At 37.4% G+C, this 60948-nt stretch overlaps 1 protein-coding gene and 1 long non-coding RNA gene across 2 annotated transcripts; one reads left to right on the top strand and one right to left on the bottom strand.

Moving 5' to 3' along the window:
- The first annotated feature begins 15831 nt into the window (after positions 1-15831).
- On the top strand, positions 15832-27118 carry LOC146761926 (uncharacterized). The gene is made up of 3 exons (XR_014943537.1): positions 15832-16050; positions 25197-25332; positions 25748-27118. It is a non-coding gene; the product is annotated as an uncharacterized LOC146761926 (long non-coding RNA).
- A 10329-nt stretch (positions 27119-37447) lies between these two features.
- On the bottom strand, positions 37448-43362 carry PRL (prolactin). The gene is made up of 5 exons (XM_015854762.3): positions 43283-43362; positions 42252-42433; positions 41343-41450; positions 39785-39964; positions 37448-37873 (listed from the first exon to the last, which is right to left on the bottom strand). Exons 1-5 carry the CDS (start codon positions 43308-43310, stop codon positions 37682-37684), a joined length of 690 nt encoding a protein of 229 aa, XP_015710248.2. The 5' UTR covers positions 43311-43362; the 3' UTR covers positions 37448-37681.
- Between the last annotated feature and the right edge of the window lie 17586 nt (positions 43363-60948).

The raw sequence follows: 60948 nt of genomic DNA, 5'->3' as shown, positions 1-60948 counted from the left end.
CATCGTGGCCTCTGTCAATGAGCACAACTTGCCTGAACAGAATGCCGTATTCTGCGCAGCCGGCAGGGTGGAAGGCGTTACTTTGTTTGTGTTCCTTCCAACAGCTGGTCATTAATGCAGGCCCCATCTCCAGAGTGAAGTGCTGGTGGACATGAATGGCCGCCTGATTAATGCTGCCCCTCGACGGCTCCTTCCTCCTGCAGTGATGCTCGCAGCAGAATAATGCAGCGTGATTTGATTGCGCTCTAACAGGGCAGTATGTCATTGTGTCACCAAGCAATTGAGGTTATTATGGGGCAGGGCAGACAGACGGGACAGTGGGGTTACTAGACCGTGGCATTTTTAGAAATGCAGGCCTGACCTACTTAGAGTTATTCTTGCTGGCTGGCAGCTGCATGGTGCATGGCTTGTCCTGATAGGCTGAGGCTGTTGCTAGGGGGAATTAGCATGAATTTTTCCACATACAGACTCTGTGATTGAATGATAAAAGCTGACTGGAATTAAAGAGATTCGGTTCAGTATTATGCAGATTTATCTCCCTTGTTTTTTCCTCTCTCAAATACATAAAAAGGAGAAGACGACAGTTTGTTTCCATTCATTTTTGACCTATATATATATATATTTATATATATATATATATTTTCCAGAGGAGGGCAGAAGCACTGTGAATTTTTGATCATTTACTGTTTAAGTCGTTGAAATGATATGACAGTGGCCATGCATCTTTAATGTATAGGAGATTCAAATTCCTTCTCTGCAGAAGGGAATGAAATGAATATAGTTTATACTCTGGTCAGACCATCTTTTTTTTTTTTTTTTTTTCTCTGTTTGAAGCTATGTCAGATTCTTTCATCTGGAAAGGGGAAACGTACACCAGGTTTTATTGCATAACATCACTTGGCTATTTTTAGCTATCTGCACTTCACAAAATTAGTCTTGTGTTTGTGCTGCTGGATGAAATGAATCCCCAGACTGTGCCTCCTGTATGCAGAGACATGCACCCAGGATGTGCTGTAGTGTGCCGTGTTCATCTGAAAAGATGAGCACACACACTGCAGACATAGCAGCTCTGCCTGCTGGCAGAGAGCTGACGACTGGCCTTTAAGCTGATTGATTAGATAACCTTTTGCGCATTTTGAAGCATTTTTCTGCCTTTGGTTTGAAGTTGGATTCTCTTGATAGCCCTTTTTTATTTATCTACATCTGCTTAAATCAGTCGGATTTTTTTTCAGAGAATTCTGTGTTCCCTCTGGAAGCAAATAAAAACAATACTCAGTGAAGACTTCTTTGATGTAATTATGAATATTTCCTTTGTTATTATCGCTAATTATAAGATATCTTCATCCAAACTGCAGTATCCTCTGTGTGATCCTTTACCATGCAAAGGAGTTACAATTTAGCACTTATGATTTTAAAACAGTTTTCATGGCAACATCTCCTGACATCACACTCAAAAGAATTGTGACTTTCCAGTAGCTGGGAATGGGGGAGAGGGACTCTGAAGTCTTTGTATTTGCCAAATGAGTGTGTGACTCATTGCTGAAAAGTGTGAGCTCATTCAAGTTTAATATGAAATACCTGGATGAATGAGACACTTCTCAGAGCATTGTCTGTCTAGATGGCCAGAATTACCCCTGGAGTTTCCTGGCCCCCTGCCTCAGCCCATGAAGTTTCTCTGGAGGGTTTCATGGTGAAGCAGTTAAACATGGAGACATATGTCTGAATGCATTTTGTACAGATTTGAATTTCTTGTGTCTCTTTTCCTGTTCATCATTTACTGCTGAAGCACATAGCTTCACTGTCTCTTTCTTCCTGACAGCCTTGTGGATTGACAGACTTGTAGAGGCATGAAAGTGAAGAGAGGCATTATTGGAAACCCACAGGTTGCTCCTTCTGGCTGTGTTCTTACCATCTGTCCAGATGTAACTCCAGAAAGTGTAACTGTGATGCAGGTCCTGCTTCCCACAGCAGGAATCACTCCTGCTAGTGTTCTCTTGATCAAAGCCCTATTTCTTGATCTGCTTTCTTGTGGGATGCAGTTGGTGGCTTTGGCTTTGCACCTGGGCTACCATTTTCACTTTGGCGTGTCTTCCAAACATCCCTTGATGCTTTGTTTTCTGCTGTTTCCCCTCATGCTCCCACTTGCATTCACAGAATCACAGAATTGTAGGGGTTGGAAGGTATCTCTAGAGATCATTGAGTCCAACCCCCCTGCCAAAGCAAGTTCCCTACACTAGGTCGAATTAAACATGGTTTATTCCATGTGATAAACCTCTTCTAGTGATGAGAGAGAAGGATCAGGTCATGGAGAGGTTTGCTTTTGGAAGGGTAAGCAATGGCCAGGCTTTGTGTGCAATTGTCTGTTTAAGTTTTCTCCCTCACTGGATGTAGCCAGTCTTAGTTTCACCCAGTTGACTTGCAACATCAGCTAACTTGTACTTCAGCAAATCAAAACTACCGTACAATATTACATTCATTTCAGCGGAAACCTCTTTTTTAGAAAAATGAACTGAGTGACATCTTATTTTGGGATATTCATGCTTAGAAAGAGCCCAAAGGAAGGCAAGAAACAATATTAAGCATGCACTCTATGGAAAAGAATTATATCCCTGATATTTGTTTGGGATTTCAGCACAGTGAACATTTATAATAGGCATCGAGTCAGTCAGTTTTAACAAACTGTCAAGTGACATATTAAATATGAAAAATGAAGTGCACCAGAAATTGTACTCAATATTAGGTTGCTATTCTGCAAGTCTCCTTAATGGAAATTATTCCAAATAAATTAATGTGTGAATTGTCTGATCATAACGCCTGGGATAATTATAAGTAGCAGAAATATGGAGTTAATGAAACAGAAACAAAATCTAGCTCTTTCTATGTATGTGTTTATAAAGCATAAGAATCAGGGCACCAGAGGAGTTTGTAATATATGTCTGTTGAAAATGCAGTCGATTGTGTACATTCCTTTGAAAAACATGTTAAGAATTTTCTGATTGTCTCCTCTGAGGTTTCTATTGTTGTAACAACTCACACCTCCCACTCAGAAGTTGCTTACCTACAAAAGATTGTTTTGCACTGTTCAGCATTCTTGTACCATGACCTCTCCTGTAAACTGTGAAAGGTCTATTGTGCTGCGTTTCATGCTCTGGGGTGGCTAAGCAAGGGCTGATTTACGATTAGCATATGCAAACAATTTTTTCTTCCAGTCAGGGATGCAAAATCTTGCCACTATTTGAGTTGGCTGTGGTGGTCAGTGTATTCCTCACCCAGGAGTCTTGGCTGATTGTGCACATTGTGCATTTTGTGATGTCATTGCAGCTTTCTGGTTTTATGGAAAGGAGCAGAGGATGCAGGATATAGAGTGGCACCTCTAGTTTCCCATGAAGGGATAATGGCAGCAAAGAGTGTGCTCACTCCCAGCCTTCACCTCCTGCCAGGACCACAAAGATCAGTTTTTCTGCAGCAAATTTGTTTTGGTTCCAATTTCAAACCCAAAGTAGGAGGAAGTGTATTATATTTCTTAAAAAGTGGCATTTGGCACATTCCTTCTACTGCAATACAGGAGGGAATACAAATGTTTTACAAATTAAATTAATCCTTACAATATTTTTTTTCCTGTGATCCACTGAGATGGAAACAAATTCTGTAACATTACCTTCAGCCAGGAGCAGCGTTATTGTGGCTCCCACATTCATATTTTTTCTGCATGTGTGTGCCTATATACTCGGAAATATTGTATACATATTGTGTGTATGTGTGTATAAAAGATACAGACAGTTTACACAAGTGCAGTACTGGAGCACACATTATAGTGTATAATCACAGTTGCCTCAGACTAATACCAGAACTGTGCTTCCAGGTGTTTGATGCTGGCTTGTTTATGGTGAAAGCATCTTGTCATAAAATTAGTGCCATTTCAACACAGAGCATAACTATCACATTATTCCTGTCATCCCATTCACCACTAGCAGCAACAAATGATGCTGTGTAATTGAAAGATAACGAAAAGGGGACATTATGGTGAAAATTAGTGTATAATTAGATAGATGGAGTCTATAACCACTTTTCACTTTTTGTAGTCACAAGTGATGTAAAATGAAATGCTTGATGGATGTTTAAGACAGAGAGACAAATTTTTTTCTTGTTGTTAATTCTTCCCTCCTGCTGTTAGGTCACACCTGCTTTAAAAGTGAATCCAGACTTAAATCTTGACAGAGATCATGACCCTACTTCAACCAATGGTTGTTTTATCTTGGCATTCAGTGAGACCAGGTATCTGGTCTTCATATTTTCAGCTGGACATGTCTTTTTCTCTCTTCTCACTCCAAAGTGTAGTATTTCTGTTTTTAAGCTTTCTCTTTTCCTCCAAACATTCTTTGAACACTTAAATCTTTAAGCAATGTACCATAAATTTGCCCTTGAGTATGAGAAAACAGGAGGATGTAGCACTTCCCTACTGAGTAGATAAGGTTGATTTGGGGTTAGTCTCCATAGCTTTGTGTTTTCATATGCTTTTGTTTTCATTATAAAATATTTCTTGTTTAATTGAATTGACTGAAGGGAAGGAAAGGCAAGGGGAGGGGAGAGGAGGGAAAAGGGGAAGAGAAAGGGAAAAGGAAAAAAGAATGAAACCAGGCTGTTACAGTCTGTGGAAACTTAGGGAATAAGGTGGTTATGTCTTGACCTACAGATATAGGGCCTAAAATTGCAGAGACAGAAAAAATATGATCTTTAAAAGGAAAGGCTTCCTAGCTCTCTCATGACTTATTCTGTTATCATCATTGAAGTTAACAATGGATTCCTTTTTTTTTTTTTTTTAAACTTTGATGTTACGTAAATAAAACACACCCACATCCAACAAAAATATTAATTTGGATGTAGGTATGCCACAGGTGTGTCTAGAGTTTGCTGTGCTTTTGTTATAAGCCTGACAGACACAGTAATTAGGCCTTTCTGAGGTTAAAAAAAAAAAACTGGATACCTCTGAGTTGAAAGCATTTGAAAAAATGGCAGCCAGTAGATGACTGCTGGTGACAGATTTTGTCCTATGTAATGCTACTCGGAGAACCCAGGCTGAACAGAGGAGGAAGCACTGTGCTGCAAACTTGGTTTGGTGGTGGTTGAAACATGGCTGATGAATCTTTGTGTAAATCTCCTGTTCATGATCTCTTATAATGGCAATATATTATGGCTCTCACTTACAGTTCCCACATGCATGCACAAGGATACATACATACCATTTCAGCTGAACTGAATTGTAAGTGAAATCATCTGCAGCGGTGCACTGCTTTTCTTGTTACTCCTTTGAAACTCAAACCTGCAGTTGTTTGTAACTCACTGGTGAGACTACAAGTTCATTGTCTCTCCAAAGACTGGTAAGGTTGTGTCCCTTTCCCTCTAGCTTTGCCATAACTCCATCCGTGTGAGCTTTATATACCCATTATTTTTGTGGGGGAGCAGAAATTTTGGTGCATATCAGTGCCTTATTTGCTCAACTACAGTCATTACCTCTTATTTGCAGTGAGTATTTTCTGTTAACACCCAGTGAATAGCACACTTCCCTTGCAATTGGACTTGGATTTCTTGGCATTACACTTGTTATTCCTAATATTTTTGAGGTACTGGAGAGACACTTGCAAATATCAGATAAATAAATAGCCTCCCATGGTGTCTCTGTTTCTAGTGTCAGCTCGTATTTACTATGTTAGCTGAACATGACAACAACATGGAAGATATGAATACTAAGAGCTGTCTTCCAAAATATTTTCCCCTGTTTTATGAGAATAATCTCATTTCTTTAGAAGAAACAAGTAAATGGCACACTGAGGGGACCAAGCAGGCAGGTGATATTTGATTTCACAAAGCAGATTCTCATGTTATGATGCATTTGCAAGGAGCAGGATGGGAAAATGATGCTGTGCAGAACAACTTGCTTGCGTGTATTCAAACAGAGTAGATCATCTGAAATCTAAACCAAGTGAAAGCAGAGACTGGTGGACTGCTGGAGAGCTGTGCTAACCGGGGCATGACACCTGCTTGTCTAGTTCTCCAGAGGGATTTTTCAAAGTTTCAAATGTTGCCAGCAGTCGGTTGCTTCCTTTGCTCAATCATATTTACACTGTTTTCATTTCACTGGAGTTTGTAAGGAAAGGTAATATCCTTTATTCAAACCACTTCCTCCCTTGGTTTTTTGATAGCCTTAGGCAGTCCTGGCTCCCTCATATTCTGTGATTCTGTGATATTGTTGTTGACTCTAATGGTAGTTCAGAGCATGTAAAATAATCAGAAGCCAGACAGGATTTTGGAGCAATAGTGTTCCATAATTTAAGATTTCTATATGGATTGTTCATTTCTAATACATAGAAAGTTGGAAGAAATCTCAGGCAGTGAATTTTTGGCTGTGCTCTAGTGCTGCATAATGATGGAGACCAATAAATTCAGTTATACTCTAGGTTTGTTGCAATTGCTGGCTTGCAACACTGCAAATCACATCGGAAGGGAACAAGAGAGGAGGAAAAAAAAGAACAGTTTTCTCAGGGAGAAAAATCACTTATACTAAGTATATTGTCGTGTTTTGTTTCACCCTTAATAAGTCAGCTTAAAGATCCCTTGTTTGTTTATGATGCATACCAGTGTTCACTGATATTTATTTTAATACCTTGTATTACCAAACCTTCTTCTGTGCCTTGAACTTCATGCTGTAGGCTGAAAAGTGGACTTATGCAGCCAGAACACTGAACATGTGCCTTCTGAAAAATGTGTGTATTTTAAGACGGTATCCCTGCATACTTTGACGAACTAAGCTTTGGGAGAAAACAGGATCATCTGGCACTATTACATGAAGAACTGGCATGTTACTGAAGAGAAGTCATTCCATAATGTGATTGTTTTGTGGTTGTTTTTTTTTAAACTATTTTGGTGTCTATGGTTGCTTAGATGAATGAAACAAACTTTGGTGAAACAAACTGAACATAGTTCAGTAAGAAATGTCCCTGTGGAACATAGACTTCCCACAAAAGCATTTTATTGTTTAATTCACAGGGTGAAAGGATATGTTTGCTTTCAAATATATTTGTCATTTGTAAAGGTATGGTTTGGGACATAGAACTTGTTCTTTTGGTGAAAAGTGTGTTTAATCTTTCACACATTCATTGTGTTTTAAGCCCCAAGGTCAGAATTCAGAACTTGACAATTCCTATAAGAATGAGAAACCGATGATAGAAGTGAAATGTACTTTTGGGGCAGTTTTGCAGCCATGTGCTTTATTTTACAGACCAAGTATGCAATTCTGCTTCAACAAATGCAGACAAAAGTCATCGGAGCTTTTCTTTCTTCCCTTCTCCCCCCTTTCTTTCCCTTTTTTGAATTTTTTCCTTTCTTTCTTCTTTTCCAGAAATACTCCAAATGATGATACCTGCAAGTAGCATTCAAAAAAAGCTTCATCACCCCAGTATCAGTACACAACATTCCTCTCTGCTCTCAAACCCCCTTTACTTGTATTTTCCCAGATTATCTTTCTCTATTGGTCTACAATTAGAAATAACAACATCATCAAATAAACCACCACCAACAACAAAACCCCTCTGTTCATTTAGTAGATTCAGTTATACACAGTCCCCGAGCATCTGCACAGGCCTCAACATCTTGGACTGTCACTCGTATTGTGTGCTAATGCTTTAAACACCTAGTTGCCCTTGTTTCTGAGCCATAAAAACTTAATGTATGTGCCAGATTCCATGAAGCCTGTGATTGTTTCTTGAATCTAGATGATGCCCACACCTTCCTTACACCCGTTAGACTATGCACCATATCCATGTACACACATACCTATTCTTTAGAAAAGATGGAGTGGCTTTTTGTCACTCCTTAATCCTTTGTCAAAGGGTAGAAAATACAGTGTTTTTCTTTGTGAGCTGGATGGACATCAGAGACTCTTCTCTTTCTTTGGGTCCCACAGCCTTGCTTTGAAATATTTTTAAAAAGATGAAAAGGGTGTAGTTGTAGCTTTAAAACAATGAACTTTGCACATTACTGAAATAAATGGGTCTCGTTTTTATTCTGGGGCCCAGGTTGAGATAATGCACAGAAGTTTAAAAAAAAAAAACAAAAACAAAAATCTATATGTCTTCTAATTTATTGTCTCCTGACTTTTTTTTTCCTCCCTTTAATTTATTTTTGGAGTCTGAGAAGAAAAGCATGCCAAAAAGGCCCAGTGTACTGATGTGTGAAACTGAAGGAGTTGATGATTCTTATGATCCAGACACCATGCCCTTTGATAGGGTTAATGTAAAAAGAAACATACTGGAAAAAACACACTTAAATATGAAAAATTCCTTAAATTCAGGGTGTGTTCATACACAGTGAAATTTTTACAGTGTGGAAAGCATTAAACCTGATCCAGAAAAAACGTTAGGTGCCCCAACCATTGAGATGTGAATCTCTTTAATCCACGCAAGCATTAGAAAAATCTGAAACATGTGAAAGTTCAAAAGCTGCAAAGCCATTACATGACTCCTTATTCATTTTTCAAATATTGTGACTTTCTATTGAACTGTAAAAAGGCTGCTTCTTGTATTTTTTTCCCTTTTCATAAGCAATATATCAGTCACTCACTCATGTGTTATTCCACATTGTGAAGCTGAAAGGGAGTTTCGTTTGGTTGTGCCTACTTGGGTATAAATCTTTGATTTATTTCAAACGGTTTATGTAGCATTTCAGAAGTTGGTCACTTGCACCTTTTCAGCATTTGCTGTTGGAAAAGGGGGAAAGGCAAGAATTAGGAGAATGTTGACGTTGTTTTTTATTTAAGATCTCTTAGGCTGTTTTTTTTTCTAGATTTTTTTAGCCTGTTTGCTCAAGTGCAGTACTTGAGATAGATAGAGTTGCTGAGAGGCAAGCGAGAGATTGCTGCTACAGTGCAGTGTCTAAAAAATTGCTCTTTATGTAGGGCAACAACCTTAAGGGAGAGCAGAAGGTTTCACGTTGGTTTGTCACCTGAAAATAGGGCTTATTTTTACCAGTGAAACTCCTGTGAGAAGATCATGTAATGACACAGAGCCATTGGAGCTGTTGTCTTTTTTTAAATGATAGCAACTGCAGAATCTGGTGGAGACTTCTCAAGTCTCTACCCCACTCCTCCCCCCATAAATAAATAAATAAATAAATAAATCTTAAAAAGCCAGAGAGGCCTGTTTTCTACATGAAAATAGCGGTCATCCTGAATTTCACTGACTTGCCAGAAGATCTATCAAAGAGTGGAGGTAGCTAATTTCTGGGGCTCATGAGAAGACTGCACTCTAAAGTGATGGACATCATTGAGTCTATAACCTAAGGAAAACAAATGACTCAAACCTCTGCTGGGGCCCAAAGAGCTTAAAGGTAAATATGAGATAAGGACTAGCTGTAGTCATGCTATCCTCTGCTGCCAAGGCATTGCAGCAAAACAAAGGCTTATTGATCAAAAAAGGTCATGGAAAAGAGGACAGGGCTTAAAGAAGATTTTTTGTTTTTGCTTTATTTATTTATTTATTTATTTATTTACTTATTTATTTATTATGAATACAAAAACATTAACCCAAAGATGGAGTTCTGTATGGCAGGTATTTCTCACATACATTCTTTTATTAGTCTGCACAAATAAAATGACTATCTATAATTCTCTTGTTTCATAGAATGACTTCTAGCCATAGTCTCCAGAGTCTTGAAACAGCAGATGTGTCCCTCTGTTTAAAATGGAGAATGTGACAACAGAAAATGAAGTGCTTGGGCCTTCCACTTGATGCTGTTGTGCTCCTCATGTCTAGTAGGGATGTGTAAGCCTGCTCACATGTTGTGGTGGGCAGTGGCTACTGACCTTTTACTGTGGCATATAAACCTTCTCAAGGGTTTGAAACAAATACATGATGTTGACTTCTTTTCCTTGGTGAAGAAGGCTTTTTGCTTAAATGTCTGGTGAAGGTTGTATGGGAAAGGGAGCAATACTTGCTTTCCAGGATCCACAAGCTGTCAACCTTTCATATCATGAAAAATAGAAATAAAGGACCAAGTTATATTGCGAGACTGCTGGAAAAAAGATTGTTAAACACAGAGATCCTAATGTCATCTACTGACAACAGTCTGCTAAATGATGTTTATGTTTTAAGGGCAAGCGGAAAAAGAACATTCCCTTTGAATGACAACTGCCCATCTCATAATGTCATATTGCCATTATCTATGAATAAAGAAAAAGGCCTATTATGTTATGTCTAACTAGAAAGAAACTTAACAAAGAAACACACTGTGTTGTTAAGGAGAGGAAGGAGAGCCTTGTGGTTAGGGCACAGGAGATGTTGATTCAAATTTCTGGCTCTGCGAGAGCCTTCCTCTATGACCTTGAGTGACTCATGTACTGCCTCACTCTAAAATGGCCACAGTACCCAGAGCAAGAGTGATGTGGGTGCTGAGATGGTAAAAAGACCGTCTGAAAAGCTGGCATAAAAATACGAGCTACATGGCTCCTTTTTATTTCTTTTCTTTCTCTCTGTCTCCCTTTCCCACCTTCCTCCTCCCCCCCTCCCCCCCCTCCCGCTTTTTTTTTTAATTGTTGGGGTAATGTGAAATATTAATAATTTAATATTAATAAAAATAATAAACCCAGTAATATTTAAACTAGATCTGTTTCTTACAGAATGAGAAGACAGTTTGGGCCACAGTCAGAATTTGATCAAGACTTGGAAATTATGAGGTTCAGTCGTGTTGGTTAAACACATCTCTACCCAGAATAAGATTACAGTCTGTGATGAAGAATGTTTTCAATTATACTCTGTTAGAAAATAATGTGAAATTTATCTTAAGTTGTCACGGTGCTTCAAAGGCATGGGCTTTTCTCTTTCTAAGCCCTTAAACAAATGCAGGATGTGTTGAGGCAAAACTGTTTCCAATTAAGTTGATGCATAATGCTCTTTAATGTTTCAGGACTAAAAGTTTTACTTAAAGACAAATCCTTTAGCCTGAGTTCAGAAGGATAATTCAGATAAAATTTCCTGGAAAGCAGTCATTTGCCTGAACTTGTGTGGCTGCATGATGTCGGGAGCTCACTTAGCACAGTGTGACACATAGCTATGAGTCTCATCAGAACCATGTTGAGAAATGTAGGGATCCAACTCTTACATCTCTGCACTTTTATTCTGTATTGAAGAACCAACTTTAGCTCACTTGTCTAGTAAGGTTCGCTTAAAGTAGATAGAGCATTAAGAGAAATAAAAGTGATTCTAGGAAATGCCTGTGCTGCTTGTATTCAGTATGAATTTTTTACTACCTTAAGTGTGTTTTGTTCAGAAGAATGAGTTTCTGATGTTCCAAGGGTTGTTTTTTTTCTGCCCAGCTGAAGCATCCCTGTTCATAACTCATCATTCTGTGGAGTGTTAGCCTGAAAACTTATGTCAAGCTGAAGATTAACAAGGGATTAAGAGTGAGTAATGGATTTTCCAGGTAAATTTATGTACATACTCCACAAATTATTTGTTCAGGTTTGGTTCTCCTGCTCTTGCTGGTTTTTGGAGCTGTTGCTGCACTGATCTCTGAAATAAATTGGCAATTTTCTGTACGCTCTTTCTGCCACCTCCATCCCTGCTTCCCTTGCATAGACACTTTCCTGATGAAGCCCAGCCAGCACGGTTATGCCAAAGTTAAATTTCACTCACGGATGTTGACTGCTCTGCGATGCTTTGACTGCTCAATTTTCTTTTCCCTCAAGGCCAAAGTTAAGTCTGCTTAGAACACATACTAAAAACTCGATTTGGCAGAGGTAAACTATATGTGAAAATGATGATAAAATAAATCCTTTCATTTTCATGATGCCAAATAAGCAACAAAAATCACATGACATAGGAAAAATACCCAGTTTATCACCTTGGTCAAAATCGTGTCATATGAGCATGTTTGGCAGTCAGTGCTGAAAGGATTATGGATTTTTTAATCTTGCAGTAAAACATGTGTTGTTTTTTTTTATTTTTTTTGTGGATTTTTTTTGTTTTGTTTTGTTTTTTTGTTTTTTTAATTTTGAAGAGCAAGGATCATTGTGGATAAAGATGGCAGTGTAAGAATCCTTCTAAGCATTGTCTATGTAGTTGGAAGGAGTTTCCGCAAGTATTATTAACCATTTGCAGGAAGCAATAAGATAGAACCTTCAAAATTACTGCATATCTTTCCTGAAGATCAGAACATTAACTTATCTTGACAAAAGGAGTTTTTTCTGTGGTAGTCTTTTCCCTATTGATGCAGAGTGCCATACCTTGTGTGTAGAATTGTGCAGTGACTAAAAAAGCTTGAGTTTCAGATTTCTACTTGCTTTTGTTGTACTTAATACCTGTGTTAACAAATTAGGTTACATAGATACTGAAATATTGCTTTGCTTATGGATACAGCTATCTCTCTGGCCAGAACCATGACCTAACTTTTGCTTGGTTGTCTTAAAACTAGGTACTTTTGAAAGGCTGTTTTGAAACCTGGCCCTTGAAAATAAAAAAAATATCTAATAAAAAATTAAAACATACTGTAATTTAAAGCAGTATTCTTATTTAGTTTTGTTTTTTTTTTTTCTAGAAAAGTAAAATCAAATGTCTTTTATATTTTACTTCTTAAACTTAGTGATTGCAAACTGTTTTAAATAAACTTAGTGACTCAGAAGATGCTGGAAATTTGAGGCATTTTGATATATGTACCATAGGATAATTGTTCTACTTCAGGGTGATATCTAGCTATATTATCCACAACAAGTAATCTGTTTCCCTTCTCTGTGTTTGTAACTCTAGCAGTATCTTCAGTTCATAGGAAGATGGTATACTTGTCTCTTGGTATAAATAAAGATCACAGAATCACAGAATTACCCGGGTTGGAAGGGACCTCAAGGATCATGTAGTTCCAACCCCCCTGCCTAGCAGGGCCACCAAACATACACCTTTACTAGATCAGGTTGCCCAGGGCCCCGTCCAATCTGGCCTTGAACACCTCCAAGGACGGGGCATCCACAACCTCACTGGGCAGCCTGATCCAGGACCTAACCACTCTGCTAGTAAAGAACTTTCCCCTAACATCCAACCTAAATCTTCCCTCCTTCAACTTAAAACCATTTCCCCTAGTCCTGCTATTATCAGCCTTTTCAAAGAGTTTACTCCCTTCCTGGGAGTAAGTTCCCTTCAGGTACTGAAAGGCTGCAATGAGGTCACCCCGCAACCTTCTCTTCTCCAGGCTGAACAAACCCAACTCCCTCAGCCTGTCCTCATAGGGGAGGTGCTCCAGCCCCCTGATCATCTTTGTGACCCTCCTCTGGACCCTTTCCAAAATCTCCATATCTTTTTTGTACTGAGGGCTCCACACCTGGACACAGTACTCCAGATGGGGCCTCACAAGAGCAGAGTAGAGAGGGACGATCACCTCCCTATCCCTGCTGACCACCCCTCTCCTGATGGAGCCCAGGATCCCATTTGCTTTCCGGGCTGAGTTATGCTCTTCTCTTAGCAAAAATAAGAAAGCCCAAGAAGAATAACCACAGCGTGATATGGATTTTCTTAGAGATGAAGATAATATTATGAATACTCTCATAACAGGAGACAAGAAAAAAAAAAAATAGAGGGAGGGAGAGGCATTTATTTTGCTTGGGAAAAGTAGAAAAAGATATCATTCTGGAAATCTGGACTGTGAATACTTTCTGCCCAGAAGGGGCAGTTCTGTGTGGAAGTACAATCTGGTCACCACTTTGTGTTATTTATTGACTGAGTGAATTCTGTCTACTTTCTAAACTGTAGCAGAAGTATATTGCAGTGATATGTCAAACTGAGACTATTTGAGTGAGCAGATTTTGAGAGAGGGGAAAGAAAAGTTAAAAATAACTCAGTGACAGAGGAGCAAAACCATTTGATATAAATGAACAGATGCCTGAATGAAGAAATCTCTTTCTACACCATTAGATTTAAGATATTTTTACTGCTTAACATTTATTCCAGTATTTAATTCACACACATTATTATTTACTCTGAGTATCCATTCTGAAATTATTCTGTAATTTGCTCCTGTAAATGTTGCACTAGTTTCCATTGCAAAAAAGGACTAAATGATTTTCACAACAAATTTCACACATTGCAGGAAAAATCATAGAATGTCCTGGGTTGAAAAGTACCTCAAAGATCAACCCCCCTGTCATGGGCAGGGTCACCAACCACTAGACCAGGCTTCCCATCCCTCCAGAGAAGGGGCATCCACAGCCTCTGTGAAGTTGCACACTACAGTGCATCATGGTGGAGTGCAACTTATTTTTACCATCCCTACATTTCAAAAGTCCTTAAAACTTATTTAGAGGGGAAATTGCAGTTATTTTTGTCTGCAAGGTGTTTGTATGACTAGCAAATATGTCTGGTAGCATGACTCAGCTTTAACATAAGAGTGACCTAGATCTTGCAATAGTGAACATTATCTCAGTAGTCATAGTTGAGAACATTTGAATGGTTCTGTTTTGCATAAGTGAGACCTTACACAGATTATATGGCAGTAAGCAGATCTCCTAGTAATCAGAACTGTTGTGCTTTATTGACAAGTGATTTGAGACAGTTTAAATGCTGTAAGTATCTTTTCAAAATATATATAGAACAAATAGAGCATATCATTATGTGTTATGGATGAGAGAGAGAAGTTAAGGATTTTACAATAGCTTTACTCAATCAAGATCACTTCCAACAGTTGGTACATGTTTACCATGGCACAAAACAGAGTTCAAGCATTTCAGAGACTCTGCCTGGTCTGTCTTTTGTCAGAAAGATAGAATTGTGAATCATCATTAATTAAATGACATCATACACTTTTATCCACCTGCTGATTGCTGCTAATGATACTAATTTGATCTTAAGCATGTTTAGAAAGAACAGTGTTTTGACAAAAATACCATTGCACAGGATATCTGTGGCCAGCACATCAATAGTTTGAGTTTAGCACCCTACTCTGAATACTATTTGACAATCATGGCTTTAGCTGGAGAATAGTGAACTGCATGTGTCACCTCAGTGAGTTATTCGGGTTCGCAAAGGTACAGGTGGACCAGCAAAGGTCTGATAAGTGATTGATTGAAGTACTTTTCTTCTTCCCTTTCCTCCTTTCTGTATTCCCTTCCCCTCCTCATCTTGTTGCTAGCTTCTCAATAAAGATATACTGATTTTGTTCCTTAGTTATCATTGAGACAATCATGGAGCAAGAGCAGCGCTGTTGCATTACTGTGCAATGGTCAGATACTTTTATGCTTTTTCTAGCAAATAACTCTGCTGCCAGTTTTTGATCACTAAAACAGAAGACATTCAGAGAGTAACACGTCAGCATTTTAAGGTGCTCAACTGGCTACATTACTTTAATAGCACATAAGTGATCACTGCATTCCACCAAAATGCTTACCTCTTAGTGGACCTAGGACTGTATCTAAAGCACTAAAAGGAGATGTGTCAGTGCCTAATGCTTTAAATCAGGCCTTTACATGAATTCATGGATGAGTTTACTTGGAAAATATTGACTGTCATTGGAAGACAGAAGCTGGACAAAATTACCAGCAAATCCTCTCAGCAAAGTAAATCTGTTGACAGTCAGCTGTCCTAGATTCTAGAGTGCAAAACAGCTCAGCCAGCTGCTGAGCACCAGTGGCTCAGAGAGTTGGGGAAATCAGACTCTGTTTGTAAGGATAATTGGATTCCATTTTGGGGAATTTGCAAACTTTTAATATTTTAAATATTGAGTAAAGGAAAAGTATTTTGTTTCCACTGTTGTGTTTGGAGGACCAAATGATATCTTCTTTCACTGGTTTCAATCCCTTAGGACCTTCCTTAGGACTTCAGCATCTATGTTGCTTTACAAAGGCCTCCTTTGTTGTTCTTGAGAAGGACTTGACTTCTCCTCAACCTTCCACCCACTCCCATAAGTGGGTCAGTAGAGAGCATACAGGGAGAGAAATGGCTCCATATGGAATAGCAGACATTATCTCCAAGGATCCCAAAATCACAAGTCCCAACTCAACAGCCCTCCCTTTTATCATTGGTAAGGTTTCAGTGAGGCTTGAGACTATAGCAAGGGTAAACACAGGGTTTTTATTTTATTTTATTTTATTTTGAAGTTATAAAAAACTCCCACTACTTCCTCTTGAGGATCTGTAATGTTTTCCTGCATGCCAGTAGAGGAGTGTATTTGCAGCAGTAACTCTATATGGTTTTGTCTCAGACAGTGCTAAACAAGGGGATTCTTTTTCATCCTTCTAAGCTGATTTTATGGGAAGGCTCTCTTTCTTCTGAGCCCAAACAGATACAGATAATAATTCACATCCTCTTCGATTTCTCTTTCCAGTTCTCCATGAATAACTGATAATCATATTGATCTTTCAACCCTATTTTTGGACTGCTACCCCATTATTAAGGATGTATGAGGGCTGTTCTGAAAATAATGCCTCCTATTTTTTTATGTTGGCCAATGACAAATGCTGATGGTATGGCAGTAGAGGCTAAAATTTCCAGCTAGTATTCCATTATGTTTCGTTGCTATGTGGCAGAGGGCAGTGGAGGGGCAGTCTGACATGGAGGTGCATATGAAGCAAAGGTGTGTCACTGTGTATTCCTCCACATGGAAAACATTACACCCACTGACATTCATCCATGCTTGCTGAATGTTTATGGAAATCAAAGAGTGGATGTGAGAACAATGGGGCAGTGGGTGGTGTGTTTCAGCAGTGTCGACAGCGAGAGTGAGTCGCCTCTTCTGCTACATATCTTTAGAAATGCAGCATGCAGGCTATTGTCCATGGATGGTGAAAATGTGGAGCTCGTGGTGGTGACTATGTTGAAAAATAGCATTTTCTAGCTTAGAATTTGCTTTATCAAATACTATCATTGTGCTCCCTGTATCTGGTGCATTTGCTACGTAAATAAATAGGAAGCATTACTTTCAGAGTGAGCTACATAGATCAAGGATATTAATTAGGCAGCATTGTGTAAACAGTATTTTCCAAAACCGTCACAGTTTTTTAGTAATCAAACATCACATAATAAAAGCTGATATGATGAAAATAATAATCTCCATCATTTTTGCTCAGGAAAATAGGATTGAAATATAAAAATCACAAAATCACAGAATGGATGTTACTTTCCCTAAAGCCAGGTCTGAATCACTCCCCTTAAAAGTAATAAAAATTATTACAATCAGTTTAATGAAAAAGGTTTATATACAGGTAATATATGTTAATGTTTTATGTACACATAAGATGGAGGCAGAGGAACTGAGTTCATCTAGGTGTTGGTGAGGCTACAAAATCCAGAGGTGGGGTGGAAAACACTTCCAAGAGTATAATTCTCAGGGACAAAGACAAAGCGAGGGATCCAGCAGAAAATGTGAAGGAGGAAAATGCTTGTGGAAAATGCTTGTTACCTTGAAAAACAATATAGATGGACATTCAGTGAAATGCTTTTGCTTTCTACTTATCCAATATAAGGAACAGAGGAAACCTTGAAAAGCTGGATCCCAGATGTGCAGAAAACCTAATCAGTTACTCATAATTATGTGGATAAAATTCATGCTCTTGAGTAAGACTGATAGATACACGAGTTCTGTTGGAAAAAAGAGTATTTAACTATTTGATTCTGATTAAAAGCTACTACACTGAAACAATAAAAATAAGCAACAAACACATTAGCTAAAAAAATATAATGAATAGCTATAAAAAAGCCAAGCATGTCAATCTTAACTGTTTGACTTTAGGGTCAAATTTCAGAAGCAATATGCATTCACTCTAAACCTTTCCTCTAAAAAGTCTGAGGCCCTTGCATTATGTCCTTCTGCCTTGTACCATCTTTTCTCTCAAACAGAGTAACATTACTTTCTAAAGCAACTGTGCTCTGTGGAGAGTTTTGAGTAGTGTTATAATTCTGCTGAGAGAAGTATATGCTACAAGACAGTCTGACTTCACAGAACAACTATTTATGTCACAGAAAATGTTTGTTGGCAGAAATGTACCTAAAAATAAATTCTTTCAAAAATCCGTGGTCTTGACCTTTGAAGGTAAAATCAAGCCTTTCTAATGTAAATAAATTTAAGATAAATTATGTTACTTTTTTTGTTGTTGTTGGTTCTCTTATTTGTTTTGTCAAATAAAAAACTTCTTGAAGCTGCCTGCTAGTAATACAGGAGACCTGGGAATGTAAAAGCTGCTCATCTCTAATGATCTTTGTAATGTACTTCTCCCACAGGTCACTGTTCAAAACTAGTTTGTTCTTTAGAGTGAACCAGTAGTTCAGCTCCCACGTAAAGCACTGCTTGTCCCTCAAATGTAGGCTTTCACTTCTCAAATTTGCCTGCTCAAATACATATTTGTATTATGCTGCCAGTGCCCAATTTAGAGCACAAATTCTTTAGGGCAGTATTAGTATCTTCCTTGCAAGCAGTAGTATATTCCTTGTAACAACTGCCCTACGTGTAAAGCCTAGGGCTTTGGAAAACTAAATAGAAGGAAAATACTTGTTTTGCCTTTGTACAAGTGAGAAATGGGATGTATTCAAAGACAGAGACTTATTTGTTTATGATCTCTATCAGTGATCGGTTCTCAAAAATATCAGAATATTCTTCTGATTTTTCTCATGGTAGACTGGAATTGAGTATTAGTAGAAGTTAGATATACCTTTCTTATGTAGCTGACATTCTAAAGCCTAACTCTTAACTCTTGGGTGGGAAACATTGTCTGCAGGTTTGGGAATACTAAATGGAAGCTAGATAATGTTTTGGCATTTAAAAATGCTTAGATTGGTATCTGCAGGGCAGTGCCTAAAGACTAAAGACCATCTCTTATCAATAATCTTAGGAATACTGACGCTGAAAGAATTCTTTTTTTTTAAACAACAGAATGTCTTACCAGTGGAGAGCAAAACAGAATGATGAGACCTAAATTAAATGCTTTTTAGTTAACAAATTTAGGAGTCATTTATCAAAACATTGATTAGTAAAAGGTTTGCACAGTTCTTACAGCGTGTCCACTGATGGATGTTGTCGTTGGAGATGGCAAATAATATTGCAAAGTGTCTGGAACCTTTTGAACTCGTCAGCATGATATCAGCAAGTAAAGCATCAGCAGTGCTTTGGTCTAAGAATGCTGGCACAGTTCAGTGTACTAGACTAACTTTTGTTCTAGGTGGAGGGGAATGACAGCTTGGTGGACTACTTTAGACAACTGATGTATTACAGATACAAAAGAATACAATCATGCAGGAAAACACCAAAATCTGTTGATGAATTTATTCAAACAGTGGCCTTTTAAGTCTCAGGATATGTTTTAGAAGATACCAGTATTAATATAATATATTCAACTGTCTCCACTGGACAAGGACAATACCTGATTCTTATCTGGGAGAGTTTTGGAAAATGGCTTAGCCACTTGAGTAGTTTTGCTGGCATAGTGCTGCATAATGCAGGGTCAGGAGTTATTGACAAGATGTCAGTATTTTCCTGTGCTTGTCATAGCATGGGGACTTGTGATATGTCAAGCTGCTGCTCTTTTGCAAGTGAGAAGCATCATCAGATTCAGTGAGCCAGTTTTTACCCGATAGATCCCTGAAGCAGCAGCTACAAATTGTGTTCTTGTGCAGCCATGGTGTGAAAAGAGGAACGGTACTCTTTAATACCAAATGTATTCATGCTTGCTAAAATCTACATAATAGTTTATTTTATTTTGTTTATTTTATTCTTTTTCATTTAGAAGTCATATAGAGATCTTCAACCTGGATTACCTGAAATAACACAGCTGATACTGATACAGTATTTTTTCTAAAGAGGATACAAATTACACCTTTTTGCAAGGGCCTGCTGGGTAATAGCAGAAACAAAACAATGGGAGATCAGTGTGAGAGGACAAACATAAATCTAAGATGCTGAATCCTAAGGAGGCAAGAGTAGCTTCCACTAGGAATAATTCTTCCTTTCTTATTTCCTGACTCCTTCCCCCAGTGTTTCTGTTACTCTATAGGACATCCTGTTACTCATTTAGATCAATAGTAGACTCTCTACACATTCGATTTTCTGTTCTTCATTCAGTTTTACAGACAGAATAGTTGGGAGGGAGTGAACAGTAAAGGGAAACAAGCAGCAATGCTAATTTCAATATTTCTTCATTTTGAAAACCTTGTTTTACATGAGTCTACCTTTTTTTATATTCAGTCTCTGCCGACAGAGTAGCATACTGTTTAAATGTGCATTTTAAGTGAATTTAATCTGGCTGAAAATATTGTCATAATGAGTTCTGGAGACAAAATGAGCTAAATGATGGTGCCTTGTTTTGGAAAGTCTGTATCATTTAGTTATGGTTTAATAAATGAAGAACTATCTTATGAAACCTTCATGAGCTTTATTAAAACTATATCATTCTGCATATAGCTAGAAAGATTACTGACAGGATTTCAGACCAGCTTCTGGGTCATAACACCACCATTTCAAAGATCAGATTTGATTTTTTGCTGCTTAGATTTATTTTCAAAATGGATGCTGAAAGGGGGTAGTGTTTGTATGTAGGTCACTCCGAAAGTAATGCCTCCTATTTGTTTCCATGAAAAAGAACACAACTGCATTATCTGATAGAGCCAAATTCTCAGGTATCAATGAATACCACTGGGTATCATTTTTTTCCGCACGAAGGAATTCAGTGACACACCTTTGCTTCATAGGCCCTTCCATGTCAGATGGTATTCTGTCTGTCTCTGCTGCCATCTGTCTCACATAAACAAAATATAACAAAATATTGGTGGGAAGTTTCAGCCTCTACTACCATACCACCAACATCCACCTCTGATGTAATGGGCCAGCATAAATAGGAAGCATTATTTTCAGAGCACTGTCCTAGAATAGTCACAAATAACACAATCACATCCCATCTGAATTTCACAGAAAATCATTTATTTTTTTATTCCTTAAATATCTTTTGATTTTCTGGAATTCTTTCACTTATTCTTTTAATCACTTTTCTGCATGCAGAACTGGCTATGGGTAGGAATCTATTTCTACTTCTTCACAGGTATTTTCACAGTGTAGTTGCTGAATCATAGAATCGCCAAGGTTGGAAAAGTCCGACTGTCTGCCTATCACCTACATTATTCACTTAACTATGTCCCTCAGATCAACATCTAAACATTTCACAGAATCACAGAATCACAGAATTATCAAGGTTGGAAAAGACCTAGAAGATCATCTAGTCCAACCATTACCAATACTTCCCAGCTAAATCATATTCATCAGCACAACATCCAGACATTTCTTTAACACTCCCATGGTCGGTGACTCCACCACCTCCCTGGGCATTGCATTCCAATGCCTAACTACCCTTTCTGAGAAGTAAAATTTATTAAACTTTATTTATTTATATATATAATATAATATAATATATATATATATAATATATTTATATTTCTTTTTATATTATATTTAATTTATTTATATTTCTTGAACACTTTCAGAGATGGTGACTTCACCACCTCCCTGGGCAGCTTGTTCCAGTGCCTGACTACTCTCTCAGATAATTAATTTCTAATATCCAACCTGAATCTCCCCTGGCACAACTTGAGGTCATTCTCTCTAGTCCTATCCCTAGTTATATGGGAAAAGAGGCTGACCCCCACTCACCACAACCTTCCTTCAGGTTCCTGTAGAAAGTGATGAGGTCTCCAGTCTCCAGTGAGCCTCCTCTTCTCCAGACTAAACAATCCCAGCTCCTTCAGATGCTCCTCATAAGAATTGTGCTCCAAAACCCTCAGCAGCTTTGTTGCCTTTCTCTTGACATGCTGCTGGGCTTCAATCTCTTTCTTGTAGTGATGAGCCCAAAACTGAACACAGTACTTGAGGTGCAGCCACACCAGGGCTGAGTACAGAGGGATGATCACTTCCCTGCTCCTGATGACAACACCACTTCTGATAAAAGTCAGGATGCTACTGGCTTTCTTGCCACCTGGGCACAATGCTGGATCATGTTCAGCTGAGCGTCCACTAATTCTTCCTGATCTATTTCTTCCACACAGTCTTCCAGTCATTCCGCCCCAAGCCTGTATTGTTGCCTGGGGTTGTTGTGACCAAAGGCAAGACTCAGCAGTTAGTTTTGTTGAACTTGATCCCATTGGTCCCAGCCTAGTAATCCAGTTATCCCTCCGTAGGGCCTTCCTATCATGTGAACAAAGCCATATTTCCTATACGCTTGACACTCTGAAATTGTCTGATGTGACCGAAAGTGGTAAACGTGTTCAGAGGAAAAGCAGCTTTTTTCTTATAAGCATTACACATCAATAGGGGAATTTCAAATAAGAAAAAGGTTTCTTCAGTTGGATTAAGACAATGAATATAGAACATCAGTGAATGAAAAGAAAGTGTATCGTACTGTGGTATGGATCCAGACATCTGGAAAATAAACCATTTTCTTTCTTATTTTTTATTCCCTCAGAAGGAAAGTGTACAAGAGAAAAAACAAAGAAACAAAAAAATCTCATTCTGATTTGTCTCACATATTTTTGATTTTTAGCCCGCTTCACCTCACTGCTTTTGTAAGAGATTTTACTCAGCTGCCTCTGTAAAACTTTCTTTTACTGTGAATTTTAATAAAATTTTGACAGCTGTCATGCTAGGGATCTACTGACAATGCTGCCTGTCAGGCTGGCCAACTGTGTCACTGTTTCCTTGTTCTTCCATCTGTCTGTCTTTCTGTTTGTCATTTTTGTCCCTCTCATACTATAAGAAAATGCCTTTAACATAAGGAACATTGCTTTTTCAAGGTGTTTCGTTCAGTACCTAATGCAATCAGTACTAAAGCATGTCATACACTTGTGTTTTATTCAGTTTATTCATTTCCCCTTTCTAACTGAATAACTCCTATCAGGAGAAAAAAGATCTGCCCTCTGTTATACCAAATACAGGAAATCATTGCAATTATAATTTTGACAAGAGTCTAAGATGTTTAAAGAAGGCATTCACTTCTGTCAGTGCTTACTTCTTCACTAAAGCTGAGCTCATGCCTTTATGCAAGGATCGAATAATCCAGTCAACTAATTAACTATACCTTCTGTCATTTTTTTGAACTTTTTCATTTGGGATTGCATGAATGTTTTCCACTGTAACTTAGTGAACCTAATGTAAGATAGGGAATTGTCATTTGAGCTAATCTAGACATATTTTTTCCTCTATTTAAGGAATAATAAGGCTACGAGGACACATTTATTACACATCAAATTATTCAGGTCTTTTGTGTTCGGTGGAGCTCATTTAAACAAAAATCTGATAAAGGAATAAATATATAATCATAAGTAAAGTAATGCATACTGGATATAGATGATGTGCCTAATTCTAATGTTAATGGACTTAGGTGCCAGAAGATAGACATTTATGCTTCTGTATTCTACATTGCATAAATCACCTGATTAAGTATGTTAAGCTTATATGCTAGCAAAATGTACAGCTCTGTTCAAGATTAACCCTTAGTATGCATATCCATCCCCACAATCTTCTGGCTCATGGATGCTCCATAACTACCCCTGAACTCTTGACATTTCTCCATCATTTTCAACAGGAAATGCTACTGCTACTTTCTGCTTGCCTGATTGCCTGCTAAAGTCCATCCTTATTGGCACTGGTCACACCAGGTCCACCTGCTGCAAGTTGCTTTGCAGTCTCACCATCTACATTCTTGAATTTGGAAAACTGGTCACCTTTTTTAGTACTGCTGTGTGAATGAATCTTAATCTTGAAATTAGAATATTAAAGATGAGATAAGTCCTGGTATCTAGAAGTGGTATATACTGGAGTCCTATGAGACACAGAGATACATAGCCAGACAAAACCTTTCTCCAGTGTATATCTTATCCTTAGAGCTATTACCTTGGAAAAACTCCTTCATATTTCAGATCACATTCCCCTTTTCTTAGTTATATTCTATTTGTCAGACATGGCCTAGCTACAGAATGGCCAATGTCAGAACACTCAGCTATGCTGTTGACCTCTCAGTCTGTGTAGAAATAGATTTTCATCTTTTGTGCAAGCTTGTATTTTGCTAAATGATTAAATAAAAACAAAACACAACAAAACAAAACCTTGTAAATACCACTTGTTAGGAATGATCTGTCTATTGATCATATTGATCTATGAGTGTTAAAATCCACCGCAGGAACTACTCCCTGTATGACTTGATACTTCATTCTGAAGCATGCTCTCAAAAACACAAATACCAGATTAATTCATAGAAGCTCTTTTTTTCAGGGTCAATCCCATGTTTCTTTAAAACTGTCATAACATTGAGGAGAAAGCTGTGCACATGTGAGAACTTGAAAGCTTGGACACATTAGGGAAACAAGAAGTCAGTTTAGTATTGTGCATTAATGAAAGAGAATGAAAATAAAAGTCAGCTGAAAGCAAATCCCACCTGCATACCACTTCAACAGAGTCTGAAGCAAAGGACATGTGTGACAGTGAAGACAGAACATTATGCAGAATCATCAGGGAAATTATGTTTTTCCTTTTTTTCTTTTTGGTCATTCAAGACTTATGTTCACAGTAATGAGGCTTCAGGGTTTATGCTGCGTTGAGATGAACTGCACTTTGCATCACTGTCTTCACCTTCACATCTAGGGCTGTTGCCTTCACCTTCCTACTGCTACTAGCCCTGAGGCACGTGTTATCTCATATCCACATGCATTCTGTCATGTCTCATTCTTTGAATGAATAAAAATCATTTTCAGAAAATGGAAAATGGTGAGCAGGATTGAATTCTGTAGATACGCATGTAGGAGAGATTCTGCATGCAGATTCCCACTTTCCTGCCTTCAGGTGGTAGCTGTAGGAAGCAAACTGCCTTGACATTTCTGTCTTTCCTTTGTGGAAGCCTCATGAGGTTCTGTTCAATCACAGAATCACACAGAATCACAGATTCACTGGTGTTGGAAGGGCCCACAAGCGATCATCAAGTCCAAAGCCCCAGCTAAAGAAAATACCCTACAGTATGTTGCATAGGTAGCTGTCCAGGCAGGTCTTGAATGTCTCCACAGAAAGAGAATCCACAACCTGTCTGGACAACCTGTTCCAATGCTCTGTCACCCTTGCCATAAAGAAGCTCTTCCACATGTTAGTACGGAATTTTGTATGCTCAATTTCAAGTCTGTTTATGCATTACCTCTTGTTTTCAACAGAACATTCAGCTCCAACTCTAAGGCAGGGATGACAAGTTTGATCTAACATAGCAAACATAGAATGGATTCAGCAGCAAGACAACTTGGATGGACTTCATTTGGGTTCACTGAATACTGAACAGCAACACTATAAGAGGTTGGACTTCTGCTCCAAAATTTCTGTTTTCCCTCTAGGCTTGCTGGGACAAAAATATGCTGCTCTTTGCAAGAATTAGGGTGAATCTCGGTGTATAGCGCTTTTCTTTACATGTTCTGTTTTTCTGTTGTAAAAATCTTTTAAAATACTGAATGTATATTTTTATTGTATGAGGTCATTTCTACAATAGGTTCATACTTTGAACTACCGGTTAGAAAACTTCTTAAATAACTATTAATAATGAATCAGACAGATTTAGAGTCAAGGGCCAAATTCTTTTATTTTGAACTTTGACTTTATTGATTAAAAATCATTTCAATTTAAAAGATCCCTGCAGGGATCTTCACTTGTGGACTGTTTCTCAAGGCTTGATTTGCATATCACTGAGACCTGTTTTCACTTGTTTTTCCCTCAGATGATATCCTTGCAATATCTTTCTTCTCTACCTCCTGGCAATTTTATAGACTGCTCTTCTATGGCATGCTAATATCTTTGCCACAAGCCAAAAGAATTTGCATAAGACAGAAGAGGATAATCCTCGGTTACAGTTTTGTTTTATGATCAATATGGTGAACAACCTCAGTTCTGAGCCTCATACAGGTAATAGAGCCAGCCATGGTGAAGCAAGCATGTAGTTTGTTCCAAAAGTAATGCCTCCTGCTTGTTTCCATGAAGACAACAACATATGTAAATAATGTATAAGGCAAAGGTGTGCGGTTGAGTTATTCCACATGGAAAAATTTCACCTGTTGACATTCATCAATGCTTGCTGAATGTTCAAGGAGACTAAGAAGTGAATATGAACACAGTGACATGGTGGGTGGTGCATTTCAACAGTAGTAACAGCAACAGTGGGTCACCAGTGCTGGTGCAGACTGTTAGGACCATGGTGTGCAGTCTCTTGTTCATCGTAGTAAAAAAGCATAGCTCATGGTGGTGATTATGTTGAAAAATAGTGTTTTGTAGCCAAGAATCTTCTCCATCATATAATGTTATTGTGCTTATCGTATTCATTGTAGTTTCCATGCAAATAATTAGGAGGAATTACTTTCAGAGCAAGTAGTATACATAAAGCATCCCATTTAATTCAGTAGGAATATTGACATAGGTAAGGAACGTAGGTTGAAGCTTATGATTCCTGTAGAATTCTTCTTTAGCCAAACCAAAATATTATTCTGTGTTTGTATCATGTTCAATTAGAGTCTAGAAATTATTGTTTGTCTTTGAGATGCCATTCACATGACTATCTTTTCATAACTGATTTATGATCATTTATACTATATTCTCTCAGAACTGTGTTATGTGAAAAGTAATATTTAGATAGCCAAATATCTGACACAAAAAAAGTATATGACAATCAAACACACATGACTGAAAGTCCAAGAAAACACTTCTCTCAAGTTGCTCATATCTTTCTCTCTCCCTGTTTATGTTGCTTTCCTTTCAGTAAATACAACTGCAGATCTTTGGCCTGTGCCACATGTCAAATAAGCATAAGAACCTTCCCCTTGGAATTCAGTTTTCAAATTTCAGTGGAGCAGATATGTAAATTTCAACACTTTCCCTATGTAATATACACATTTGATCTGCCAGTATGTGCAAGGGGTGAGTTGTACATGCAAGAAACCATTTATGGTGATGAAGAAAATGATATATGGAAAAGAAAATACATTTAAAGCATGCACTGTGGCACGTACTGACTTTACCAGAGTAATTGAAGGAATTAATATTGAATACCTGATCGTAGGAGAAAAAAATACTGACGTCACTGAAAAAAAAAATAAAAAATGCAGAGAACAAAGGATTTCCACATTTTTTTCCCCTACTAAATTTTGGCAGATTCTGATCATCTTTTTCTGTGTGCTGTTTTTCTCATACCCAATGTGATGACCGAAAACCTTGAATGCAGATTTCGTATTGTTTTGCAGTTGCTGGGGAAATTGTAAGAAGCTGGAGTTTAGATTTGAAAGTATGTAACTACTAAATTTCCATCTGAATTAACATATAATACCTTTTTTAATTCTGTATTTATCACAGGAAATAGTTTTTGCTTGAAGTATATACTTCTGGGAGTATGTTAATTGTCCTGTGCCATAATATTGCTTCTGAAAGAAATACGTCTTTAAATATTAGTGTTCAGTAGGACTGTTCTTAATCTCTGCTATTATAATAAATACTGAATGTCAGACTTTTTCAAAGATCCAAATTGGAAATGTGCTTTTTATCTCACTAAAATGAGTGGAAGCTCCACATGTCATGTGCATTTCAAAGTAAAGAACTGTTATCCCAAATATGCATTGCAAGGATAATTGGAAAGGATTAATTTACTTCATGGGGATTTGACGAAGATGAATGATCTGTTGTGCTCCCAGGAAATTGGGAATTTGGAATTCTTTACTTTCAGTAGTTGAGAATTATCTGTGTAGTTTCTATGCTTGAGTAATTTTAAGTGCATCTGTTTTTGTAGTAATACAAAACAAAAACTCAGATTTTTCCTTTCTGAGGCTTATTCACATTACTACAGGTTTTTAATATGAAAATTTGAATATTGAAAATATGTTTTCCCTTTGGTTTTAAAATTTATACAATATTAATTCTTGCTAGTTTTAAAACAAAATCATGTATGCATTTATGTTTTTATATGCATAAGCACACCTAAGTTTAGGGCTTGATGAAAGCTAGTCTCAGTAGAATCAGTCTTTGTTATAGTTGTTTTGGATGTGTGCTGACTGAGGCAGAGAAATACAAATAGAGGATTTTGTTTTTCAGCCCTAGTAGTTAATCAAGTTCCTGTAACAGTTATCTAACCTCATGGTTTTACCCTACTTGCTTTGTCCTTGTTACTTTTACCCTTCTTAAGCAAGGCAAGTTTCTGCCTCAACATTCTACCTTTGACCTATCTGACCTTGACAATTTCCTTTCTGCTGTACATCAGGTCAATAATAACACTGAGCAAGCAATCTGCTTTCTAGCATATTGCCAGCTGTACAGGAGCTGTTATGAACTCCATAGAAAAGCTAAGATGTGGTGTAATACTTACATTCACCTGCAGTCAGCAATTTTATGGTGCTATCTTGGAAAAGCAGAGGGGATTGAGTGGATGTGCCGTGAAAGAATTGATGGAATGTCCACTTTAAAGCTGTCTTAAGAAGGAAGGAGCATTCTGCAGAAATCCAGTCCAGCATATGTGCTAACACAACAGCATTTTGGTTTGCTCTACCTCCTATGGGAAAGACTGCAGAGTTGTTACAGTTAAGCAGGCTGCTGTAGGCATCTCTGGGCTAGTCTCCCCTCAACAAAGAGATTGTCTAGAATCAAGATCTCCAGAAGTTGTATTTATACATATATATACATATACATATATACATACACACACACATACATATACATATATATACAAGCGATACTAATTTTATTAGTCAGTGAAAAAAAAACACCAACAACCAACCTCAGCTAATAATGGCAGGTACTTAAGAGTGGCTATAGAACTATAAATTAGCATTAGGGATACTTAAAGATAGTTTTTTCATCCACGAAACATGATAAACCAGTAGGCAATTTATGGTGATATAAATAATGATAATATAATCAGTGGGAATAGACATTTGAGACATTTGAGACAAGAGCCATGATGCTTAATGCTATCATCTATAATACATTTGCTCTATGTTTAGTAGTGCAGATTATAATTGTTTTTAAAGAATATCTACTGTAGATCTCCATTTTGAATCAGAATGACAAAAATAATTATCTTTTTACTCCTTTGAGCACTGGAGAATCAGCCATTAGTATTGAGGATGTACGAGTAACTATGCAGAAATATTTTGTCAATGCAAAGACTATGTTCACTCACAAAAGTGGTTTCACAGAGGATAAGAAATGGCTCAGACCCCCGAGTCACCAAAGTGCTTGTCAGATACCCAGCGTTAGAGCACCATCAGCAAATCTGGCTATTTGTTCATTGGGCAGCTGACTACTACCTGCTATTCACAGCTCAGGTTCCATGTTACTTTGCTCCTGTGTCAGCTGCCAGTCTTCTCCAAGTGATTCTACAAGAAATTCCATTTCTGCATCTTGAAAGTATCCATGTTTGTTGATACTGCGCATGACTAAAATGGTATTTTCATATTTCAGTAGTTGAAGCCCTTTAAAGCAGAGGGCTGCAAGTGTGAAAAAGAGATATGTTGTTCCCTAATGGCTTATTACCATCCCATTTGCAATTCATATCAGTTATAAATTGACTGAAATTTTTAAACACATAGCAGGCAGTTTAAACTAATGATTGTCTGGAGGTTCACATCTGACATGAACTAAGCTTCTGTTCAAAACAAATTGCAAATAATTCCTCCCTTAGAGTCAAAATGTCACTTTTTACATAGTGCATTGTTGCCAGATTGTGTCAGCTCCATTAAAATAAAACCAAATAAAGAAATAAATAAAACCATCTAGCTATCCACTGAGTGTTCTGAATATAGGGCGACCCTGTTATTATCCCTTATTTACAGAAACAGGGCTTTACATTTACAGGGCTCTGCACAGACTGCAGAGAGTTCATTTCTCCCTCAAAAGCCCCAGTTGTGGTGAAAGCCACGGGGGCCAGCAGAAGGCCTGGGCTGCCTAGCAATCCCCAGCAGGCTGCCCGCTGCCCTCCAAGCTGGGAGTACCTGAGTTCTTGCTTCATTCTTAAATATGCCTGCTCAAATGCTGTATGCTCAAAAGCTGTGTATGGGTGGCTGCAGTGTGCTGAAGGGACTTCGAGCACTGTGTGGATGAGGCACAACAGTCTCCCAGCCACAGACGTGGTAAAACAAGGTTAATCCTTCGTTGTATATAGGCAACCGCTTGAAGAAACAATTCAGAATTTGGGTTCAATTCCACCAGGATTTTGAAGTCCACACCTTTCTTGATGATAGCAGGGGAAGCTATTCAAAAGTACCCTATGGGGTCACCAGGAAATGTTTAATGCGTGATTGAAATTGGATTTCCCTTCAAAGAATAAGCCATCTGAAGGGGACTCACTGGAGAAATCTTGATGACTTGCAGCTGCTGATTACTAATTTTGAATAGGGAAGTATTTTGCTAATTTCTAAAGGGAATAAGCTTATGTAGAGGGGAAAAAAAAAAAATAGGTCAGTTCCTTTTGATCTAATCCTTATGTATTTTTGCTTTCTAGGTGTTGGCCACAGGGAGTCGGTTTGGGACAGTCTTTTTTTTATTTTTTCATGCAGTGTTACTGGGTCAGCTATCCTGGTTAGATGTTACTTGAAAGTCTGTGTTACTTGACTGGTTGTCTCAGGCTCAGTAAAAATAAGTGTTTTTTTTGTTTTTTTGCTTCCCCCCCCCCAAAAAAAAAATAGCACAAAGAACCCTCTTATGTACATCGAACTACTTGTTCAGTTGCAATTTATTTAAGTTTTCATCTTGAACTGTGAACTGATATACTTTGTACAGCATTGCGTGTCTCAAAAGTTTTTGCATAGTTCATAGCTTAACTGTTTTGTATTTGATTACTTTTTTTGGTCCCTTTTCCACTGAAAAAATGTTTCTTACCTTTTGCTAAAATGTTGAAATGATGTAGAAACCTGCTCAAGGAAAATTTTATTGTTGGAGAAAATATGGTGAGATGACACAGTTTTTAACTATCAAAACAGAAATGTCACTGAAAACACTAATTTTCTTTCTGAAAATTATGAATGCATAATTAGTTTTAGTCAATGTTTGGCAAGAAGTTGTTAAGCATCACTTGATTTAGAATGTCACTGTATTTGTGAGGAGAGGAATGCTGAAACCAAATGAAAGAGACTTTTCTTTGCTGAATGAGAACTTTCATGACAAATTTTCTTACTACATAATCATTGCATGTTAAAAAAAGAGCATATTTTAAAGAATCCTTTCCCCAACCCCATTTATTTATTTATTTATTTATTTATTTATTTATTTATTTATTACAGCAGGTGTTGATTGTTGTTTGTTTTGCTTTGTTTTGTTTTATATCTGAAAGAAACAGGAAATGTAAAAAAGACATTTCTTAATGTAAATTCCAATCTTTATGACCTTTAGGGGAATACCTACCTGCGTGTAACTAGGTTTTGGTAAGATATATGCTCAAATCACTTACATTTTCCTTACATAAATATATATATATTTGTACAGTTGAAATGTGATGCATTTTGTACTCTATAGGAAAAAAAAATGGTTCTCAGCTAACTGATTATATATTAATATATATTAACTAACTATAAAATAAGTTGCCTCATTCAAAGAAGCTTTTGAGTGCTGCCTTTTTCCTCAGTATGTCTATGATGTTGAAGGCTGAGTTCACATCCTGTTTGCCCTGGCTACACTTAAATGTATAAAGTAGTCTTGCTGACGTGGTTTAAGGCTAAAACTCCATCAAAAGCATCTTTCATTGCATGCTGAGTGCTCAGGAGAGCACATGGTGTTTCTTAGCCATCTCTCTAATATGTGTTGTGTATGTTCAAGACTATAGATCCATCAATCTACAGCTTTGCTCTTCTCTTTTGTCCCCAGTGAGATTTATGCTGTGACAATAGATATATAATATTACCCTTAATTTAGGCTGAAGCAGTATTTTTAATCCCTTTGACAAAGGCAATACCAGATGTAATGCTTTGATAGCAAGGTGATGTTCACGATATAAATAATTACGCAAATGCTTTTAGCCTCTCAGAGTAGCAGTGAAACTTTGCGTGTGTGTGTGTATGTGTGTGTGTGCGTATGTGTGTGTGTGTGTGTGTGTGTGTGTGTGTGTGTGTGTGTAATGATTTATATGCTGGAGGGTTGTCTAGGGGACAGAAAATATCTTTGCTGAACAATGCTGCTATCCACCACTTTATTAAAAAAGCTTCAGGATTTGCTTTTGTATGAGCCTGTGTGTGTCATATATTCACATAAGTCCTACTTTCTTAGATGGAATCTGAAGTGAAAATAAAAATAAATGGATATCCTAAAGTCATTGCAAACCATTTGTGATGCTTTTACTTTACATTTTTTTCATGGTGACATCCATCAGAATCTAATCTCTTAATAAATTCAGGCTATACATTGCACTTTCTTCCTTCACATGTCCCTTGAGAGAATTTTCTAATACAGTGAAGATGATAAAGAAAAGAAGATTTTTTATTTTCTTACTTTAGTGCAGGAAGGACACAAAAGAACAGATTCCTTGCAAGTAGCACAGAAGCCACTTTAAACAATTGTTGAGCTGTTCATTGCATTACCTTTGACATAAGGACCTATGTTTTATATTGCATGGGTCTCAAGAAGATCAACTAAATCAAATACTTTTTGTCTTATTAAGTTTTAGTACATGTGCTGTAGTTACAGGGCATTGGAACAACCCAAAGGTTCTGAGGTTTTAGTTAGGCTTCAAAAGGATTGAGGAATTTTTTGATCTGTAATGAACTTTTTTTTGTCTGTGATATCAGGCTGGAAATCCCCCAAGAATTGTTCCTTGGAAAGATTATTGTTATTTCAATCTTCTAACTAAAGAAAGAGCCTATTGTAATGTATGATTATTGGTCTAATTTACATTTACTGTGCTTTCAAACTTGAAGTTAGCAAATGTAGTGCAATAAAGTATATCAGTATATTACAGGAATTATTATTACCCTAGCAAAAGAGTGAAAAGAATGACAGAAAACCTGTATTATATGCTGCTCTTTTTATACTCCTGTTTCCTACTTACTTGAATTATAAGTAAACAGATCAGGATCATGCTGGGCAGAGACACTTCTTTTGTTCCATGTTAGGGTACTGTGACAGTGGCTTGGTTGATGACTGTGAGTCTGTGTATTCTGATAGTACTTTAAAAATTGCAGTAAGCTTTATTAACTTCTGATATATTTAACACTGAAATCTGCAGGGAGGTAGTCAGCTTGATAGTGGAAAAAATAATCCATCAATAAATAGGAATATTTTTACAGTTAGCACAAAAACTAATTCCTAATAATTGAATGTACATGTATATTATGCATTTTGTATTCTTCAAGATCCTTTGCAACATGTGGTGTACGATACAAATGTTAAGAGTTTTATAGCTTCTTTGACACGTTAGAGTGAGAGCTCTTAGCATTTCTGATGCATCACATTGTCACTTGTGATTTAATAATTGATCTGTACTCTACAGTGTAATGAACCCTGTAATTGATTAGAAGACAAAAAGTGTTCCCATGATTAGTGTGCTGATGTTTGACAGGAAAAGTAGATTTTTGAGGTACTACTTCTATAAATTCTTATTGGTAAATGCAATTTGTTTTTATGCTTGGCGAAGCACTTTTTGATCGCAGTCTGGATAAAATATTAATTTGTATTTGTGGTGAACTTGTTCTTGAACAAGTTTTGTCTAGTGTCTGCCATTATTTTTTAAATGGTTGTGAAATATATGAGTTTCCTGTAAAAGTCTAAAATACTTCCTCGGGACTTTTAGTCAGGTTCAGTGTTGGTTGATAAGAAATGAGCATTCATCTTTGTAAATCTCTTCTTTTTGAGCCAATGACCAAGTGTTTCTGTGACCATGAAAGTTTTTATATCTTCCATTCACTTAGGTTGTTACCGTTCATGCTGTGTGTCAGTGAAGAAATACAGGAAGGTGTAATACTGAGATATATAATCTGAACAAACAAGAAAAGAACTCTGGGGAGGGGAAGGAGAAAGGGTAGGGAATGGGAAAGAGAAGGGAAATGAGAGGAAGGGAAGGGAAATGAAGGGGAAGGGGAGGGAAAGGAAGGGAGAAGGGGAAATGAGAAAGGAAGAGGGAATGGGATAGTGAAGAGAAGGGGAGAAATAAGGGATGGGAAGGGGGAAGGGGGAAAGGGAAGAGGAGAAAGGAAAGGGGAAGGGGAAAAAAATATTTTTTTTTGGTCACGTGAGTTAGAAGGCAGAATCCTATCACAACTTATTCTTCCCACAAAGGCAGAGTGTTAGCATGAGATTCTAGTGCTTCTTGAATGATTAAAATGCTAAATATTACAGTATAAAAAGAATTAGTGACAAATCAAGCAACAGGGTTCATTTTTTTTCCAGTGCATGAAATGTTACTGATTTAAAGGTGGTCTTTCCATTATCCTTTAAAATAGCATTCTATTTTCTTAATGTTCCACAAAATCTGTTCTTTGAGCCCAGTGGAAATGTATGCCTGTGATGCTATTCCCATGTATGATTGCAGTATTTTCATTTCTATAGTGTATGGATATATACATAAGCGTGATTACTGTGTTAAAATCTCTGACTTAGTTTGTAGTTTGTATACTTTATAATAAGCATATTCAGTTTAAAATGTAGCCCTTGGAGAATTCCTGTTGATCAGAAATAAAATGTAGGTGGTGCTTGTGGTTTAGTTTATCCCTTGTTGCTAGCATTGTGGATTGCCTCTGAAATAATACTGTGGAAGTAGACTGTATTGTACAGGTGAGTTTTCTACTAGGAGTGGAACAATTGCAAGCATTCTATAGGACCTCAAGGAAAAAAAGAAAAAAAAAAAAATAAAAGGAAAAATAAAAGCACTAAAAAGATTATCACTTTGCTAGTTAAGCATCTGATTCCAAATGACATATGCAGTCAGTAATATCTTCTATTACTGGCTTTAAGATCAACCTTAAAATTCTTTGTTTGATCCAAAGGTTGGCTTTTCCTAGACTATAGATACAAGTCATGAATAGTAAGTTAGATTTTTATTCTACATATCTCTATTGCTCTGTTGTGTTCGGTGATAAATGCCCCCAGTGATAAATTACTTTGACCTTCATACCATTTGGATTTCATGTCATGAGGTCTTATCTAAAATTTAGTGCCATCTGTGGAAGCTTGAATATCATTTTTAAAGGAAGCAGAACTGAGCCTATATTTCAGTCATGTGGACCTTTCCTTACCTTTACTCCTGTCACTAAGCCATCTTAAATGGACAAAAGTAAATAAACTAGCAGAAATTTAAATATCACCTCTCTGGTTATTGAATAACTAATCAGAAAACTAGGCTTTTTGATTGCTGAAAAACTGACATATCTAGAATTTAATACATTTGGAATAAAACTGACTAATTGATAGAAGTTTCTTTAACCTTGAAATAACATGCTCGTTAGTTTATTGTTGTATAAAATAAGAGATTGGCTATGTAACTGTTTTTATTGGATGGAAAACAATGATTGCTCAGGTCTTACAAACATGTGCTAATCAACAAAGTATTAGTGAGATAAGAATGTATTGTCCTTACTAGCTTCTGAAAAAAAGAGAATTGCCAATTGCCTGCATTGTGGCCTGAACATTCAGAGCAGCAACTGCATTCTGAAAGCATTGTCTGTGCCAAGACACTTGATAATGAAGGTGGTAGCTTTCAATGCGCTCATGGGGTTCAGCATCTCTCTGTCTCTATGACAGCTGTGATGACTCAGAATATTAACCAAATCAGTTTAAATACCTCTTTAGCTAAACAGTTGCTTTTCAGATCTTTAGAATCCTTTTGCCATTCTTTTCTATCCTTTACAAAATTAAAAACACATATTTGTACTAGAACAAGCTTGAATAAAACCAGTGCCTGCAAGTTTTAAACAATTGTTTTAGCACTGTAATTTTTAGGCAGTTGATGAAAGTAATTGTTTTAGATCTAGTCATATAAGTGTAAAATTATGAATGTCTGCCCTATTAATCAAGTTGCTTTTGAATTGCAAAGAGATTTTGAGGTAGGAGTTTACTCAGTGAGACATAATCATTTCTCCAGCTCAATACAGAGCTGTCCCATTATTCATGTATTCTTTTGAATAAGAATTCACACTGTAATTCTAAGCACTTTTGATAATTATAAAGGAGTTTTTTCTTCTTTTTTCCCCTTTATTTATTTATTTATTTATTTATTTATTTATTCATCTTAAACAACTGGCACTTTAAAAGAAAATTGAATATTATTATCACATTAAATTCCAGTCTGGGCACTTGCATTTTGCTTGGTAAATTTTACCATTTGCTTCCATGACTGTGTTGATGTACAGCTGTGCGTTGTTAAACTGCTGTTGTGTGTGCCACAAGTTCTGTGTATTTCTTTATTTATGAAAGTTGCCAGTTATGACTGCCTAAGAAGGAATTTGCTGTGCAGATGATTTTGTGTACATTAAAAATGGGATCGGTTTACACTTATCCAGATAAAGTCTGAGGAAATCAGTAATTGGAACATGAACAATGGAAACATGAACAAATTAAAATACTACAATAAACATATCTATATGCATATAGATAATTGTAATTGCAAGTATCATTTTATCCCTTTTGGATATGGTTGAAATCAGACCTTTTCTGCAGTTTGTGTTATTTAATCTCTTACATTGAATTATCATTTACATAGTGCCTATTTTCTACTAAGTACATTTTGTGTGTATATACACTTACATAGAGGTAAATACCTATTATGACTGTGCTAATTTTGTTATTTTATGATGCTTTACTTGTGTTTTCAAAAGAAAACTTTGATAACAGGGCGTGACTAAGTACAAAATGAATGGAGATGCTTTGGATTTAGGACAGCAGACAGTTTAACTCAGCTAATGCCTGCTTACAGCTAGAAAGTTTTCTGGGCATCTGCAGCCACCACATCACTTGCGAGGAATGTGGAGAGTAGGTGGACAAGAACCTGACTGACTGCCTTGCACTTTCTACTGGGACCTACTTGTTGAAACTTATTGGTACCTTTTGCTCTCAGGTAGTCACTGAAAGTAATGTGATTTCCTTTGGGAAAACATCTTCCCCAGGCAGTCAATAGAGAAGTATGGATCTGTTCTTAAAATTCCAGATGCATCTTCATGCTCTGTACACTGTATATGGAATCAGTAGCAACTTAGTGTGGTATGTGAATATTTTGATCTGATGTCCTCTTTTGTTCTCTGTTTTTAGAGCAGTACAGAGAGAAATAGAAGCAAGATATCCAGTCATTTATCATTAGTTGAAAATGAGATCCAAAAGGAAAAGGTTTTACTAAGGGTATAAGCCATCCCAGCTACATTTTTGTTCATGGATACCACGTGATGTCATGTGGTTTTGAATTTAATAATATCTTTATTTGTAGCTACATGTAGCTTACATATCTACTTATCAATGAAATGCTACTAAGTGAGGAAATCAGACAGTAAAGTTTATTCTTGTTACACAAGTAATTTACAGAATTTCAAACACCAAGAAAATGGCACTAATAGTTGCAGACAGACCTCACACAAGCTTGCCTCAAAATTATTGATGATCCTGGTGCTGTACAATGTGGCTTTTTGTAAGGTTTGCAATGAAAAGTGGCAAAGCAACAGGAAAACTGTGATGAATGGTTTCAGTGAGTAATGCAGCCCAGAGGTACTTAGCAATTGCTGTCATGGATTAGGCGGCATTTCAAAACTTTAAGATAGTTGTCGATTTTGTGGGAATCTCTGCGGAAGCAATGCAACAGGTTGTAAAAAGCAAAGAGTCTGGAGTCCTCATCAGCAAGTTGCAGGGATGGAAGGCCGTCCCACTGAGAGTAAATTTCATTTCCACCATCGCCAGAATGAACCTAGAGAGACATAATCATACTGTAAGAGATGATAATCAATCTGACTGGGTGTAGCACAGAGAATTAAGAAATATTGGCCTTGAGGGGCACTAGTTAGTAGTGTACAGCTTGTAAAGTATTTCTTGTTATGGCTCCCTTTGTTCTGTATAGTGTTCTATATATCCTCAAGCAGATTTTGATTGAATTTCCACCAGATATTTCAATTTATTTCCTTAAAATTTGTAAGCTTAGCTGTCAATGTTCTTAGATCTAGTGTGTTAGAAATATCTAATGGAACTAGACTTTGCAGATAAATCAAATGTTCCTTTGTGCATGGATGCATTAATGGCATCTCTTTTTGGCTTCCTCCACATTAAAGTCATTGTAAGCACTTGTTTTTAGAACTTCTTTGTGTCTCCAGCTTTGCCACAGTGCATTTCTTAGGTGATCTCTCACATACATGCTGCCTTATAGACCACGCTACCAGGAAAATCTCTTATTTTTGTATGCCACTAAAGAAAAAACAGAAAGGCAATAAAAGCTGTGACTGATACAATGACCTCTAATGCTAGAAAGCTACATGCAGGGACTTGTGGAATGAGCTAGAATCCAAGGTGAAGATTGGTTGAAGTCTCCTCTTTTGCAAGAAGCAATAATACATTTTCTCACATCATAGAAATCTACCCTTTATAGTAGGAATGAATCCTGTGCCTAGTGGTACTGGCGTATCTTTCTTATTTTACATAAACTATATTTTGTGAATGCACACAGAGGAATAACTGCAAAGCTTCTTTCACTTAGTTTAACCAAATGGGAAAAACAAACAAACAAACAAACAAACAAACAAAACAGATCTTCAATCACTCAAAAAGATGGTTTGATGCTAATGAATTTTCTAATCTTGTCTTCTACCTCCTTCTACAGAAAGGGGTTCCCTTCAGTAAATAACGTGAAAGAGAAGGTGGTGACAGTATAACTGTAGCAGCACTTGTCTTCTACTGTTATCTTGGATCCTCACCTTTTTATACCTGGATATGGAATAGAGATGTACTTGATTACATTGATAAATGCATTTGTGGCCTGAATGGGATAAGGTTTCTGAGTAAAAAGACACCAAAATGAAACAGAGAAACAATGTGTAACCCAGCAGAAGATGGTAGATACAGGGATGGTGGTACTCTTTATGCTACTGGCCTGCTCTAAAGCAAAATCCAGCAAAATCAGAACTATCTATTAACATATAGCTCACTGACAGAATGATATATAGGGACTACTGAAGGCCCCTTTAAAAATAAACAGGCTAGAGCTGATTTTATTCAAGAAGGCTTTTTGATCAACTGCTGATAATAAGGGGTATGGGTTTTATCAAACAGGCTTGTTTTCAAAGTCTCCAAGCATGGGGGGAGCCAACTCAGACTTATAGTTCCAAAGAACTGGTGTGGTGGGACTACAGAAACAAAAGATACTTTGTTATGTATGACCATAGTAGGCCAAACTCCCAGAACAGTTATAAAGACAGTATTTATTTCCAAAAACTATAATCAATACCTACATGTATATAGACTTATAAGCTTATGAATACCTATAAATATGTGGATGTGAATTAAAACCGACACATTGTACACAAATTTGAAAATTTAAAATGCCCAAAGATTGAATTAAGGTTTCCTATTCTGATGATTACACCTTCTCTGGAAGCAGGACTGAGAGTATGTTGTGTTACGCTGTACAAGTCACATCATGTCTTTTTAGAAATCACAAGGGAGCAGAAAAAGCTATAGCTGAATCTGAGAACTTTTCAGCTGTCTTATCTCCCTTTTTTTCCCCCTCCTTATCTACTGCTTTCTTTCCTCTTCCAAGAAGAGGGATTCAGAAACTGCACATGGCTTCTTTGCACCAATAGGCTGGAAGGACTGTAAGGATAATGCTTACCCGCCCAACTATTTTCTCCATTCCTTCTAGAAGCCTCTTGTTTTGCTCCTCAATCTCTACAGCCTTCCAGAGGATGGTATCTGGAGCTTCTTTGATTCTTTGCACTTCAGAGGCCAGATGGATCAGAGGATCATTCCAGGAACGCAGCACTCCAAGTACTAAATTCAGTAGGTCTTCGTGCTGGTCATCCACATTAAAAAAATGTAGTTAAAATAGGAAGGCTGTATTCTGGCAGCAATAGGAAGCAATTAAAGCAATGTCCTCCAATGCAGAAATTTAAGCCCTATCTTAGACATCTCTTAGCAATTTTTGATATTTGTTTTTCTTGTATGCAATATTAGCACAGTTATAGTAATGTGGAAAATATCTATGAACCTTCTCCATTTTACAAGCTAGTAGGCAGAACTGTATTTCATCTGTCTGCCAAAAAAAAAAAAAAAAGTGAAAAATTTAATCTGATTTTAATGAACATTTTATGATCCCATGATTTTTTTTAAATTTATTTATTTAAGTTTAGCATGGAATGGAAAATGGAAATTATTGTTAACCACTAAATAGCTTTTATTACTTCTGCATAACTCATCTGCCTCCCCCTTTGAACAATGGTGCTTCTAGCAATAGCTCTCTGATTTTGAAAATTGTTCTTTCTTGTGGGCAAATGAAAATTCATAAAGCTTATGGTTATGGTAATGTTCAACCAATTCTTCTTTGCTAGATACTCTGCATCTGAACACAACCAGACTTTTCATATACCCAGATGGTTATAATGGCACTGCAAGGCTGACTATTACTGTGAAACTGATAAAAATTTCTCCCTGACACATTCACGTTCATACACCTGTGCCTCCTTTTTTTTTTTTTTTTCTTTTTTTCCTTTTATTTTTTCTCCAGGGTATTTTCAAGTTTTATCTGTGAGCATAGGCTGAACAAGACTATCTTCATTTTTGCTTAAGTTTGTCATTATTAAATTGATGTATGTACAGGTTTCTCTTTGCAACTAGTTTGCAGTATTTTACTCTAGGGTCTTCGTATTTCATTGATGATGTGACTATTTTTGCCTTCTGGTTACTGCGAAACTATATATGTAGCATTTTCTAGGTAATATCACCGTCCTCAGTTCCTTTAAAGCATTTCTCTTTGCCTACATACAGTGTTCACTATATAGCCAGTGTATTTTTAAGTTTGTTATAGTTGTCTATAACATATTTTAAGACAATGTTCAGAGCTTGTAGAGTTCTGAATACTATACAAGGAAACTAACAGGCTTTGCTCCATGAGGTTAGGTTGTAATTGGAAGTAAGATGCAATGTCTGGAAACAACATAGAGAAAAAGAGAAATGAGTCACTGATATTATATATTCTGCACAGTCTGAAACTTAGTAACTGAAAATGTCTTTTGGTGCTTTCCTCTTTCTGGCTTTTTTTTTTTTTTTTAAATCATTCTAAACAATCTGATTTCCTTCTGTCTCTGTCTGTCCCCTCTAGTCTTTCTCCTCCCTCTTTTTTTTTTCCCCCCACATTCTATCTCACATTCATTGGCATTAGACATAAGACTTACATGAATCTGCTGAGCTTGCTCCTTATCTTCAGGAGTGGTTAAAGAGGAAGTGTGGCAGCCATTAACAGCTTTTGTAATGAAACCCCGACCCTGAGCATAGCGTTCATCCTGCAGATCAGCAAGGAGAGGAAAGTAAGATTTTTTATATGAATAAGATGAACAGCTATTCAAACACTATACTAACTTGTTGTTCCATTGCTTTTGGTCTCAAGTTGCACTAGGGGTGATTTAGGTTGAATATCAGGACAAACGTCTTTACAGAAAGGCTTGTTAAGCACTGGAATAGGCTCTCCAGAGAGGTGGTTGAGTCACCATCCCTGAATGTGTTTAAAAACTGTTTGCATGTGGTGCTCAAGGACGTGATTAAGCAGAGGGTTGTTAGAGTTAGGGTAGTATGGTTAGGTTGTGGTTGGACTTGATGATCTTCAAGGTCTTTTTCAACCTGTGCAATTCTATAATTCTGTGATTCTATCACTCCTTTTATTCTGTAAAGGTCAGAAGTTTCTGGTGAGTATTCACAATTAAACAAACACAAATGTTTCACACTTATAGAGTGCTAGGAAAATTGTACCTTTTACTAGAATATTGGGGATCTTAGGTCAGGACTGTAAATCACCTTTGGGACTATGTTATGCTTGATCCCTGGAGGCATGCAAGGTCAAGCTGGATGAGGCCCTGGGCAGCCTGATCTAATAGTTGTCAGACCTGCCCATAGCGGTGGGGTTAGAGTCTGATGATCTTTAAGATCTCTTCTTACCTAAGCCATTCTATGATTCCATGATCACTGTCTATGCCACAGTCATATTTGTTTACATATTTTAAATTATCATATATTAACATGTTTGTGCTCAAAGAATACTGAACTGGATTTTGCATGTCCTCATTCCAAGGAAAATAGAAAGTACTTACAAATTCATTGAATATTTCTGAAGAGAGGTAGTGTATGTAGTGTGAAAGTTTAACTGCCCGATCAAAAAGTTCCGCAAGGGACATCTGACAGTTGACAGATCCACTGGGGCAGATTGGCAAGGAGGTCACTCCTTCCTTGGTCAAAAGCATGTTGGACACCAGAAGAACCGCCAGCAACAAACCTGTTCAAGTTTGGAACAAACCAAAATGGGAACATACTGACACAAGCGTGCATTTGAGAATAGCTGTCAGAGGCAGATGTTCAGGATTCAGGGATGCTGGCTTTGCTCAGACACATGGCTCAGAATACCCAATGTGCTGACTCTTGAAAATAAACAGATGATGAAAACACTTCTTAGATTATTCTTTCTCCCTTCCATCATCCTACCTGTACAGCAGAACCTCCTACAGAGATTGAGGAGACACTGTAACCTGTGTAACAGTTCACTATATTCCAAAATCTCTACCTATTGTGCCTGACTTTATTACATAATTATAAATGAAAAAAAGAAAATCAAACTTCTTCTATAGAAAATAGGTTCCTTCTTTTGCAAATATCTGGTATTGAAATTAATTTTGTGGGAAGGCTTTGATTGTCTTGATTTCTTATTCTATAAATAAGAAAACTCAAGACTTGTTGGTTTAGAAAGTTAAAAGTGATTCTGAAATCATTTACTTCAGAATTATTCGGTTGCTTCTCGACTCTGTGAATAATGACTTTAAGTCATTGCCTTCTGACCAGTGTTGTGAGTAGTGGAGCAGTCAGAATCCAGTCTTTTGTGGGCAAGTATCATATCCTTCAAGTCAATTTTCTGTGACTTTGCTCTGAATAAAGAGAGGATAGGATCAAGCTGCCTTCTAGTTCCAAGAACCGAACACTAGAATTTGAGGTGAAGGCAAGCTTTGCCACTATTGCAAAACTGAGAGGCTGGAAAACCTTAGTTTCTAGAGTTGTTACCCTTCAGCTTCTTCTTAATTCAGTGAAAACTTAAACACAGAAGTTATCAGACAGTGAATGGCAAAAGTCTTACCTTTCAGTGAAGCCCCTCTGTTGCCCATGGTAGGGATTCTGTGAGATGACTTGCTCTACCAGAAAGAAGTCTCAATACCTGCTCTTACTTTCTGCACATCAGATTTATATACACCATCCGGGGTCCATTTTTGCATACATTCAGCAGGTCGTGGAGTTTACCTCGATAATTACAAACATCAAATTGTCTCTCTTCCACATTCATATTCAATACTTGGTTGTGTTTCTTTTTTTTGTTGTTGTTGTTTCTTTTTTGTTGTTTGTTTTTCGTTGGTGGTGGTGGTGGGGTTTTTTTGGTGTTTTGTTTTTTTTTTTTCTTTTGTTGTTGTTTTTTTTTTGTTTTGTTTTGTTTTGTTGTTGTTTTTGTTTTTGTTTTAAGTAACTACGAGTGGAAATTTAATTAAAAATTTCAGTTGTGGGATGCTGAGTACGGCTGGATGAAGAGAACATCAAAATTTTGGCCTGAATTAGTTGTAGATGCCACTGATCCTTGAAAGCTTCAGTTATCAATTCTGAGACTATTATCCTCTATGTTTACAAAATGTTGTTCTTCCTTCCTTGTCTCTTCACCCTCCAATGCTAAAATTCTAGCTATTTCTGGAAAAGAAAAAATATTTTACAATTTCTACAGTAAGAGAAACAACAGGAATTGTACTGAAGTTGATCTGGAGAATGTGAATGGAGGCTTCTGGAAAAACAGGTCATTATTATATGTAGTGTTACAGATATGACATTCTGTGTGTTTGTCTCCACATAGCTAAAAAGATATTATATACCACATATCATGATATAACTGGTATTGGGGATGCAATATGTTGAGAAACATGGACAGTTGTTATTAAAAAGTAATGATTTGTAACAACAAAGAGGAAGAAGTTGTATGCTTACTGTTAAATCATAAACATTTTGTGATTAAATCAGCAGTATTTTGAAAACTTGTGAACCATGAAATCATTTCCTATATATGAAAATTCTTTGCGTAAAAGATGTACATGTCCACCATAATCAAAGTATACGCTGTCGTAATCAGTGGAATCTGATTCCTGATTTAATGTGTCTGTGGTAATCTGCAACCTAGCTTCAGCAGGTTGGCCCTGTTTTCTTGTTGTGTGTGGTTTATCTGCACGAATATGTTAGCAAATGCGTAATCTCTCATCTGTTTCTCAGATGCATTTATCCACGAAAAGACCTTCTAAATTAGATTATCATAATGAATAAGGTATACAGTGTTAATGAATTTTCTTGCCTCTAGACAACATGTTCTGTACATGTGGAACAGGTATGTGTATAATCCTGAATCCTCCATTATTTTGTGACTGTGGGTGTGATTTTCAAAGCTTTAAGAAACAAAACCCACAAGATGCTTTCCTGTGTTACTGTCATGCTTTGGCAGGGTGGTTGGGTTAGATGGTCTCTAGAGGTTTCTTCCAACCCCGACAGTTCTGTGATTCCATGAAGGGAGAAAAAAGGTAGACCTTTTTTACTGCATGCATTAGTACAGGTTAGGGGCTGACCTGCTGGAGGGGTGCTCTCCTGAGAAGATCTAGATGTCCTGGTAGACAACAGGTTGACTGTGGGCTAGCAGTGTGCCCTTGTGGCCAACAGGACCAGTGGTATCGTGAGGTGAGAATGTTGTCAGCAGGTCGAGGGAGGTGATTCTCCCCCTCTACTCTGTACTGATGAGGCCATATCTGGAGTACTGTGTCCAGTTCTTGGCCCCTCACTTGAAGAAAATCAGGGAACTACTGAAACGAGTCCAGTGGGAGACCAGATATGACTGGGAGCCTGGAGCATCTCCCTTATGAGGAAAGGCCTAGAGACCTGGGGCCACGCACCCTGGAGAAGACTGAGTGGATGTCATCAATGCTTATAGATATCTAAAAAGATGAGACTGGGGTCAGGCTTTTTGGTGATGCCAAGTGACAGAACAAGGGGCTACAGGCATAAACTGTAACACAGGAAGTTCCACATGAACATGAGAAAACACTTTACTTTTAGGGTGACAGAGCACTGGAACAAGCTGTCCAGACAGATTATTGAATCTCCTATGGATATACTCAAAATCTGCCTGAACAGTTTCCTGTACAGCCTACTATAGGGAACATGCACTAGCAGGGGACTTTGGACTCAGTGATCTCCAGGATGTGCCTTCCAGTCCCTATGATTCTGTGATTTAGGGGGTAAAGCATGAAAGACATGGAAGACACTGGGAAGCAATAAAGGGAGATGCCTCAGCAGTAAACTAGAACTGGTAGTAAGTAGTCTACATATTCTAAGATCTAGGGTGATTTCTAGGACAGTTTGTTCTGTTTAGAGTTTGGATCTGGTTTGGAAATTGAGGCCTTACCATGTACATGAAGTAGCTGCCTCCAGCTGAGATAAGTGTAATCTGATCAAGGCACTAAGAACATGGCCACAGCCAAAACGGCAGAATGGATGGTGGAAAGATAGTTGCCTTCTAAACCACAGATGCATGGTTTGTGCTCTTGATTGAATTCATCTTCTCTACCCAAGATATTACAAGTAAGACTGAAAGATTCTTGTGTCTTAGAATGCTAGAGGAGTCCTGTGAATAAAAGGAACAAGCATTTCTCAACTCATCATTTCCTCTTTCATTTACGACTTCACTTTTCTTCTCATTTTGAGGAGTTGGTAAGTAATACCAAAATAAAACACAGACTTTATTAATATCAGGGATTAGATAACAAAGGAAGGCATTCATAAGGGTAGGAGGTAAAATGCCTGGGCTCCCCCTACAATTATCAAAGGGAGAAGCATCAGCTAAAGTCAGGATCCTCATATGACTTATGTTCTAGAAAAGCCTGTCTCTTGCTCTGTAAAAGGAAAACAAGTACCCTAAATGTAGATCAAAATGTGATTTATATGAAATCATTACATGATGTTTTAATTAAATTATTCCACCACATAATTACATACATTACTTTTCTCTTGTGCCTTTCATCCTGAAATGCTTTACAAACATGAATGGAATAAAATTCTCAGCAGTTAAGAATCATTGGCAGAAGGACAGAAGAAACTCTCAGCAAAGTACGTAAATGTAAAAGTAAATTTCTTTTTTCAGGTGTGAGAACTAACGTAGAGGTTAAGATGTTTATTCATAGCTGCACAGGAAGGGAAAAAAAATTCCATATTCCCAGACCTGTACTTTGAATAAAGACTTTGACTAATCTTCCTTACAAGTATGAAAAGAAAGCAAAGATGAGAGAAGAGGATGAAGATGAAAATTATGACAACAAAAAATAAATAGGTCCAAATATTAAATTTCTTGTATAAATTAAGAATTGAATTCTATTTAAAAGCTTAAAAAATCCTGAAAAGTAGCTGAAAATAACACCCCTCTTCCTTATAAAACTGTCCATGGGTTATGTCCTCTAAAGGATTTATCTGTGCCTATCTTCTCCAAAATGTTCCCCGATACTTGTTAAAGGAAGTTGATCTTTGCTCTTAGTAGCCTCCTACTTCTGAGCATACCTCAGGACAGCAATGCAGAAAGATAGACAAGCGTCAGAACCAGAAGGGAATTTTTCTAGAACTTAACAAAGAATGGCTGTGAAGAGCTGTATTTTTCTTTCTTCTGTCTTTCACATTTACCTTAGGAATTGAAATGAATTGATATTTTCTAAGTTATCATGATCCTTTTATCTTCAGAGGCTTTTATCGAAGCAAAATTATTAGACTGCTACCAACCAATGGATGTTTGCTGAACATAAATGGAGACCAAACAATGTATGTAAGCACAGTGAGGTGGTGTATGGAGTGTTTCAGCAGTGTCTACAGTGCCCATAGATCAGCTCTGCACGTGTAGAATTTTATGAGACCAGCATGCAGGCTCTTGTTCATGAATGACAAAAATGCATAGCTCATGGTGGTGACTATGTTGAAAAGCAGTGATTTGTAGCTGAGATTTTCCTCTATCAAATAAAGTTATTGTGCTCCTTGCACTGGTTGAAGTTTCCATGGAAATAAATAAATAGGCGACATTACTTTTGAAATGCCCTACATATGTAAGTCTTAGCTCGTGGTTAGAGCTTCACAGACATTACATGTGATGTATTGATATTACAGATAAAAGCATTCTGTGATCATTTAGCAATAATCCTATCTATCCTTTGCATATCAGATGGCTGGCCATGCATTTGACTGTCACATTTTGATTCAGAACTATTGATAAGTACCTAAAGATTGAATGTTCTGATCCTATTTTTTATTTTAATTAAATTTCTTGTGGTATGTAAATTGTTGTGGCTGAATGATACCTGTTGCAGAGGAATGAAAGATCTTTTCCAGGTTATTTGCGAAATGCTTCCTTTTAAGGAGGGGAACTGAGAAGTGGGAAATGCTGTTTGATTTTGTTTTTTTTCTGAGCTGGAAGTATATTTAATAACATAACATGAGTTAATACAGAAATTTGAAACTCCAAATTTTTGGCTATGTTTTTAAAGGATGACCCCTATGTTATGAATTCAGATGACTGAGCATGCCGAAGGGAATTTGCAAATAAATTTCTCTGCATTATATGAACATTTTACTCATCTGTTGTGCAGGATCTGTGATCCTAATTTGCCTATGTGATTTGGAGTCAAAAGACTGAAAATGTAGTTCTTGTTTTCCTTTTGTAGAATAGTTTATTGTTACCCAATCAACTTAATTGAATGGTTAGCTTTGAAAATAAACAATGTTAAATCTGGATCAAAAACAAACCCTCAGAGAACTTTAATGTTTTAAATGTGGAAAATATAATCTGAGTAGGAAAGTAAGTAATATATTTGCAATCTAGATAGTTCCAAATGACAAATGTTCTTGCTTTTGTTTGTTTGTTTGCTTGTTTTCCTAATTACTCCCCCTAAAGTCCATTAAACTGTTATACAAAATTCAAGTGGTTTCCAAAGATTCTCTAAAACAAGGGCTTCTCCTCTCCCTTTTCTTCATCTAGGGAATAAGAGAATTTAAACAGCATTATCTCTGAGTGTTTGTTTCAGCAGAAACAGCAAAATGCATGTTGAACAATTTCTTAGCATGATGTATGCATGAAGAGATCTGCTAGTAAAATATAGATAAGAACATAAGGGAAAATGGTTCCATATGGACAAAAAAGATGGAAATCTTTGGAAGAATTTCAGTTTATTTTTAATCTAAGTTCTACTATGATTTCAGAAGTAGACATAAAAAGGAAATGGAAAGATATGTTTCAAAAATCATTTGTTAGCAGTGCCGTTATGATGACATACAGCCAAATGCACCATGAAATATTGTGTGGATTCCAAATAGAATTTCGGCTAATAATCACCAGAAAAACAGTGGAATTAACAAAAAGCAAAGCAAAAAGCTTCTGCATATTGATCTTAATACTTGATGTTGTTTACAGTGTGTGGCTCTGTGCTCACTGATGTTTTATCTGTTTATTGTCCAGTTTGAGTTAATACTACTCTTTGTCCTGTCACCACACTTTGTGACAATGAATCCTTTTCCAGTTTCCTTGAATGCCTCCATTTGTTACTATGAAGTGTCCCCGGAGCCCTCTCTTCTCTGGCCTCAATAACCCCAGACCCCCTAGTCTGTCTCCACAGGAGAAATTCTTCAGCTGACTATCCTTGCACCATCCTCTGGATCCACTTCAACAGGTTCATGTCCTTCTTGTGTTGGAGGCCCCAGACTTGTACACAGTTCTTCTGGCAGTGTAAGTTTGATCTGGATCACACATAACTACATTATGTCACTAGCTGAATTTTCTAGAGACCATGTTCTGATACTTTTGCTGGCTTGTACTTGATACCAGGTTTATTTGATTGGTGAAAGATGAAAAGGGCAATGAAGCTGGTGAGTGCTCTGGAGCACAAGTCTTACAAGAAGGGATTGGGGGAATATGGCTTGATTAGTCTGGAGGAGAGGAGGCTCAGGGGAGACCTTTTTGGTCTCCACAACTATCTGAAAAGAGATTGTGGCAAAGTGGGAGTTGGCCTTTTCTCCTGTGTAACTAACAATAGAAGGAGAAGGACTGGCCTCATGTTATGCCCGAGGAGGTTCAGGCTGGATATTAGGAAAAATTTCTTCTCTGAAAGGGTGGTCAGGCATTGGATCAGGCTGCCTACAGAGATGGTATGGTCACCATCCCTAGAGGAGTTCAAGTAACATTTAGATATGGTGCTAAGCAATGTGGTTTGTTGGGTAAATATTGTTGGTAAGTGCATATTTGTACTGGATGGTCTTGGAGGTCCTTTCCAACCTTGGTGATTCTATGATTCAATGGATAACAATCTGACAACTGCTATGACAAATTTATTCTACAGAAATTTTTGTATAAATATGAAATGGTAGAATGAGCTTGTGCTGGCTGTTTGCTTTTTCAGAGCTAACAAACCATTGATTTTAAGAGTAAAGACAAATAAAGGGGAATATACTTTGAATAGACTCCTGGGGAGCATTGCTGTACATTTGAGGACCTGAGAAGTTGTGCCAGTTTTTTCTGTCCAATTACAGTCCTGTTCTCATTTTGTGATGGTGGGTTTATACACTTGGCCACATTTAGATTGATTTCCAAAGTTGTAAAGTTTAGTTGTAAAGCATTCAGTTTTACTATAATTTAAGTACTTACACATTTTGACCCATAGGATGCATTTACTGCTATAAGAAATTAACGTTCTGTCTTAGGTACAAGAAAAAAGTATGCTTCTTTCTGAGGCATATTGAAAACCAAAAAAGGAAGATGTAGTGATTGAAAAAGTCTGCGTATTTTGCTTATTTTCCCATAAATTTGGTTTTATCTCTTAATTCATTTTTAATGACTGCATTCTGCTATGATCAGTGAACTATTTTGCATAAAATACTGATTTCAACTGATTACATTCTTCAGTATAAAGTAGAACAAGTTTCAAGAATTTACTTAAGCATTCCACAGTGGAACTCACTAGCGGACTAGGTAATTATTGGTATTGTTTTTAGAATTTTATTTGTATAACACATTTTAAAATAGAAAGTAATAAAGAGTGAAATTGCCATCAAGAAGCTGCAACTTTACTGCTAACAAGTGGGAAACGGGAAAGAAGAACCCAGTTTATTTGCATATTTTTAATTCTATGGATAAATGCACCACTGAAAAAAACATTTTCCTAACTGCTTTGAGAACTAGCGTCTGTAAAAGTAAGAGGATTTTATTTTATTTATTTTATTTTTTTTAATTACAAATACACTGGAAAGAGCAGTGAAGTGTGCATGGAGGTTTCAAGAATATTTCAGTAGGTTAAGTATTTTCAAGGATTGTGGTAAATATGCTTTTGTTCTAGAATGTAGTGTTTGATAGTATCCTGAAACAGCACATGGAGTTTTAGAATAATTACTGCAATTCTTAAAGATTGTTGTTCTTTCTATGTTAAGTACTCTTTGGTCAGATAATTTCTGGTATATATGCAAAGACTGAGCAAAGAGGAAAAGCGAGTAGAAAAATCTGTGGGGTTGGGAGAGTGGAAGTGATATTAGCTGAAAGCAGGCAGAGGTTGACACTGACATTCTTGATTCTTTGAGAGGATTTCAGTCTTAGCTGTGCTCTTATCAGAAGGAGGAACGCATATTGCTACTTGAAATTCTCAATTTCATAATGGGATAGAAGCGATATGGAAAAAATGTGACCTTAAGTTCATACTTCATATTTAAGGAAATATTCAACATCAGGTGTTTCTCTTACTGATTTCAAAATCTAATTAGGTTTCTCCTCTTCATTTTCTTGCTTCCTTCTCTAAAACAAATACATAAAAGTAAACATATATATATTTGAATTGAAGGAATGAGGTATGTATGCATCAGGAATCTTGTGATCCATAGGAAGTTTGGAACTTACATTCTTGTTCAGCATCTCATTAGAACTATTTTATCAATTCACTGTGTTTTGTAGATATTTTAATTAAGCTTGTCATATTTATTAAACACAGGCTAGTAATTAATATTTGAAAAACAGATGAAATTACTTTGGTAAAAGGCATTCAAATTCTTCACAAACGTTAAATGATTTCTTAGGAGGAGAAACATGAGATGGGTTATTCTGTGACTGTATATTCCAAGGTATTAAAAAGAAATGTGTGCTATAACGTGAAAGATGTGTGGAAATCTATACAGATGTTTGCATCAGGCACAGCCCATGTGTTCTATGCAGAGGCTGTCAGCTATCCCAAGGTGTCTTGTACTATTCTCTCATGTCTTTAATACTCACAAACAAAAAATGTGAGCTATATTTGTAGAAAATAATTGCGGCAAAGAAGAAATAAATGATTGTTAATAAAAAATCTTATACATTTGAAGAGTTGTTTGAAGTAAACATTTTTAAACAGAGAAAAAAATAGTCATGAAAACCTTTGGTAGCAAACACTGCTAACAACTCCTTAAAAGGTCAACTACATTAAATTGCACACCTCCAGTACATTTCTGTATTTAAAAATTCATTAAAAAATAGAAGGTGCATTTCTGTTCTATCTCTTCTCTAATGAATATATTTGCATCTAATCACAGCTTTTCTCCTTTAGAGATTTCTTACTCATTTCCTAAGTCCTCAGTCTGCAACCTGAGCTTCTGTGATTTACAAAGCTGAGGGCACAGTCATCATGGAAATGTCATGGCACTGTCATCACCAAAAGTGCCTAGTCATCACAAATGGCTGACAAAACAGTTTCATGGCAGAAAAAGAGGAATTACATTAGATATATTGTGTAGTTTGTTACACTAGGTATTGATTTTGTGTAGAAAAAAAAAGAGGTTTTGAGCCCCCAACTGGACGCTAAATACAAGAAAGACAGGGAGCTTTTGGAGAGGCTCCAGAGGAGGGCCACAAAAATTATCAGAGTTGGAGCACTTCTCCTACAAAGACAGGCTGAGGGAGTTGGGCTTGTTCAGCCTGGAGAAGAGAAGGCTGTGGGGTGATTTCATTGAAGCCTTTAAGTACTTAAAGGGAGCATACAAACAGGAGTGGAGTCAACCCTTTACAAGGGTAGATAATGACAGGATAAGGGGAAATAGTTTTAAGTTAAGGGAGGGAAAATTAAGGTTGGATGTCAGGGGAAGTTCTTTACTATGAGAGTGGTGAGGTACTGGAACAGGCTGCGCAGAGAGGTTATGGATGCTCCATCCCTGGAGGTGTTTAAGGCCGGGTTGCATGGGGCCATGGGCAGCCTGGTCTAGTATTAGGTATGGAGGTTGATGGCCCTGTTTGCGTCAGGGGGGTTGGAACTTCATGATCCTTGAGGTTCCTTCCAACCCAAGCCATTCTATGATTCTGTGATAGGTAAATCCAAGTCTGGGTTGCATCCAACTGGTGGCTGGTCCCTAGTGGGGTTCCAGAGATCTCCATTTTAGGACCATTTCTCCTTAATTACAGAATCTTAGAATCATATGAGTTGGAAGAGAACCCTGGAGATTATGGAGTACAACCCCCCTGCTAAAGCTGATTCCTTACAGTGGGATGAGCAGGGAAATGTCTAGGTAGATTCTGGATATCTATTGAGAAGAAGACTCCATAACCACTCTGGACAGCCTCTTCCAGTGCTCTGTCACCTTCACAGTAAAGAAAGTCTTTTGCATACTCATATGGAACTTCCTGTGTCATAGTTTGTGCCTCTTGCCCCTTGTTCTGTCACTTCATAATACTGAAAAGAACCTGGACTCATCCATTGGACTTTCACACTTTACATATTCATAAACATTGACCATTGACCATCTCTCAGCCTTCTCATCTCCAGGCTGAACAGGCCCATGTCTCTCAACCTTTCCTCATAAGGGAGATGCTTCATGCCCTTTATCATCTTATCTTTGTAGAGACAATCTTATCTTTGTAGAGACAAAAGACAATCGAAGATTGTCTTTTGACTATTCCTTTTTTAAGTTTGTAGAGGACACTAAATGGAGAGGAGATGTTTACTTCCTCAGGGATCTAGATGCCATGCAGAAAGATCTTGATCAATTAGGGGGCTGGGAAATCACCAACCATAAGATACTTAACAAGAATGATTGACAGACTCTACACCTTGGACAGGGAACCTTTGGATATTTCTACAGATTGAGAGATGAGGCTGGTGAGAAGCCACACAGAAAAAGTCTGGCTGATGGCTAGTTGAACATGAGCCAGTAGTATGCCCTGGCAGTCCAAAGGACCAGCCATACCCTGGAGTGCATCAGGCCTAGTGCTTCTAGGTAGGCAAGGAAAGGTGTTGTCCCACTTTGCTCTATGCTGGTATAGCCTTTCTTCAAGCCCATAAGTGGTTTTGGTGCCACAATATAAGGAGGATATAAAGCTGTTAGTCCAAAGGAGGGCTAGAGTGAAGAGTCTAGAGGGCAAGACATATGAAGAACAGTTGCGATCCCTTGGTTCGTTCAGTCTGGCAAAGAGGAGGAGGCTGAGAGGAGGTCACATGGAGGCCTACAGCTCCTTACAAGGGGAGCAGAGGGGCAATGCTGATCTTTGCTCTCTGGGGATGACATGGAGCTGTATAAGGCTAGGGTCAGACTGGGACCTGGGAAAAGGTTCTTCACCAGAGAGTGTCTGGATCTGGAACAGGCTCCCCAGGGCAGTTGGGTCACAGCCCCAAGCTGCTGGAGTTCCAGAAGCATTTTCACAATGCTTGCAGAAACAGTTTGAATTGTGGGTGGTCCTATGTGGAGCCAAGAGCTGGACTCAGCAATGCTTGTGGGTCTCTTTCAGCTCTATTCCATGTTTCTATGATAAGGCTGCCTTTCTTGCTCTTGTTTTTCATTAATGCCATTCAGTGCAGCATGTTCATTAAATGTGAGTGCATGGGAGATGCTGTGCTACTTGGCAACTTACACATAATCATCCCTGATGCTTTTTTTTTCTTTTTCATTGTAATGCATGTATTGACTATAGGTTTTTGAAGTGCTGTTATAATATTGTTTTTTGAACTACTTTAAACACCACTCTGCCTAAGGGGAGAAGTCTTCAATATCATTACTGAAAAACAAAACAAAACACAAATACCACATAGGATAGAGAAGAATGAAAAGCAATCTTTGCATCACTTTCTCCTTATGGCATTTCTGTTTTGGCTCTGGTTTCAAAGCTTGGCATATTTCAAGAGTGCCTGGCTTAATACCTGTAAAATGTACAAATACTATCCTACCCCATAGATGCCACAAAAAATCAGATGTTTACAGTAAAAAAAATGTAACTGCTTTGAATCCTTCATAAAAATGAATATGCTTGGTAGAAGTAGTTGACTTTTTTTTTTTTTTTTTTTTTTTTTTTTAAACACTAAAATAGAATAGACATGATTCTTACTAAAGAACTGAAGTTTTATTCAGATCATGACATTCTGTCCATAATAAACAAAACCCAACAGTATGGCACAAATTTTCTTCAAAAATCCAACTTTTCTGAGCAGGTATTTTGCCACCCTTCTTAAACCAATAAATCTGCTGAATTTTTTTACAAAATGGTATTTGGCAGATAAGGTGTTTGTATTAAAAACATCACAATGTCATTTGTTGTGAGAGATGCAATCACGATAGGTTTTAATTTGTAATATTTCTATAAACCTTACAGTAAAAGTATCTCATGCAAGAGTGGGAGAAAGCGACTATGATTAAAGGTGATTGTAGAACAGAAGCTCTAGTTTTTTAGTTTCTTTTCCACCTTGTATCCCTGGAAAAAAAATCCATGCTGCCTTGTGAACTGTTCATCAAGAAACTGTGACATCAGACTGCATTGTATTTTGCTGTTAGAGCTCTTGAATACATATGCAGGTGAATCCTGCACTTCTTCCTCTGGTAGTCAATTTGTCAATTTATCTTCCATAAAATCTTTCCTGAATGGTCAGATACATGCCAGAAATCTCTCTGCCTGCTTTTTTTTTTTTTTTTTTTTTTTTTTTTTTTTCCTTCTTAATTTTAAATAGTTTCATTTTAAGCAGTATTGCCAGAAGGAAAACAATTTTCTTATTACATACATTGATGATCAAAAGAAGAATGGAAAGGTTTGTAAATTTTTCTGCACTCCAATTTTACTTTCTGCCATATACAGACAAGCATTAAGGTTTTATTTCTATATGGACAATATTAGAAACTCTGGGTATTTTATTTAATAAAGACTTCATTAATCCTGTAAAATCAAAATGAGAGGTAGAGCTGTTAAGTGTTCTCACAGAATCTTCAAAGCCTGTGAACATGACAGCATTAACTGACTGTTCTTACATGTTCCCTCCAGACACCTTTTTACTAAATGAAGTTTTTCTAAATTTTGATCACTCATATCTAGTAAAGACTTGATTATGAAATGAAATCCACAAGATTTTTTGTTTGTTTCTTTGTTTTTTGTTGGGTTTTTTTGGTTTTTTTTTTTGTTGTTGTTGTTGTTTTTTGTTTTTTGATTTTTGAAGAACAAGAGTAAAAGGATCAATCATTAAGAGATATAAATTCTATCTCAGGGGCCTGTGATGGTGTTCAGTGTTCTCCAGTGATAATTTTCTGGTTACATTTTGTTAGTCTAAAGGTTTTTTTTTTTGCAACATTCAGAGGCCTTCTAGCTTCTGCCTAATGACATACATGACCTCACTTTTTACCAAGCCCATGTTTTTATAGATAATGAACTCAACCAAGGCACAGTCATTACATCCCAGAATGACTCTATCTTAAATGACTTAATGATCTCCTCTGCATTGGTGAGCACGAGATACATTCCTGTTTCACCTCTAATCAGTTTGTCTAATACCTGGACCAGGAAGGTTTTCTCAATGCACTCCAAGTCTCCTGGATTCCTGTCAACTCACATTGTTACTTTCCCAGCAGATGTCCATGCTGTTGAAATCTCCCTTCAGAATGAGGGCCTGTGAGTGCGATGCTTCTTGAAGGTGCAGTAAGAAAGCTTTATCAACAGGACCCCCTTGATCAGGTGGCCTATAGCAGACTCCAGTCACCAGATATCTTTTTTTTTATTTGGTCCCCAATTTTTAACCATACTCTCTTAATCCGATTATGGTTGCTTTACAGAGGCATCTCTTCAGAGTCTATCCTCTTCCTAACATAGAGGGCAACTCCTCTGCCCCTCTTTCCCTGTCTGTCTCTTCTGAAAAACTTCTCCTATACCAAAAAACTTCTCCTATACCAAACTATACATACATACATAGGGAAAAAAAAGTCCCTAGATGGCAGAAATGCCACCTGAAAAATATACTGGTAGTACTTCTATTTGTTGTGTCTCTGTAGGGAGATGGCCCTAGTGTTTATATTTTGTGATAAATCTAAGGGATTGTGGAACTAGTTGTAGAGGTTTGTGATAAAATCAATACTGCATATGTTGCTATTTCTGTCAAAAGAGTTTTATCTTCTAAGACTTTTGGGAACTGAAACTGTAGCCTTAATGGAGTATGACTTTGTTATATCCAAATACAAAGGTTGCGTGCATAAACTACACATAAAACAAATGCTCAGTTCTACATCTCTCTCAAATCCTGAAAAATCATCTACAGGTCATACAGCCTTATTACATTTTCAAAGGATTTGGTTTTCTTTTCTCCATATACATTCTTTCCTTTTCCTGCTGTGGAGCATGAAAAGCTCTGTACTTTCTGCTGCGAGACAAATATTGCTAGCCCCGCCAAAATCCACCAGACTGTCACCTTACCTGTATGTATCAGGGTTTAGTGATTGTAACTGTTTCTGCAAAAATGGTCTATATCAGTCCACAGATTTATCGCACAGACACATCTAGTGATTCCCTACTAAGATGTTTGTATGCAAACACAGTTCAGAAGCTTACTCCATATAATGGCTGTCAGATTCAGTGAAGGGTATGGGGAATATTAACGGATCATTCCATGTTGATTTGTAATGCTTTTGACAGAGCAAGGTTCTACTGAAAGAGTGAAATGAGTTACCTACCATCTCTCACCCCCATCAGTTGATCTTTTGTTGCTTCTGTGTTGTATTTTGTGTTAACTGAATATCAGCTGATCTTAGCAAATCTGCAGGTGAACTTTGCCAGGTTTTTCAGTAGGTCATGATACTGTTAAGATTCATGATCCTAAGGTCAGTGTCAGAAAAATTCCAAGTCTAGCTATGATACTGAATTAGTGGAAGCTGGGGAACAAAGCTTGGCTACAGCTCCCCTTCTAAAGCACACTCCTGTAGACCTAAAGAAGGAACCAATTTTCAAGTCCTTGACATGGCGGTAGAACCTACTGTTTTGAATGACACTAGGTTTGGCAGATAAATGCTAGAGAGAACTACAAGTAGGTAAATGTTTTTTGACTGTAACATTTATAATCTCAGGGAGGTGCTAATGAACATTGTCTGTGTGAGCCTAGCAAGTAATAGGGAAAACACTTTCCTGTCACTTTGATCAACGATTGGAGAACCTGAAATATATCTGTTTCTTTGGTGAAGCCTGCTTAAACAAACAAACAAACAAACAAACAAACAAAACATTTGTGATTTTATTTCAGAATTTTAAACATTTAGCAACTGTATTTATTGCCTCACCTTGTTGTTTTAATCTTAGCAGTATTAATGTAGTGTTCTGGAAAAACTGAGAATAGTTATCTATCTCATTGCTAATAACTCTGAAAAAATGCCGTAAGACAAACAAATCTTTATGAGTAGTAGTGGTTATATTTTCTTGGCAAGATAAGAATTACATGCCACATTCCATTGAAGGTGTTTGCCACAAGCTGCTCTAAAATTTTTGTAATAGGCTTAATCAAATAGAGAAGGCATACATAATTCCCTCAGAGTGTCATCTATCTCAGTTAGCTGGATAACTCTGGAAAAAATGAGTCCTATAGCCAAACCTTGTTCCACCAAAATCCAGCTTGCTTTCTGTCAGGTCTGAGATCCTACCCAGGTTTTATCAGAATATGTGGTATAATGATAAGGGACACGTTTATAGATAGGACTGGATGAGTTCAACTGTGGCTGAAAATATGAAATAACTGATAAGTTCAGCTACATAAAAGAAACAGCACAAAATACTGGTGCAATATTCTGTTAGAGAACTCTCTAGCTTAGGAACTGGCTTGTTTCATATGAATCCAAAGAACACTTTTCAAATAGTATTAACAGTTTGAGAGAGAGGTATGTAAGACAGTGGCACAGCCTCGGACTAACTTCCAAAGCTACATCTAGCAGTCACTATGGAGTTTGGCTAGTCAAAGGGACAGGAAGAAAAGAGTTTCTGTCAATTTTCTATAAAAGTATCTAAGCAAAAAATAACCCACAGTAATCTGCTTGTCAGGCACTACTTTGGCAGCTGAAGCATGCATTTTGTTGCCATGCAGAATCTGTAGTTTCAAGTGGGTAACAATTGCCCTCTGCCTGAAAACTCCAAATACACCTATATTGTTCAGCCTGAGACAGATATTTCTCAACAAGGTCCATAATTCTCAGGGACACAGGGTCAAGAGAGCAATATTCTTAACATTCCAAAGTTAAGAGAAAAGTAGATCCAAATTTTGCAGGAGCTATGGCAGAAAATAATGGCTTCTTTGTCACACTGACCACTGTGCTGTAAGATTTTACATTCAGCATTTACTGTTGCTAACTAGCTAATGACCAAATTTTACTCTCCTGTTACTTTTATTGCAGTACAACACAAAATCTCAGCTCTAGAGTTTGAGTGAGGAGAGATAGGATCTCTTTATTACTTCAATGGCTGTAGAAAACAAAGTAGAAAATCAACTGCCACTTAATTTCGTGGATATACATTGATCTCCAGTGGAGAATTTTGAAATTATAATCAATATGAAGATACCACAGAGGAATATTAATAGGAATTATTAGGAATTCTCTTAGGAATTAGAAATATATTTAATGAATCAGGAGGTTTAGTAAATATTACCATATGTGAGTAGTGGGAGCTGCCTGGATAGCTATGGTTGCAGTTCCACATAGTTCCTAAATAGCCTGTAGAATAAAAAGGAAAATGGCTTCAGTCATTTTTATTGGATGGTCTGCACATGGGACTACATCAAATGAAATTGCAACAGCACAAGAAAACAAACACCCAAAGAGAGAAAGAATGAAGATCTTTTTGTTTCTCTTTGAAAAACAAATTGAGATTTTATTTGATATTCAGGCAAAGCATGTGTATGTTTGTACACGTGTGGTGGAAAAAGACATGGGATGGAGTAGGGTAGAAGTTCCAACAAGAAGTAAGGAATACTTGTTCCAGAGGAAAAAATATTTCTCTACCAAAGGACTTGCAGCAACTGCTTGGGTAACTTGCTGATATATAAACCACTGCTTCACTCAGCCTTGTCTATCTGGACCTTCATCAGCTCAAGCAACTCAGGCTTCCAAGGTGCAGCTTAATAACCTGAACCAAAGAAGGGCTAGAGCAGTTAGCCCAAGCCTTTGCTGTGTAATCCCAGTTTTGATAGTGGGCCAGGCTTGCTGTGTGGCCTTCGTCACATTACCCAACTTTTTAACCTCATTAGCTTCATCAGTAAAAACGAGTGATATTTATCCAAGGTCTTTGCAGGAATGTTATAATTAACTAACTTTTAAGGAGACCTAATGCAATCTCTGTACTGAATCTGACTGGACAACAGCCCCACCCATCAAACAGCTGGGGATTTAGAAGTATGCCCTCACTGAGACCAGCAACATCACTGTGTGAGCAGTCTCTACAGAGCCACATGCGTGCCCCTGTTGAGGCGCTGTGTCTGAAAAAGAAGGGCAGTAATGGGCTGACAGCTCCCATCTGTATGATTTAGGTAAAGCAGGTGTGTTAGCAGTTTCACAGCTGTTTCAGTAACCATGCTGCCTTGCTGGGGGAAAAGTAGAAAGCAGGAAGCAGAGGGAACTAGCTGCCAGCAGGGGTTTGGTTAGGTGACCTCTGAGGTCTTTCCATCCTGAGGGCATTTGTGATTGTATGATTTGATACATGTGAATACATTTTAAAGGTGTAATTAGGAAAAAAAGAAGAGGGGTATAATTCTGTGGCTAATTCTTCTATCTAAACAAGTAGTATCCAGCATTTTTGGCTGGATTCTTTTATCATTTGAGGAGGATTGTGTACAACAGAGCTTTTATTATCCGGTTACAGAAACTACACAAGGTTTGGAGTTTCTGGAAGTGTACTGCTCGTGTGCACCGCCATATACAAGCAAGGGTAAATCTCCTTATGCAAACAGAATGGTGTCATCAGGGTCTGACTGTAAGAAGAGCTTGCCCCTGCAAACTCATATGAAGCCCATGGGTTGCAGATTGAGCAGACAGATGGTTATCATGCCTTGGTGATGATGATTTTAAAGGTGTAAAGAGTAGGAAGAACAAATTTGTTGAATGCTTGAACTCTTTGTGCTCTTTGGTGCTGTGCAACAGGCAATGCTTAAAAACAGAATCCACTTCCCTCTTGCAGCCCCTTTCTGGGTGATTCCTTAGAGGGATGAAGCCTTGCCCAGAGCCCACTGGTGAGCGGGCAGCTGGAACCCAGCAGTGAGAGCTGGAATGGCAAGCTTGAGAGGCTGCTGGCAGGACATCTGCCTAAAGGCAGGAAAGAAAGGGGGAGGGATGGAGAAAAACTGAAAAATAACCACAAGGAAAACAACTTCTTTTTTGAAATTGGAAACTTTAAGGAGATTTATGAACCTTTGGGTTTATTAAACCACTTGGTGCTTTGCAGTTTGCTGCTGGACAAATCTGACAGTTCAAAGCATG

Source organism: Coturnix japonica, chromosome 2, assembly GCF_054131305.1.
Source record: "Coturnix japonica strain WE chromosome 2, WE-NBRP24, whole genome shotgun sequence".
Classification (NCBI taxonomy): Eukaryota; Metazoa; Chordata; class Aves; order Galliformes; family Phasianidae; genus Coturnix; species Coturnix japonica.
Note: the sequence above shows the minus strand (reverse complement) of the source record. Positions and strands in the feature narration are given on the sequence as shown.

Bases quoted from the DNA above. Each gene is read 5' to 3' on its own strand.
- PRL (XM_015854762.3), bottom strand. From the start codon at position 43,310: ATGGGCAACAGAGGGGCTTCACTGAAAG. The intron at 42,434-43,282 runs GTAAGACTTTTG...AAACTTGAACAG, and splicing joins CAGAGGGGCTTCACTGAAAG to GTTTGTTGCTGGCGGTTCTT. The intron at 39,965-41,342 runs GTAAGTCTTATG...GTGGATGACCAG, and splicing joins AGCAAGCTCAGCAGATTCAT to CACGAAGACCTACTGAATTT.